Below are 72,089 nucleotides of genomic sequence, written 5' to 3'. Positions count from 1 at the left end.
ATAAATCCAAAATATTTATATTAATAAATACATAAATATATTATTTAAATATTTAACAATTAATTATATTAATATATTGTGCTTATACTTTAATTTATATTAATTAATAAATTAATCTATTTAACATTATTATTATTGTTCTCTGTCTTTTACTTTAGGTATAGGAAATTTATTTTTCACTGTAACTATATTTAATTGTCTGTAGTCGATACACATCCTCTAGGTGCCATCATTCTTCTTAATTAAAAAACAATAATTTTTAATATTTTTTATTAATATCAATAAATATAATAATATAATTATATTTATCAAACAATATATTAAATATATTAATAATTATTATAATAATTATTTATAAATTAATCATAATAATAGTTATAATTAGTACCATAATTATTTGAACTAATTTCTCTATCATATATAAAAATTATTATGTTATAACTAATAATAATTTTATCAAATTATTATTATTATAATATTATTTTTAAAGATTATAATTATTATTAATTAATATTATAATATTTATTATACTTTATGATAATATAAATTAATTAATTAACTTAAATTAATTAAATATAATTAATAATTATTCAGATAATAATAATTATATGATAATTTATAATTTCTATTATTTTATAAATAGTTAATTTATATTAAGTTAATTTAATATATTAATTATCTATCAGACCGATTATAATCATAGTAAACATTATAAATTAATAATTATAAAAAGCCTATAATAGATATAATATCATAATTAATGATATTATGATAAGAATCTTAATAAATAATTTATTTAATAAATAATTGGTTATAATATTAATAATATCTTAATGGCATTATTTATAATATAATTATAATTATTAATATACTAATTTTTCAAATTGTTTTATAATAACTTAAATTATGAAATAAATGTTATAACCGTTAATATTTTACTTTTGTTTTATATAATAATAACTTATTATAACATATATTAGTATATTTATTATATTAAATTATAATTATTTGGAATAAAACTATTAATAGCTTCAATTCATACTAGCGTATTCGATATAAGTTATAAATTATTATATATAATTTATATTTAATAATTATATGTAATTATAGCAATATAATTATAATTACAATTTCTATTTAAATGATTAATAATTAAATAGTATATAACTTTATTTAAATTTTCTATTTAAATTTTAATATTATTATTAAATAGTATATAACCAGTTTAAAATATTAATATATTTATTTTTTAAATCTCTTACTTATTAATGTTTAAAATATTATTAAATTAGTATTATTAATTGATCATAAAAATCATATATCAAATAATATATTAATTTAATATTATTTTATTAAATAATTGTTCTTAATTCAAATAAGTTTGAATTAATGATTTGAATTATTAATTTTTGATTAGTTTGAATTATAAAATAAATTAAAATTTTAATAATAATCTATATTATTAATTTAATATAGAATTATAATCTAGAACTTGTTATAAATGAATTATTGATTATATAATTATTAAATAATCTAGGTAAAATATATTATAATACATATAATTCTAATACATGTAATAACCTAAAGTGGTTATTAAATATATTATGAAATTTCAAATTATAATTAAATATTATTTAGATAATAATAATAATAAATTACATATGAATTAATATTAACATTATAACTAAATATTTCTATTTAAATATTAATTCAAACAATTAATTAAATAATTAAATTATTTACAAGTTATTATAATAATATAAAAAATTTAACAACATAATTATAATTATATGTAATTATAACAATATAATTATAATTACAATTTCTATTTAAATGATTAATATAATTATTTATTATTTAATTATAATTTAAATATTTTAGTATGATTAAGTATTAAATATAACTAATATGAAGTTATAATAAAGAGTTTAATTATAAAATTAGTTATATAATTAACACTAAACAATTAATAATATTTAATTAATAATTTAATTACAAATAATAATATCAATTATATTAAATTATCAAATATAAAATTTAATAATAAGCTATTATTATTAATAATAATTTAATATAATTCACTATTAATTTATTATAAAATTAACAAAAAATTATATGTAAATGATTTATTTTTATTATTTAATATATATATATATTGTTAATTAAATATTACTAAATCTTATAAAATTATGAATAATAGTTATCTATCTCAAATCATAATGATCTTTATTTTGTTTATCTGAATCTAATCAAATTATTTTATTTCAAATTAATTAAATTTAAAATTTATATTAATATTAATTATAACTATTCTAAATATAAATTTATATTAATATTAATTATAATTATTCTAAATATAAATTTATATTAATATTAATTATAATTATTCTAAATATAAATTTTATTAATACTATAGTTTAATTATATTTAAATTGTCATAATAAATTACTATTAATAAATAATAATAATATTTATTAAATTAATAAATAATTTATTAATATAAATTAAAATAATTTTAATTATAATATTATAGTTTAATTATATTATTTAATTAATAATATTATTTAAATTAGTTATTATTTAAATAAAATAATTTAAAATTTTGTTTTATGTCAAGACAAAAGTTCATAATGATTTGAAATAGATAATTGTTTAAATGGCCGTAATTATTTGAATTGATTAGATAAACTGATTTATGTTTTAAATCTCTAACTTATCAATTTTTATAATATTAATAAAGTAATATTATTTTATTTCACATAAGCTTTTATGAACTAAAACAATTGTTTTATGATAAAAAATAAGGTCATAATGATTTTAAATAGATAATTGTTCAAATAGTCAAAAATATTTAAACTTGTTCGGTAAATAGATTTTTTGTAATTTCTTACTTAATAATTTTTTGAATGTTAATAAATTAATATTACTTTATTTTGAATAAGCATGTATGAGTTGAATCAATTATTTTATGACTAAACAAAGGGTCAAAATGATTTGAAATAGATAATTGTTCTAATAGTCTTAACTATTTGAATTGAATTAGCAAACATATTTATTTTTTAAATCCTTACTTATTAATGTTTAGAATATTATTAATTTAGCAAGTTTTACTCTAAATAAGCTTGTTGAATAGAAATTAAATGTTTTAAGACAAAACAAAAATCATAACAATTGGAAATAGATAATTGTTCAAATAGTCATAACTATTTAAACTGGTTCGGTAAAGAGATTTAGTTTTTAAATCTCTTATTAATTTTCAAAATAGTAATAAAATAGTCTTATTTTATTTTGAATAATTTTGTATGAATAGAAACAATTGGTTTTGGAACACTAATTTTTAAATAAATTTATTTTTAAAATTTTTACTTATTAATTTTTGGAACGTTAATAAATTATATTATTTTATTTGAAATAAGCTTGAATGAATAGAACCAATTGTTTTATGACAAAACAAAAGGTTGTAATGTTTTGAAATAGATAATTATTAAGATAGTCATAACTTAATTTATATAATTAAATAATTATATTATTAATTATAAATAAATTTTATAATTTGTTATTTGTAATTGTAATTTATATATATTAATTAATTAATAAGTTTGATTAATATTAACAATTGCAATAATTTAATATTAAATATTTTATTATAAATATCTAATCATTAAATACATTATATAATTAATTAATAAAGAAATATTTATTTAAAGTTATATATAATTTATAAATATATTTAATTATATATTTAATAAAAAATAATAGTTATTAAATAGTTATATATAATAATTTATATAATTTAGATATAAATTAATTAATAATATATAATTATTATAATATTAATTAGTTAAATTTATACTATATAAAATTATTATTATAATATTTTAAATTATAATTATAAATCTTTTGTTACAAAATAAATCTATTTTTAGAATAAGAAATAAGTTTACAATTATTGATTTGAATAAACATTTTTAATTAATATTAAATTTATGAATATTGATTTTTATTAATTAATAGATATCTAAAAAGATTTATTTTTAAACAGTTTATTAACTTATATAAGTATATTAATAAATTAATTTGAACAATTATCTAATATAGCTATATTAACTTATAACAATTATATTAATAATAATATTAATTATTTATATTAATATTTATTAACTTATTATAGAGTTATATAATATTTACAAAATATTAATAAAGTAGTATTATTTTATTTTGAATAAACTTGTATGAATAGAAACAATTGTTTTATTATTAAATAATAATAAATGTTATATAAAAATACAATTAATAAATTTAATTTATTATAATAATATAATAATGAATATTATAATATATCCCTATTTTATAATCAATTAGTACTATTATTTGAATAGTTTACTAAATTAATATAATATAATTAATTTAATATTAAACAATTGTTATAAATAATTACTTACTCGATTTCTAATTAGTATGCATTTGTTAGGATTTGAAAAGGTCTTAACTAGGCTTCAAATATAACGATAATATATAATTTAAATATTAATATATTATAAATATTTATAATAGTTATTCATAATTATAGTATATTAATTATTAATAACTATTTATATTATTTAGCAAATAGTATAATTATAAATTTTTAACTAAGTATAAAAATATATAAAAAAATATGATTATATGTTAACTGTTATTTAATTAATCAAATAGTAAAATAATATTATATTATTATTTTATAAGGTATTAAACTAATAATATAAAATCTAGCTATTATTATAATTTTATTTAATTAATAATTAAATTATTATAAATATCAATTATTAATAATATTTTATTTTTATTTTTTTGACTATGTATAGATTGTGTTTATTAATTTAAATTTAAAAAAGTATTTGAATTTTAAAATTAATATAAAATGTTGTCGTAATGATTTTGTGTTTTCTCGACAAATTTGGAAACAAAATTAAAAAATAAAAAAATAATAGAGTCGCCACCAATCTTTTTTGGCTAAGTGCGATTGGTCACCTATTAAAATATATCATTTTAATAAAATATTAAAATTAATTAAGGCATTTATATAATAATATTAACTTATTTATAATTTATAATATATTTTGCAATTAGTATCTAACTAAAAACAAATTAATTAATAACAATAATAATAAACAAAATTATTAAATTTTGACTTATCAAAATATTAATTTGATAAAAAGTAATTATCCAATAACTTTGATAATTTATCAAATAATAAAATTTTTTAAATCTCTTTCAAATTATTAATTTAAAATAAATTAATATTTATATAGTATTATATAGTACTTTTTATATTTAATTATATAAATATTAATAAAGTAATATTATTTTATTTTGGATAAGCTTTTATGAAATGAAACAATTATTTTACGATGAAACAAAAGGTTATAATGATTTTAAAATGATAATTGTTTAAATAATCATAACTATTTGAACTTGTTTAGTAAACAAATTTATTTTTTAATTCCTTGCTTATTAATTTTCTAAATGTTAATAAAATAGTATTATTTTATTTCGAACAAGCATGTATGAACTGAACAATTATTTTAAGATTAAACAAAAGGTCAAAATGATTTGAAATAGATAATTATTATAATAATCTTAACTATTTGAACTAGTTCAACAAATACATTTATTTTTTAAATCTCTTACTTATTAATTTTTAGAATATTATTAGTTTAGCAATATTTTACTTCGAATAAGTTTGTATGGACAGAAACAATTGTTTTATGACAAAACAAAGATCATACCGATTTGAGATAGATAATTATTCAAATAGTCATAATTATTTGAATTGGTTCGATAAACAGATATAGTTTTTAAATCTCTTATTAATTTTCAAAATATTAATAAATTAGTGTTATTTTATTTTGAATAATTTTGTATGAATAGAAATAGTAGTTTTATTACAAAACAAAGGATCATAATGATTTGAAATAAATAATTCTTTAAATAGTCATAATTATTTGAACTCACTCAGTAAACAAATTTATTTTTTAAATATTTTACTTATTAAATATATAATTATTATATTAAATTATTTTATTAATAATTTATTTAATTAAACAAATTATAAAGATAAACTAATAAATTAATTAAAATTAATTATTAATATTAAATAAATAGTAATTATTATATAATTATTATATATAAATTGTTAGCATATTAATCATGTATTTAAATGATTTGCATAATTTAAATATTATAATTATTAATAAAATAATATTTATGGTATATATATTATATCAATTTAATTCGGATAAAATTAAATATTATTTTAATATTTTAATATTTATATTATAATAATGATGTTAAAATACTGTAACTATAAATTTATTATAGAAATTAAATATTTAATTTTTAAATTAAACAAATTTAAACTTAAATTAGAATAATATTCAAATAGTTATGACTATTTGAATTATAAGATTTCAAATATAAAAAATTAATAACTAAGAGATTTAAAAGGTAATATTTTTCAAATTATTTAGTTGTTATTTTATGACAACTCAATTAAAAAACTTTTAATAAGTTTCAATTATAAAAGGTATGATTCAAATTTATTAACAAATTATTAATTTAGTACGATTTGAAATAAATAAAATGTTCAAAATGTTATAACTAATTGAACTAATATGGTAAACAGATTTATTTATTAAATCTCTTAATAATTTTTGAAATATTAATAAATTAATATTATTTTATTTCGAAGAAACTTATATGAACAAAAACATTTGTTTTATGATAAAACAAAAGCTCATAACGATTTGAAATAGATAATTATTAATATAGCCTTAACTATTTGAATTGGTTCGATAAACAATTTTATTTTTTTTAAATCTATTAGTTATTAAATTTCATAATATTACTAGATTAGTATTATTTTATTTTGAATAGGCTTGTATGAAGATAAATAATTGTTTTATGACAAAATAAAAGGTTATAATGATTGGAAATATATAATTGTTCAAATAGTCATAACTATTTGAACTGATTCGATAAACAGATTTATTTTTTAAATCTCCTACTTATTAATTTTTCAAATATTAATAAATTAGTATTTTTTTATTCTGAATAGGCTTGTATCATGAAAAACAATTGTTTTATGACAAAACAAAAGTTCATAATGATTTGAAATAGATAATTGTTTAAATGGCCATAATTATTTGAATTGATTCGATAAACCGATTTATGTTTTAAATCTCTAACTTATCAATTTTTATAATATTAATAAAGTAATATTATTTTATTTCAGATAAGCTTTTATGAACTTAAAACAATTATTTTATGATAAAATATAAGGTCATAACGATTTTAAATAAATAATTGTTCAAATAGTCAAAAATATTTGAACTTGTTTGGTAAATAGGTTTTTTTTTTTCTAATTTCTTACTGAATAATTTTCTGAATGTTAATAAACTAGTATTATTTTATTTCTAATAAGCATATATGAGTTGAAACAATTATTTTATGACTAAACAAAAGGTCAAAACGATTTGAAATAGATAATTGTTCTAATAGTCTTAACTATTTGAACTGATTCATCAAACACATTTATTTTTTAAATCCTTACTTAGTAATGTTTAGAATATTATTAATCTAGCAATATTTTACTTTGAATAAGCTTGTTGAACAAAAACTAAATGTTTTAGGACAAAACAAAAATCATAACAATTGGAGATAGATAATTATTCAAATAGTCATAACTATTTGAATGGTTCGGTAAAGAGATTTAGTTTTTAAATCTCTTATTAATTTTCAAAATAGTAATAAAGTAGTATTATTTTATTCTGAATAATTTTGTATGAATAAAAACAATTGGTTTTGGAACATTAATTTTTAAATAAATTTATTTTTTAAATTTTTACTTATTAATTTTTGAAACATTAATAAATTTATATTATTTTATTTGAAATAAGCTTGAATGAATAGAACCAATTGTTTTATGACAAAACAAAAGGTTGTAATGTTTTGAAATAGATAATTATTAAGATAGTCATAATTATTTGAACTTGTTCAATAAACAGATTTATTTTTTTAATTCTCTTACTTTTTAGTTTTTGGAATATTAATAAATTAATATTATTTTATTTCAAATAAGCTAACATGAATTGAAACAAATTTTTTATTACAAAACAAAATGTTACAATGATTTGAAGTAGATAATTATTCAAATAGTCATGACTATTTGAACTTGTTTGGTAAACTTATATTTTTAAAATCTTTTACTTATTAATTGTTGAAATATTAATAAATCAATATTATTTTAATCCGAATAAGCTCATATGGATGAAAACAATTGTTTTTATGACAAAAAAAATCATAAGAATTTGAAATAAATAATTATTCAGATAGTCATAATGATAAGAATTTGTTCGATAAATAGATTTATTTTTTAAATCTTTTGCTTATTAATTGTCTTAATGTTAATATATTTGTATTATTTTATTTGAAGTAAGCTTATATGAACAGATAAAATCATTATATGACAAACCAAAAGGTTATAGCGATTCCAAATCAATAACTATTCAAATGGCGATAATTATTTAAACTTGTTTGGTAAATAGATTCATTTTTTAAATCTCTTAATTATTATTTTTTAGAATATTAATAACATGATATTATTTTATTTCCAATAAGCTTATATGAACTGAAATAAATTTGTTAATATTATATTATATTAATTATTTAAAATAATAATTGTATGATTTATTATAAATGTTATATTATGATATAACAAAGAATATATGTTTATAATTATAATTTATTAATTAATAAATTTAGTTATTTTATAATAACTAATTATTAAAAAATTATATTTATTAAAATAATTTATATATTTATTTATATATAATAATTCAGTTATAATATTTTTACTATTTATTAACTATATAGATTAATTTTTATTAATCTATTTGATTTAATTATATAAATAAATTAGATTTAATATTTAAAATTAATATATATTATAGTATTAAATATAACTAGTAAAATTAATATTTAATTTTAATAATCCTAATTATTATATAATAATAATTTAGTATTATTATATTCTAATTGATTATATTACAGTGTAAAATAATTTAGTGGAGTATATTTAATTTATTTAATTAAATAAAGATATTTATATTAGAGTAAATTTATTTAATTATTAAATTTGTTTATCTTTATAAATTATATTATAACTAGTATAAATTAATAGGTAATTTATAAATAATAATTCTTATGATTTAATTATATAATTTAGTATATTAATTATTATATATAATTCCATTTAAGCTTGTATTATATTATAATTATGTATGAATCATAATAATTATTTATTTTAAATATTATTTTATTTAAATTAATAAATAATTAATAATATAAATAAGTAAATATTATTGATTAAATAATAACTATTTAATAAAAATAATTATCTGAAATTATAATAATTAAATTAAATAATTTTAATTTTAATATTAAATTATTAAAATCATTTATCTATTTATTAATTATTAATTTATTTACTAATTAATAAGTATATATCATAATAAAAATATTTAATAAAAATTAATAATTAATAATTAATATATATGGGAGCTTTATATTGTTTAATATATATAATAAAAATTATTATTATGCTGCTGGATAATATAATTGATAAGAACAATTATCAATATTGTCCATTTGTTTTGTCATAAAATAATTATTTTAGTTCATAAAGTTTATCCAAAATAAAATAATACTACTTTATTATTATCAATATTATAATATTGTAAATATATTAATTTAAAGTTATTAATTATTAGATTAATTATAAAATTATAAAATTAATTTAGTATTAATTAATTAAATACAAATATTTATTTAAAACATTTTTTAATAATCTCTATTTAAAATATTTATATATTTTAAATAACTAATATTTAAATGTTCGTTTAAATTTAAATGATTTATTATTTGACTAAAGAATATTATATAATAAGTTAATATTATTGAATTATTAAATAATAATAATATTATTAAACTAGTTTAATAGTATTATTGAATTATTTATAATAAATAATACTAATTTTATTAGTTAATATAATAAAATTATTTTAATTGATTTTTATCAAAGTAAATAGATTAGTTATTTAAATTAGTATATTAATTATAATTTAATAATTTAGTATTAATTATTATAATAAATTATAATCAAGTTAATATTAAATTTATATCATAATATTTATAAATAACAATTATTTATTTATTCTAATAAATTATTAGATATTATTGTAAATAATAATTATAAATAGATCTAATGCAAATTTCATATAATAACTAATAGTCATTATTATAAATAGTTGTATATTTAGATTATAATTTTATAATATATTATATTATATTAAGGTATATAATAAACTATTATCAATTATAGTTGATATAATATAAATATAATATTACAAATGAATAATTTTAGTATCAATAATTTATAATATATTATTTTAATAATTAATAACTTAAGTTTTTAGTATATAATATTAAATTGAAATAATTATTATTTAAATAATATAAGTTAATAAGAGATTATATAAATAATTACTTAATAACATTATAAATAGTTTATAATATATATTTTTAGTAAATACTAATAAATTATTAATTAAAATATCAATATTAATATTTATTTTAAAATAAATAATTACTAAATTAAATAAACAAATATTTATTAATTAAATAAAAATTAATAAATTATATATTATTTATAATTATATAAATATAAATTTATAATATATATAAATTATCAAATAAATTATTAATTCCTATTATTATTATTTATACTTGATATTATACTATAAATTACTAAGTTTGACTATAATTTTTTATATATAAAAATAAACAATTATAATTAAATTATATATTTTAAAATCCCCTTTCTATTTATATAACTAGTTATTCTTAAATAACAATATAAATTATTATGTAAATTATTTATATATAAAATAATTATATTATTATAATATATTTATAATAATTAATTAAAAATATATAAAATAAATTTATTTAATATAAAATTATTTTATATATTATAACATTAAATTTTCTTATATTATTATGCTATTAATTAATTAAAATTTTATTTAATTATTTTATTACGAAAAATGAATAAGTATGTGATTTAAAAAGTGAATATGTTTACCAAATCAGTTTAAATAGTTATGACCATTTCAACAATTATTTATTTCAAATTGTTATTACCTTTTATTTGGTCATATAACAATTGTTTTTTTTATCATACAAGCTTATTCGAAATAAAATAATACTAATTTATTAATCTTTCAAAAATTAATAAGTAAGAGATTTAAAAAATAAATTTGTTTACCAAACTAGTTTATTTAATTGTTGATATATAAGTTTATTAATATAATTAATTAATTATATAAAATGATATGATTGATATAAATAATTATTAATTATGATAAATAATTAAATATTAAATTATTAATATATTATTTGAATACATATAATTTATATTATTAATTAATTTGTATACAGTTATAAATATTATTAAAATATAATACTATTGTAAATTAACTATAAATATAATAACTATTATGTAATTATACATAGCACTTAAATGTTATAATAGTATAATTTATTAAACTATTATAATATTTAACTTTCAAATAATATGCATGATTATTAAAAGGATAATATTATATTATTTGATTAATATAATATATATTAATATACATAGCAATTAATAATTTAACTTATTATAAATTATATTAATATAATTATTATATATTTTATTATTGTTTATTTTAATTAGGATTTTTATGAATTCTATTATAAAATATAATATATTTTAATATTACTTAATTATATATAATCTAAATAATATTTATATAGTATCAATATATTATTATTAATTAAAAAAATAATATAATTATATATATAAATAAATAATTATAATATATTTAGATAAATATCAATATATTATATTTAATTATAATAGTTTATCTTATAAAAATTAAGATAATTATTTTATCTAATTTAAAGTTATATAAATTATATAATAAATTAATTATATTACTAATTAATTTAACAAATATTATAATAAAACTAATCAATTATTAATTAACTATATAATTAATAGATATTATTATAATATAATCATAAATAACAAATTTCTATTTTATAATATTTATAAAATTATAATAATAAATTAGATTAAAATATATAATATACTAATTCAAATAGTTATGACTATTTAATGTTATAATTAAATATATATTATATTATGTTAGCTTTATAGTTTAGATGGTGATCTAAGAGGGGGTGAATTGGATTTCTCTAAATTCTTCCCAAACAAATGATTTCAATATAATTGAATGGAAATTAAAACAATAAGCACTTTTGATGAAAATATAATGCAACCAATAACAATTAATGAATCTAAAATCAAATATAAACAACAATAAATTGTAAGGATATAGAGATAAAAAAAATCAAACACAATGATTTATAAAGGTTCGGTCCTTCTTCACAAGGCACCTACGTCCTCTCTTCTTGGTTATCCACACCAAGGCTTCAATCCACTATTCTTGAATTGAAAATACAACCTATCTTTTTTTTTTCTAAGGCTTAAAATAGAAACCTCTATCCTTTGTAGTATTTTACCCAATCTCACTACAAAGATCTCAAGAAGATACCTCACCTCTTGTTCTCTTCCACCCTTGTATATCAAAGGTAATTTTGCAAACAATAGAACAATCTCTATAAGGCTTTAAGAAAATGATGAATGAACAACAAATAAAAATTGGATACAATAAATACAAAGATATGGACTTTTAAGCTCTAAAAACTCTTGATTCTTTTAGAGAATGAAAATGTGGCTTATTGGCTCTTGCTCTCTTGATTCATCAATCTTCTTGGTGTGTTGGAGTGCCCAATTTATAGAGAAATTGAAGAGGTAGCCGTTGGAAGTGTTTGGGAGAAGAAAATAGCCTTTGGAAGCACCAAAAAGTAGTCGTCGGAGTGTTTTTGCCTAGAATCAATCGATCCCTTCAATGAGGGCATATAAAACTTAAGAACATGTACTAAATAAATCCTTTTTCAAAATCTTGATCAAGTTTTATTTAGCTTTAATGTTTTGTCATTTCAAAATAAGGATCAATTCAAGGCTAACATATTAATTAAGTAATGTATTATTACTATTTTTATTAATAATATTTAATACTATAATTATATAAAATATTTGAATAAATTCATATAAAAATAAATCTTATAATTTATTATTTGTAATTGTAATTTATATATATATTGATTAATAAGTTTGATTAATATTAACAATTGCAATAATTTAATATTAAATATTTTATTATAAATATATAATCATTAAATAGATAATATAAATTTTACTTATTAAGAATAAGCTCGTATGGACGGAAACAATTATTTTATGACAAAACAAAAAAGTCATAAGAATTTGAAATAAATAATTATTCAGATAGTCATAACGATTTGAATTTGTTCGATAAATAAATTTATTTTTTAAATCTTTTACTTATTAATTGTCTTAATATTAATAAATTTGCATTATTTTATTCGAAGTAAGGTTATTTGAACAAATAAAATCATTATATGACAAACCAAAAGGTTATAGCAATTTCAAATCAATAATTGTTCAAATGGTCATAATTATTTAAACTTGTTCGAAATAATACTAATTTATAATTAAATAATATTTAATTAGATATAACTTAAAAAATTATTTGAATATTATAATTATTATAATATTGTAGTATATTATTTTAACTATTTATTCAAATATATATAAATATATATTTATTGATTTGAATAATTACTTGAAAAAATTAAACAATATAATATTTTTATTATAATATTATAATTTTATTACGTACTTGGATTATATATATTAAACTAATTATTATAATTATAATAGAAAATTAATATATGTTAAATAATGTTAAAATATAACATTTAACTATTATTATAACATTATTACAATTAATAGAAAATTTTATAATTATTTAATAATTATTACTTTAAATAGAAAACTATAATAATATTAAGTTATATTTTACATTTTAATATTTGGATAGAAACTATAATAATACATTTACTTATTAATTAATATAATTTATTCTATTATATAAGCTAATACAATATATAATATATTGTTTGATTATTATAATAATTATAATAATTTATTGTTTATTATTATCTTTTCTATTTACTTATAATAAAATAATAGTTTTAATAATATTAAAAACAATTGTATAAACAATATAATATATATTTAAATACAATAATATCAAACAGTATAACCAATATACTTAAAAGTTAATCTTAAACAATATATTTAAAGTAATATTAATTATTAATTGTTTAATTAATATATTTAAAGTATAAATCAAATAACAAAACTATATTAAATTATTTATTTATTTAAATTATAATTAAAATGTATATACTTATTATATAATAATATTAATTATTACAAATATTTTTATTTGTAATGAATAAATATATTTATTAATAGTTATTAATTTTAAATTTATTAATTAATTAATTTAATTAATTATATACAATTCAAATATTTATATACAAAATATAAAATAACAAAAATTATGAAATAAATTTTTATTTACAAATAATAAAATAATATCAATATTATTTAGTGTTAAAAAATTAGAAATAGATATAATAAATGCTTATAAGTAATTTTATTTATTATCAATTTTAAATTATTTTAATTTATGATATTAATTATAATTATAAACATATAATATTATTATATTAGTAATTATATAAATATTATTAATAATATTTCATTAATATACTATAAAATTAATGAATATTAAACTTAATTATCAGTAATAATAATATATCAATATTACAATAATTATAATAATATTTAATCTTCATTTATAAATATAGTATAATAATATCTAATTTATTAGTTAAATTAATTATCATAATATATAAATTAAATAAAAAATAATTTTCAAAATATTATTAACTATTTTAAATAATATTTACTATTATAAACAACAATTATATATTATTTATTTTAATTAATATATAGTACTATCTAATTAGTAAAATTAATTTAAAATTTAAGTAATAAACAATTGTTTATTTATTCTATTAATTATCTATTTTAAATAAATTAATTATTTGATAATATAATTATCAAATATTACTAATTTAATATTATATTATTCGAATCTATTATAATTATAATAATTATAATTATAATATTAGAAAAGGATTAGGTTATTATATTTATTATTAGAACAAGTTAATTACTAATAATTAATATTATTTAGAATAATTTAATAATATATTTGATAAATATACAATAATTGATAATATTGTTAAGATACGAAAATAATAATATTTATGTATCAAATAAATTAAATCTATTATATTAAACTTGTTTGATATTATATTATTTATATTAATTATTTAATTGTTAGTTATACTTATAAAAATAATTTATAAATAGTTATTAATAAGATAATTAATAAGTAAAAGATTTAAAAAATAAATCTATTTATCAAACAAATTCAAATCGTTATGACTATCTAAATAATTATTTATTTCAAATTCTTATGACTTTTTTGTTTTTCCATAAAACAATTGTTTCTATCCATACGAGCTTATTCGAATTAAAATAATATTGATTTATTAATATTTCAACAATTAATAAGTAAAAGATTTTAAAAATATAAGTTTACCAAACAAGTTCAAATAGTCATGACTATTTGAATAATTATCTACTTCAAATCATTATAACATTTTGTTTTGTAATAAAACAATTGTTTCAATTCATGTTAGCTTATTTGAAATAAAATAATACTAATTTATTAATATTCCAAAAATTAAAAAGTAAGAGAATTAAAAAAATAAATATGTTTATCGAATAAGTTCAAATAGTTATGACTATCTTAATAATTATCTATTTCAAAACATTACAACCTTTTGTTTTGTCATAAAACAATTGGTTCTATTCATTCAAGCTTATTTCAAATAAAATAATATAAATTTATTAATGTTCCAAAAATTAATAAGTAAAAATTTTAAAAATAAATTTATTTAAAAATTAATGTTCCAAAACCAATTGTTTCTATTCATACAAAATTATTCATAATAAAATAATACTATTTTATTACTATTTTAAAAATTAATAAGAGATTTAAAAACTAAATCCTTTTACCAAACCAGTTCAAATAGTTATGACTATTTGAACAATTATCTATCTCCAATTGTTATGATTTTTGTTTTGTCCTAAAACATTTAATTTCTGTTCAACAAGCTTATTCATAGTAAAATATTGCTAAATTAATAATATTCTAAACATTAATAAATAAGGATTTAAAAAATAAATGTGTTTGTTACATCAGTTCAAAGAGATAAGACTATTAGAACAATGATCTATTTCAAATCGTTTTGACATTTTGTTTAGTCATAAAATAATTGCTTCAACTCATACATGCTTATTCGAAATAAAATAATACTAATTTATTAACATTTAGAAAATTATTAAGTAAGAAATTAGAAAAAAAATCTATTTACTGAACAAGTTCAAATATTTTTTACTATTTGAACAATTATCTATTTGAAATCGTTATGACCTTATATTTTATCATAAAACAATTGTTTTAGTTCCTGAAAGCTTATCTCAAATAAAATAATATTACTTTATTAATATTATAAAAATTGATAAGTTAGAGATTTAAAACATAAATCAGTTTATCGAATCAGTTCAAATAATTATGGCCATTTGAATGATTATCGATTTCAAATCGTTATGACCTTTTGTTTTGTCACAAAACAATTATTTTTTATCGTACAAGTTTATTCGAAATAAAATAATACTGATTTATTAATTCAAATATTAATAATAAATATATTTTTATAACTTAATAATTATTGATAATAATTAAACTAAATTATTATTAAATAATAATATTATTTGAACATTAAATATTAGTTATTTAATAATTAAACTTTAATTAAATATAAATTAAATAATAGTTAATTAGATATTAGTTTAATAAGTTAATTAATTATATAATTGTTATATAATAGTTTAATAACAAAACTATTTAATAAATAATAATTATAATATTAATTTATAATTATTAACTATTAATAATGATAAACATTTCCATTCAATTATTATATTAACGATAATTTGGACTAATAATTTATAAACAATTATTATTGTATTAATTCAATAATATTATAGTATTATTTTAATATAACTAAAAGTCAAATTATTTAATATAATTTGCATACTATTGTTTAAAATTATTAAAATTAATTAATAATTTTATCGATTAGTTAATAATAAATTACTAATAAATTAATATTTATACTATGATATCTATATATGTTATTAGTAATAATAATATAATAATATAATTATTAATTTATTAAAATAATAATTAATAAATTGATTATTAAAATATTCATTAAAATAATTGTTAATATTTTTAATTTAAATATTAATTATAAATATTTACCTTATTAAACTAATACAATTAATCCAAATTATATTAAGTAAATAATAAATTATTATTATTTATTATAATTAATGAATATAATATTTTTATTAATATAAATATACATTATTAATAATTAATAATGATTAATTTTTTTGATTATTGATAAAATAATTCTATTTGAATAATTAATAAAATATTTATTTAGTTTATATTAATTTAATCATTTAATTAAATTATATAGGATTATAAGTAATAAATAATTAATTTATTCCGAATATTATTATAAATAATAATAATCAAATATTATTATTAACATTTATAATAATAATAATATTATTATTATTACTATTATTATTATAAGACTATTTGAACAATTATCTATTCATAATTATATCAAATTTATCTTGTTTAATATTAACTATTATTAATATTATATGTTAATATTATCATAAGTCATTTAACAATTATAAAATGATATTTTATCACATTACAAATTAATTTATAAATTAATAAACTATATTAATTATAAATTATGAATTTATTATAAAACAAGCTATGTTTTAAAGTTTAATTTTGCATTTATATTTTTGTTAATTCAATTTAACATTAATAAATTAATAAAATATTATTTTATAAAGTAGTACTATTGATTAGTACTTATTAAATAGTTTATTGAATAGATTAATAAATTAATAATTAGATTAAATAATTATATATATTTATTTACATAATTTATTATATTATTATAATATTTATAAATTATGAATTATAATAATTATATTATTATTATTTATACTTGATATTATATTATAAATTAGTTATAGTATACTAATAAATAATAAGTTATATTAACAAGTTATTAATATAATATTTATTTAATTTATTATTAATTTAAATAATAACAAAATAGTTTTTTTTATCAACTGATTATAAAAAATTAATAATTAATTTTTTAATTAAGTTATTAACAAATAGTATCATAAATTATAATATGATTTAAAATGTAATAAATAAATATTAATTAAAATAAATCTATTTATCAAATCAGTTAAATAGTTAATAATTATAAAAAATATAATTATAAATAAGATAGTTTTTTAATAATTATAATAATTACCATGGATTAATATTTATATAATTAATAAATTAATAAAATAAATTATCCAAATTGTATTAAATAATAGGTATTTAATAAATCATCTATGATGATCTTTTAATCGATTATAATTTATAATAAGATATTAATATTTGAATAACAATAAACTTAATAATAAATTTATCTGATAACAATTAAATTGAATAAATTACTTATTAAACTTTAATAAATTAGTGAATTATTTATTTAAATTTATCCAAGCAATTAATTATCAAATTATTATCAAATTATCATTAATATTGAATTATTTTGACTAATTATTATAACTAATTTTTAATAATAATATAAATGATTATAATATTCATGTTATTTATTTAAATAATAATAATATTTAAATGTTATAATAACAAAATAATTAAATAATAAGACAATTTTCATATTAATATAGAATTTAAATATACTTATTTGATTTATAATAATAATTAATAACAAAAAATATTAGTTATGATAGTTAAATTATCGTTATATTTAACTAATATATATATTAATTATTAGCAATATATATAATAATTATTAATAATATTTGAGATATTATTATACCATTTGCTTCAACAACAATTATTTGTTATGATAGTATATTTAATTATAATATGGATTACCCTTAACAAACCTCTATCAAATCAATATTTACAATTATTAATAGGTATGAATAAATAATTAGATTTATTTGTATTAATTATCCAAAATAAAAATAATTAATTATCGTAATTTAAATTATTATAATGTATTAGTTTTGATAATATTATTAATACGATAATAATAAATATTTATTATAATTATTAATATATTAAAATAGATTTTAAATAATAATTATTTTATATTTTACATATTAATAATGTTATAATATTAATTTAGAACTATATAAATAAATTTATATTAAAATTAAACAGAATCTTTTTTATTAATTAATAAATAATTATTATATAAATAATTTTATTATTATTATTTAAATATATTTATAACTTATATAATATAATTATATTGTAATATTATGAGGTGGGTTTGGAACTAATAAATTATTATAATTCATCTAATAGATAATTTTGAAAGCTTGTATATATATTAAATTAAAATAACATATTTAAAATAAATTAAATATTTATAATTATTTTCCAATTAATTATATTAATTTTTATTAATATAATAGAATTATATTTATAATAAATATATAAATAATTTAGTTTATTTATTAAAATAATAAGAGTTATTATTAATTATATAATAATTGAAATAGTTAATATAATTTGAATTATTATGGATTATAATTATATTTTAATAATAATATAATTATTTATTATTATTATTATGATATTTTTATTTATAATATCAAAAAACAAGATTTGAAAAATAATTATAATAAAATTATTTGCAAGTTTGATAATTTAAGCAAGAGATTTCAAATAGTCATGATTATTAACAATATTATTTTAATTTAATTGATAATATCGTGGAGCATGGATTATTATATGGCAGCCGCGAGTATAGAGCCTGGGAATTCTACGTTTTTTCAGCTGAAGATAGGGGTTTTGGCACCGGGTATTGAAGTTTATATAATCAAAACTTCAACTTAATTAATTTACATATTATTGATATTTACATAAAAGTAATAAATGTGTAATTAATTACTTATTTAATTATAATTATAATTATTAATTACATATTAAATAACTATTTAATTATAAAATTAGTAATTAAATATTACTAATATAAAATTATAATATTAAAAATAAATTAATATTAAAATTAAAATCCTTATAATAATTTAGTTAAATAAATAATAATTATTTAAAACAAAACTTGTAAGATATGAAACAAGTATTTGATTACCAAATTATACATAATTTAATAAATAATATAACTAATATATTTATATTATTTCAAAATTATTTATATTTTATTATAAATATAAAATTATTATATTATTTGTAATAATATTTAATACTAATAATAATATCATTATTAATGATACTAATTTTTAATATATTTCAAATCTATTTGAATATTACTATTAGTATTATTATAATTTTCAAAATTATTTTTAATATAATATTTAAAAATAATTACAAAGAATATTAAAAAATATTATTAATTAATAATAATTAATTTAAATTATTTAATTATAAATTTGATAATTAAAATTTTAATTTTAATTTAATTATTACTAATTATTATTGATAATAATTTATAATATATTAATACTACCTAATTAATTATAATAATTAGTTACTAATAATTATTAAATTATTTATAAATTATTAATTTATTATATTTAATATATTAATCAAATATAATTATATAATTAATACATTATTTAATATGATAAAGTAATTGATACTATTAGTTAACATATTATTTGTTAATATAATAAAATAATAATTATAATATAGATATAACTTACTAATAGTAAGATATTTAAAAAATAAATGTGTTTGTCATACCAGTTTAAATAGTTAAAACTATTAACCTTTTATTTAGTCATAAAATATTTGTTAGTAATCATGTAACAAATAAATATTTAAGTTATTTATATAATTACTTATATTATTGAATAATCTGATAAGAATTAATTATATTAATTAATAGTTAAAATATATAATCAATTATATTATAATTATATACTGTTATTAAATCTCTTGCTCATTAATTTTCTGAATGTTATTTGTTGTTATATATATTAATTATATTAGTTAATTAAATTAAGATAAATAAATATAATATTTTAATATAACTATTTTATGTTATAACTAAATATATTACTAATAAATATTAATTACTATAGTATAATATTATTAATTTATTATTACTATTAAATAAGTTAATTAATTATTTTTATTAATATTAATACAAGTTCAAATTAATTAAATACAATATTTATCTTCATACAAAATTTATTTTTTAACCCAAAAAACTCTCAAAATTTTTTTTGCTTTATGCTTTTCTCTCTCTATTTTTTCATTTCCTTGTGTGTTCTGTTTGGTATTTATAGGATGAATCAGGAGGGTTCCTAATTAACTCTAAGTCTCACCCTTGATTGGATTTTTTCATTATCCTTGAACCTAAGGAAATTAAAACCCATTGCAATTCTGCCAGCATCCCATGCATGACATAATTTGTATTTTTTATTTTTTTTTATCTTTTACAAATTTAAGCTATTATCCTATTATCTAAAAATGAAAAGAAAAATCAAAATAAAAAATAAAAAGCCCATAAAAATAATAAATAACTGGGCCTGACTACTGGACACTATTAAACTAGGCCCAATGGGCTTAGGTCCGGATCAATTAGGGTGTCTACAATTGCCCCTCTTTGTGCATTTCTTGTGTAACAAGAATTATGCAAAGACATAGATACCCTACCTTTGATCATCCCAATACATTCATTTTTTCATTTTTTTTCTTTTATTTCTTTTTTGTTTTTCTTGAAAAAGTAAACAAAGGTTCAACAACTTTAGGAAAAATAAATGGCTCTTCTAAACAAAGGCACAACAACTTTGAAAAATAAAGGTTCCTTGACAATCATGTCCAAAGGAGTCATAAATTAGGTCTGATGAAATTTGTAATGAAAACTCAAAGATTCACAATTCGAGTTTGAAATTCCAAAGGTTTAGATTCGTAAGAACCTTTCAACTTCATAAAAATTCACTGAAATTTGATTCTCAAAATTTCAGTTTTATAAGAATTCAAATTTGCATGATCTTAAATTTGCACTTGCAAATTGCAAGACTCATCCACATTTAAAGATTTGAATTTTGGAGATTCACATCCAAAAGTTCAAAGCTTTTCATTCGAGTTAAATTTGGGGTTCACATCCAAAAGTTCAAAGTTTCTTATTCGAGTTTGAAGATTCACATCTGATAAATTTCTCATGGTTTCACATTTCAAAAATTCTCATTTGAAGACTCAAAGATTCTCATTTGAAGACTCAAAGATTCTCATTTGAAGACTCAAAGATTCTCATTTGAAAATTCAAAGATTTTCATTTGAAAATTCAAAGATTCTCATTTGAAAACTCAAAGATTCTCATTTAAGACTCAGAATTCTCATTTAAAACTCAAAGATTCTTATTTGTGGATTTCTTAAAAATTCTCATTTAATACTCAAAGATTCTCATTTAAGACTCAAAGATTCTCATTCAAGACTTAAAGATTCTCATTTGAGGGTTCACAATTTTATTTTAAAAGATTTCATCCAAAGATTCACGATTTTTTTCCAGATGACTTTCAAAGTCAAAATTTTGTATATAATAAATGTCATGACCAATGATGCGAATGCTTTCTTAATGGTGCGAATGCTTTCTTAATGGTGCGAATGCAACAATCTAGATTCTCACAATACTAAAAATGACATGTTTTCAACCATAAGTCAAATGTTTATTGCATAATGCAAATGCAATGCATGTAATGCAGATGGCACTGTTGTAAAATCTAATGTGGTAACATGGTTCTCAAGTCCCCATCATTTCACATTTTCCCATTTTAGCTTCTCAAGTTTCATCAATTGATCCTCATCATTTTCATCACTTGATCATCATTCATAGGCTTCTCAACATTAGCATGTTTAGAACAAGTTTTGTCCTTCATCATTTGGTCACCACTCACAAGCTTTTTAGCACTAGCCATTTTAGAACAAATTTCATCTTTCCTTATTTGGTCACCACTCACAGGCTTCTTAGCACTAGTCGTTTCAAAACAAATTCTGTCTTCTATCACTTGGTCACCACTCATAAGCTTTTTAGCACTAGCTGTTCCAGAACAAATTCTATTTTCTATCACTTGATCACCACTCATAGGCTTTTTAGCACTAGTCATTCTAGAACAAATTTCATTCTTTATCATTTGGTCACCACTCACAGGCTTTTTGGCATTAGCAATTTCAAACAAATTCTATCTTCTATCACTTTGTCACCACCCATAGGCTTCTCAACACAATCCATTCCAAAACAAATTCTATCTTTTATCACTTGGTCACCACTCATAGGCTTCTCAGCACTAGCCATTCCAGAACAAATTTTGTCCATTACCCTATATCATTTAATCATAACTCACAGGTTTCTCAGCATTATCAATCTTAGAATAAATTTTATCAATTGATTCACATTATGTTCATCACTTGATCATAACTCATAAGTTATGTAGACCAATCCATCACCATATTCATCATTTGGTCACATCATGCATCCTTTCAAATAATCTTTTAGGTTTTTACACTCTCTTTATTTTTTTCCTTATCATCTTGGATTTTTTTCAAAGGAATACAAGACTCTTTTATGCACTTTGTCATTCATTCATTATCATTTCAAGTCATGACAATTATAATGCAATCAAACATTTTCTTAATTTATTTTTAGGGATCTAAGAATAAAAGAGCACAAGGTGAATTGAGAGAAAGGTAATCAATGAAGAATGAGTTTGGTACAAAAACAAATAGGAAAAGAAACAAGTTAGATGAATGGTATATCTAAACAATGAATATTTAGAAAATTCTAAACATTAATTCAGGATTTTTTTTAAAAAACTCATTTTATTGACTGTCAAAATCATTTTAAGCTCATCAAACTTTGTTTCAGCTTTGAGAGATCTTCATATGTCTTTGATCTTCTATGAATTTGAGCTATCCAACTTTCAATTCAAAGGTTTTCTACTCAAATCACCCTTTCGGGTTTTTAATTTGAATATTCCTTTTCTCTTCTTTTACATTTCCCCATTCTTTCTTTTTTTCTTTTTTTTTTCCTCTTATCATTTTTCATCCATTAGTGATATCTCCCACCTATCAATCTCTAGAGTAATGTAGCATGATTCCATTGTTCCATCATGAGCATGCCTTAGCCTAACATATGATCATTCAATTCGAACACTCACATGGACTTTTAAAGGTTGTAATATAGGTCATGGTGAGGGGTCATGAAAGAAATGGATAAAAATAGGCTCAAAACATGTGTTTAAAGGGTTCAAAACCAAAGGATCATTTTTCATCATTTGAAACAACTTGGCATTTTGCCCTTTTCCACTTCATTTCACTACTTTTTTTTTTCATCTCATTTCCCACACAAAGATTCTCATTACTTTACCCCAAATCATGTATGGCATTCATTTCTCTTTCCTCTCTTTCTTTTGTTTTACTTTTCTTTCTTTCTTTCCTTTTGCTTTCTATCTTTGAGATTTTTTATGATCTTTTACCTCTTTCTTTCTTCAAAAATTATCCCTAGTGTGGAGGGTGATCCTTGGTCGAGGTTTTTTAGAAAAAAAATCATAATAGGCTTAAAGGGGTAGCAATGAATGGTTTTTCAAATGGTAAAAGAAATATGATAAATTTTCATCTCAAATGTAAATGCTTTCCTTGAAAATCATCTATTGAATAAAAACAAGCTTACAAATCTGCACATCTTCAAGACATACTAATTTTACATCTGCTAGTAACTGGCTCCTTTTGCTCTAATAATCTTCTCAGATCAATGTGAATGAGTTCTCAAAATTAAATCTCAGAATTAGTGTTAGCATCATCTAAATATTCATCATTAAGAATATGAGAATGGGAATGAAAAGACATGTGGGAAAAATATAAGCATGGAATAGTGGTTATGATGAAAGAGAAAATGTAATGAAATGCATCAACTTGTCTTTTATTAAAATGATAACAAATGAAATCCTATTACATAAAAGAAATCCTAACATTACTATAAAAGAAATCTAGAATGACAAGTAGCTTCTAACCAGCCTTAACATCATTTTCAAAATTATGCCTCTGTGCAATTAGGTGAAGGATTTTTATTGACATCTTGCCTTCTTAATTCGTTGAAGCTCACTAAGCCTTTTCGGATCAAACTTTGCATTTATGTTTGAAAGTAGGGTAGGTTTCAATAGAATAACCCACGTTTCCACTATGATAATCACACGTCACATTAGCATCGTACCACTTTGGATTAGGTGGCTTCAATAGTTCTAAAATAACTGGAGATACAAGTTGTTCTTTACCAATTTTAGGAATAACTCAGTGTAAGTCATAGGGATAGGGTCAATTTATGCTCTTTCTTAGTTATCCCAAGATCTCTTTAAACCACTTACTTGATTGTTAGGCTTTGAAGCTGATACAGGTACTTGAAAGGTTGATTGGTAAGTTGGTGAATAAGCTGATTGTGGATATGGTTGGTAAGGGTAAGCTAATTCTTAATAATAATATAAATATATAAATACAAATTTATTATATTATAAATAATAGGTTTAGTTTTACAATAAATTAAATAATTATTAATATTGATAGATAAATAAATATAATAATTATTATATAATAAATAGATTAATATATAATAATTATTTATATTATTAAATAATATAAATTAATTTATCTTTAATATTAAAAATAAATATTAATAATAATTAAGATAATTATAATATTATAATAAAATACTTATTTTATTTTGGATAAACTTTATTAATAATTTTAATAGAAATTATTAATAAAGTTATTAATATTATTAAAATATTAATTATTTTTAGTTTAATAATTTAAACTTATATTATATTAATTGAATTAAAATATTAATAGTAATTATTAAAATTTATGATAAATTAAAATTTATAATAAATAATTAATATAAATAAATTAACTATTAGCTTAATAAATTAGAATAATTTTTAAATTAATTATTATTAGAGAGATTATTAAAAACTATTTGAATGTTTTATAACTAAAGTTATTATAATTATTGATAATTATTAAATAACTAATATTTAAATGTTCAATTAGCTTATAATAATTAATATTTAATTAAAATAAATTACAAGTACTTAATTTATAATTTAATTAATATTAATAATTACTTAATATTATTAACATAATGATTAATATTATTAGGATAATTATATAACATTTTTATATATTAAATATTTAAATTAAATATATATTATAATATAATAAATATTATAAAATTATATTATTAATTTAATTATATAATAATATTAATTTTATTAAACAATTGAATAATAGTTATGTATAATTTATCAAACTAATATTTAGATAATTAATAATATTAATTAATTAATATTCTATTATATTAAATAACTAATAAGAATTTATTTAATTAACTATTATAATTAAAATGTTTGGACTAATTATTACTTATTAATAAGTATTTAAATAAGTATTATTGTTATTATTCATAATTAATTGAATTATATTTCTTAATTCTATTATATATAGATTAATAGAGGAAACTAATCGATAATTATAAAACATAATTACTATTATTTGATAATATTTAAATATTAAGTAGTTATTTAATTTAAATAGATTTAATAATATTTGTTTTGTTAATCTATAACAAATTATAATTTATAAATTATAAAATAGTTTAAATAAATAATTTAATATTAAGTATTAACCAAAAAGTATAATATTAAGATAATTATTGGTATTATCTATAATTAATAATATAGTAATGAATTAAAAAAAACAATATATAAAATAGTTTAGTTATATATCAAATTATTAATAATTTATATTAATTATAATAGATAATACATAATTAAATAAATAGATAATAATTTATCATTATTTTATAATAATATTAATTAATAAATATTATAATAATATTTGATATTATATTTTAAAATTAAATTTAAAATAATTGTAGTTTTATAATAATATAAAAAACATATAACTTAATTATAAATATTAAGGTTAATTTATAAATATAATTATAAATAATTTCAATTTTTAATTATTATATTCATTTATCAAATATAATTAATAATATTTATAATTATTATTAGTTATTTTAATAATATCAATTTTGTCATAAAACAAATGTTTTTGTTCATATAAGTTTGTTTGGAATAAAATAATATTAATTTATTAATATTTCAAAAATTAATACGTAAAAGATTTAAAAAATAAATTTGTTTGCCATATCAGTTCATTAGTTATAACTATTTGACCAAATATTTATTTCAAATTGTTATGATCATTTGTTTTATCATAAAACAATTATTGTTGTTCATATAATCTTATTCGAAATAAAGTAATGCTAATTAATTAATATTTTGAAAATTAATAAGTAATGGATTTAGAAAATGTATCTGTTGGCTTGACCAGTGCAAACAATTATGACTATTTGAACAATTATCTATTTCAAATTGTTATGACCTTTTGTTTTCTCACAAAACAATTGTTTTTGTTCATACAAACTTATTCAGAATAACATAATTGTAATTTATTAATATTCCAAAAATTACTAAGTGAGAGATTTTAAAAATGAATTTGTTTACTGAACAAGTTCAAATAATTATGGCTATTTGAACAATTATCTACTTCAAATTGCTATAACCTTATGTATTGTCATAAATAATTTTCTTCTGTTCATACAAGCTTGTTGCAAATCTGTTTACCAAATAATTTTAAATAGTTATAACTATTAACAATTATTTATTTCAAATAGTTATGACCTTTTGTTTTGTCATAAAACAATTATTTTTGTTCATATTAGCTTATTCAAATTAAAATAATATTAATTTATTAATATTTCAACAATTAATAAGTAAAAGATTTAAACAATAAATATGTTTACCAAACAAGTTCAAATAGTAATAACTATCTGAATAATTATCTATTTCAAATCGTTATAACCTTTTGTTTCGCCATAAAACAATTATATCAATTCACATAGGCTTATTCGAAATAAAATAACACTAACTTATTACTATTCCAAAAATTAATGAGTAAGAGATTTAAAAAATGAATCTATTTACCAAACAAGTTCAAATAGTTATGACTATTTATATTATAAATAAATAATTTAATATTAAGTATTAATAGATTTATTATATTATATTGTTAATAATACAATTTAAATAATATTATGAAAATTAACAACTACCTAGTATTATAATAATACTATTATTCATATTAATTATAAGATATAATTATTCAAAATAAATATAAATGATATGAAATAGATAATTATTCTAATAATTTTAACCATTTGAACTGATTCAGTAAATAAATTTATTTTATAAATCACTTACTTATTAATTTTTAAAATATTATTAAATTAGTATTATTTTAATCCAAATAAGCTTGTATGAACAAAACAATTGTTTTACGTTAAAAGAAAAGGTCATAACGATTTGAAATAGATAATCATTTATAGAGTCTTAACTATTTGAATTGGTTCAACAATTAGATTTATTTTTTAATTTTCTTGGTTATTAAGTTTCAAAATATTATTAAATTAATATTATTTTATTCTAAATAAAATAGTACAAACAAAACCAATTATTTGATGATAAAATAAAACATTATAACGATTTCAAATAAATAATTATTGAAATAGTCAAAACTATTTGAAATGGTTTGGTAAACAGATTTTCTTTTTAAATCTCTTATAGATTTATTTTCTAAATATTAATAAAACAATATTATTTTATTTCGAACAAACTTATATTAACAAAAACAATTGTTTTATTACAAAGCAAATCTTTAAATATTTTTACTTTAAAATAGATTTGAAATTAAATATTTAATTTTTAAATTAAGCAAATTTAAACTTAAATTAGAATAATATTCAAATAGTTATGAATATTTGAATTATAAGATTTCAAATATAAAAAATTAATAACTAAGAGATTTAAAAGGTAATATTTTTCTAACTATTTAGCTGTTGTTTTATGACAACTCAATTAAAAAACTTTTAATAAGTTTAAATTACAAAAGGTATGATTCAAATTTATTAACAAATTATTAATTTAGTATGATTTGAAATAAATAAATGTTCAAATTGTTATAACTAATTGAACTAGTATTGTAAATCTATTTATTTATTAAATCTTTTATTAATTTTTGAAATATTAATAAATTAATATTATTTTATTTCGAACAAACTTATATGAACAAAAACATTTATAACCAATTGTATTAATAGTTTAATATTAAAATATAATTAAATAATAACTAATACTAATAAATTGATAACTTATTTTTCATTTAAAATTATTAATATTTCATTTTTTTTCAAAATATTAATAAATTAGTATTATTGATATTGAATTGATATTAATCATTAATTTATTTACTATAATTATTAAATTCTATTATTATAACATTATTAATTAAGTAAATATGCTTGCAAAACTAATTTACAAATTAAATATATTAATTTAACATTATTACTTTTAAAATATTTGTTTGAATTATACATAGATTACATTAAAGTAATTTTATATTAATAATATAGAACAAGTTCAAATAATTATGACTATTTGACTAATTATTTATTTAAAATCGTTATGACCTTTTGTTTTGACATAAAAGAATTGTTTCAATTTATAAAAACTTATCTAGAATAAAATAATACAAAATTCTTAATATTTCCAAAATTAATAAGTAAAAGTTAAAAAAATAAATTTGTTTATCGAACAAATTTAAAAAGGTAATATTATTTTATTTCAAATAATAATAATTTTAAAAATAGAATAATTATCTAAATTATTAATATATAAATTGATATATTATAAAATTGCTTGTTAATATCGATTATTACTAATATACAAATAATTGCTTATATAATAAAATAGACTTCTAATTATTATATAAATCAGGATTTAAATAGTTAAATGTATATTAATATTAACAATTTTATATAATTATTAAATTAAAAATAGTCTAGAGCATATATTATAATAATTATTTAATATTGTTTGTCATTTAAATGTTCATTACACAAGTTTTATAATTAAAGTATAATATTAATTTTATTTGTTTATTAATTATTTAATTATTCTTGATTTTAATAATAACATTTAATTATTTACTAATTAATTTTTATTATTATGATTATTTATTATTAGCAGTTTAATAATCAACTGTAATTAGTATTATTATATTATTATTAAACTACTAATTAATATTGTCATTATTTAATTTATTATATTAATATTTATAATATTACTAATAATTAATATTATTGTAATATAATAATTATAATATTTTTATAATATTAGTAATTTTGTTATCCAAAATTAGTTATGACTATTTAGTAGATTACTATTATTAATATAGTTATTAATTAAAATAAATTAACAAATATTAAAAAATGAATATTTTTATCGATCAAGTTTAAATAATTATGACTATTTGAACATTTATCTATTTGATGTTCATAGAAACTTTTTTTGAATAAAATAATATAAATTTATTATAAAATTGATCAAATCTACCCTCCTATCATATTTTATAATTTCAATTATTAAATCTCTTACTTATTAATGTTTGAAATATTAATACTTAATATTTTAATTAATAATTTATTTTTAATAAAATAACGTTAATATTTGACTATTAATAACAAGCAATTATTAACTTAATTATAATAAAATAATTATATATGTAAAATTTACTTTGCATAACTAATTTAATGATTTAATGATTAATAGTCAAAAGCATAAAAAACTATATTTTCAAAATAATAAATCAAAATAATATTATTATAATCTATTAAATTATTTAATATTCTAACCTAATGCTCCACGGAGTGTTGGCATAAATCCCAAGCACATGATAGTTGGTATCAGGCAGGTTCTAGTTAAGGTCATGTTTAATATTAATAATTAATATAAATTATACATATATTTATTAGAAATTTATAATAAGCTTATTATTAAGATATACTATAATTGATAAAAACTATTATATTTTTTATTAAAGATTATAATTTAATAAAAAATTAAATATTTATTAATATTAGTATAAATTTATTAAATTTGAATAAATGGTATTAATTATTATAATAATATAAAAAATTTTGAATAAACTACGTCTTTGCATAATTCTTGTTTCACAAAAAATGCGTAAAGAGGAGTAACTATAGACACCCCGATTTGTCCGGGGTGTTTATTTTTAGTAATGAAAAAAATGAAAAAAATGAAAAATTAGGCAAATTCTAGGTGATTGGATTTGTTTTGGATTGTTTCTGTAAGGTTATTAAGGTTGGGATAAACTCAGAATTGAAGATTGAAAGAAATCGAAACTCTTTTTTTGTTTAAGGTTTCTAGGCTCAAGACCTTATAAAATACATTTACATAGACACAGATTAAGGGCAGAGAAAGACAAAACAGAAAACACAGGGATAGAATTCAAAAAAATAGAGAAAAGCAAAAAGCAAAAAAAAAAAATTTAGGAGTTTTTTGGGTTTAAAAAAAAAGATTTTTCTGGAAAATTTTATGGAAATTTCATATTTTGGTTGAATTTTTCGACAAGCATCCTAGCATCCAATTGAAGATTTTAGACAGCTTGAATTTTTTGGTGAACATCTAGCGAACCTACCTAGATTTCAGTTACTTTTTCCAGAATCCAGTGAAGATTTAACTTGAGTTCTTCAATTTATTAGAGAGAGAAGGAGAAGGGAAATCTGGTTGAAAAAGATCGAAATTAGCCTTTTATACTACTGCAAAACGATGTTGATTTGGCGTAGGAGACCCCCAGGATCCTCAAGTTTCTATTTGAACCAGTGCAACCCACTTTTGACTTGCACATCAATCGATCTCTCGAGCCGTTGTTTCTGTCTCGAGCTGAGCCGAATTCCAGTTGCTCCAACTGAGCCATTTTTTTGGTATTTTTTATTTATTTGTTTTATTATTTTGCATGATTAAATTTAAAAAAATAAAAAATAAAAAAAATAAATTTTGGGAATAAATATTAATTATCCAATGATGGAATTTATAGAAATTTCAAATCATAAATTTTTATAAAATTCTTAGGTGAGAAATTTTATCTAAATTTGTCCCAAAATGTGGAATAATTTAGATAAAGCTTCAATAACATAATTAATAGTTATTTTCAAACAAAAAAAGAGAAAAAATAAAAAAAATAAAAAAAAGAATTTCTAAATAGGCCCAAATGGTGAAAAATTTAGAAATTTCAAAAAGGGAAAATATTTCTAAATTGACCTAAATGGTGGAAAATTTATAAATTCAAAAGAGAAAATATTTCTAATTTGGCCCAAATAGTGGAATAATTAGATATATTTTCAATAAAAAATAATAATTAAACCTTTTTTCCGATGATGAAGTCTCTTCAAGAAAATAAATGAGATCTTTGAATACTTCTGAAGGAGGAAATATTTTTACAAATTCTGTCAGATTGATGAAGAATCATAAGAATTATTTCCAATATTTAACATAAATTTTTAAAACCATTAGACTTAAAATCCTAGGATAAGTTTAAAATAAAATGGTACCATTCTCTGGAGGGGCATGTGGGGGTGCTATAACCTTCTCCACATGTAATCGAACTCCTAAACCTTGTTTTAGTTTGTATAATTACTATAATTACTATAATTTTATTATTATATTTAATAATATGTATAATTGATTAATAGTTATATTTATATTATAATATATATTTAATTGTATAATTATTTATTAAATTTATAATTTTGGGAAAAAATTAGGGATAATATTTTAAATTATTATTACCCATTACTATAAATATAATAACATTAATTATTATAAATTATTAATATATATTAAATAATATATGATTAGTAGTAATATATTTTACTTATGTAATAATGGAAACATATAATTATAATCTATTTAAATAATCTTATTTACTGAATTGTTTAATAATGATTTAATTATTCTTAATTTTTAATATAATTAAAGATAATTAGATTTAATTTTTTTAAACAATTAATAATTAAAAATATTTTTTAATTAAAATAGTATTATTAATTATAATAATTAAATATTATTATTATTAATTTTAAATAATATTAAAATTATTTAAATTAATTAATACTCAAACTAATTTATGAATAATAAATTATAAATTATTACTAATAAGATTATTAATATAGTTATAAATTATATATATAATATTGTTATAAATATTATGAGCTTTTATAATACTAAATAGATAATTGTAGTTAAATAATTTATTTAATTATTATATATATAACAAATTCATTAATTGTTATAACTATTATAAATTAAAGTAAATATTTTACTTATAAAGAATAATTATATTATATACTAAATATATACTATTTATTAATAATTAGTATTTAATAAAAAATTAATAATATAAATATATTATAATTAATGAATATATAATTTAATATATTATAAGATTTAATAAATATAGTTAATTATTATAAAATATATTAAATTATAATAATATTAACATGATTAGCTTAACTTTAATTTAATTATAATACAATTAAATTAATATTAATTATATTAATTATTAATATTTAGTATTCAATACATTTAATTTAATTAATTTTAATTAAATTAAATCTATTCATTATCTTTAATTAATAAATATTAATTAAATTAATGTAACTATAACAATGTTTAATTTAACCCCTTATTATTCATATTAATAATTATAAATAGATAGTTTCAAATTATATAGTTATTATTTATTATATATAATAATATTATTATTATTTAAGACAATTGTTTTTGTTAATAAAATTGAAATTAATATTATTAATTATTAATTATTAATTTAAATAAATTAAAAATAGTTAATTTTTGTCTATATGAACAATTATTTATTAATATAAGTATAATTTTATACTAATTGCAAAATATATTATAAATTATTTGATTAGTAAAGGATTACAATTAGATTATTTATAAATTATAAATAAGTTAATATTATTATATAAATATCTTAATTAATTTTAAGATTTTATTAAAAGGATATACTTTACTAGGTGGCCAATCGCACATAGCCAAAAAAGATTAGTGATGACTCCATTATTTTTTTATTTTTTTATTTTGTTTCCAAATTTGTTGGGCAGACACAAAACCGTTACGACAACATTTATATTAATTTTAAAATTCAAATACTTTTTTAAATTTAAATTAATAAACACAATCTATACATTGTCAAAAAAAATATTATTAATAATTGATATTTATAATAATTTAATTATTAATTAAATATAAATTATAATAATAACTAGATTTTATATTATTAGTTTAATCAAAGATTTAGTTATAGATTATTATCTATTTATTATAGACTACAATAACAATTATAATAGACTATTTATATGTATTTTATGAAATATTAGTAATCAAATATTTGAATAAATAGTTAAAATAATATACTACAATAGTATAATAATTATAATATTCAAAATAATTTTTTAAGTTATATCTAATTAAATATTATTTAATTATAAATTAGTATTATTTACCAAACAAGTTTAAATAATTATAGCCATTTGAACAATTATTGATTTGGAATCGCCATAACCTTTTGGTTTGTCATATAATGATTTTATTTGTTCACATAAGCTTACTTTGAATAAAATAATACAAATTTATTAATAAGTAAAAGATTTAAAAATAAATCTATTTATCGAACAAATTCAATTTGTTATGACTATCTAAATAATTATTTATTTCAAAATTTATGACTTTTTTGTTTTGTCATAAAACAATTGTTTCCATCTATACGAGCTTATTCTTAACAAGTAAAATTTATAATCTATTTAATGATTATATATTTATAATAAAATATTTAATATTAATTATTGCAATTGTTAATATTAATCAAACTTATTAATTAATTAATATATATAAATTACAATTACAAATAATAAATAATAAATTTTATTTTATATAAATTTATTCAAATATTTTATATAATTATAGTATTAAATATTATTAATAAAAATAGTAATAATATATTACTTAATTAATATAATATATATTTAATTATAACATTAAATAGTCATAACTATTTGAATTAGTATATTATATATTTTAATATATTTAAATAAATCTAATTATTTAATTTATTATTATAATTTTATAAATATTATAAAATAGAAATTTGTTATATATGATTATATTATGATAATATATATTTATTATATAGTTAAATAATTGATTAATTTTATTATAATATTTGTTAAATTAATTAGTAATATAATTAATTTATTATATAATTTATATAACTTTAAATTAGATAAAATAGTTATCTTAATTTTTATAAGATAAACTATTATACTTAAATATAATATATTGTTATTTATATAAATATATTATAATTATATTATTTAATTAATTAATAATAATATATGATACTATATAAATATTAAAATAAATATTATTTAGATTATATATAATTAAGTAATATTAAAATATATAATATTTTATAATGGAATTCATAAAAATCCTAATTAAAATAAACAATAATAAAATATATAATAATTATACTAATATAATTTATAATAAGTTAAATTATTAATTGTTATGTATATTAATATATATTATATTAATTAAATTATATAATATTATCCTTTTAATAATCATGCATATTATTTGAAAGTTAAATATTATAATAGTATAATAAATTATACTATTATAACATTTAAGGGGTATGTATAATTACATAATAGTTATTATATTTATAGTTAATTTAGAATAATATTATATTGCAATAATATTTATAATTGTATACAAATTAATTAATAATATATTAATAATTTAATATTTAATAATTTATTATAATTAATAATTATTTATATCAATTGTATCATTTAATATAATTAATTAATTATATTATTAAACTTATATATCAACAATTAAATAAATTAGTTTGGTAAATAGATTTATTTTTTAAATCTCTTACTTATTAATTTTTGAAAGATTAATAAATTAGTATTATTTTATTTCGAATAAGCTTGTATGATAAAAAAAAAAATTGTTATATGACCAAACAAAAGGTAATAACAATTTGAAATAGATAATTGTTGAAATGGCCATAACTATTTGAACGGTAAACAGATTCACTTTTTAATCACATACTTATTTAATTATTATAGTATATTAAGTAAAATACTATAATTAATTAATATATAGTAATGATTAAATCTAATTATTAAATTATGCTTATTTTTTAATATAATAATTGTTAATAAATAATTGATTTAAGTAATTAAAAATTTAATTTATAATTTAATATATTATAACAAGCATATAAGATTATATGCGTATTAAATTAATTATCCAATTAATTATTTATAATTTATAATAAATATACATAATTAATATTTCTATTAATAATTTAAATAATAATTAATATTATATGATTATATACTTATAATAGCAAAATATAATAGTAATATACTCTAGAATAGTTAATTTTATAAATTATTATATTAACTAATTATGCCTAAAGAATTATATTATAATTCTTAATTTCATATTAAATTTATGAAATAATATTAAATAATTTATTCCATTTAAGCTTGTATTAACTGAAACAATTGTCTTATGATAAATCAAAAGGTTATAACAATTTTAAATAGACAATTGCTCAAATTATAATAAATATTTGAATTTGTTCGATAAACATATTTATTTTTTTAAATCTCTTTCTTATTAATTTTTTGAATGTTAATAAATTAGTATTAATATGTATATATTAATTATTAAAATTGAAAAATTTTAATAAAAAAATTTATTAATTTGAAATAAAATAGCCAAATATTATATCAAATAATTTAATTTAATATTAAACAATTGTTAGTATTAATATAACATTATAGAAATATTATAATATATTTATATTAATATATTATAATTAATAAAATTATTAATATTAAATTTATAATTAATATAATTAACAAATATTTTTATTTGTAATGAATAAATATATTTATTAATATTTTATTAATTAATTAATTTAATTAATTATATACAATTCATATATTTATATACAAAATATAAAATAACAAAAATTATGAAATAAGTTTTTATTTACAAATAATAAAATAATATCAATATTATTTAGTGTTAAAAAATTAGAAATAGATCTAATAAATGCTTATAAGCAATTTTATTTATTATCAATTTTAAATTATTTTAATTTATGATATTAATTATAATTATAGACATATAATATTATTATATTAGTAATTATATAATTATTATTAATAATATTTCATTAATATACTATCAAATTAATGAATATTAAAACTAATTATCGTAATAATAATATGTCAATATTACAATAATTATAATAATATATAATAATAATATTTAATAATATTAATCTAATTTAATTAATAATATTTAATCTTCATTTATAAATATAGTATAATAATATGTAAATTGAATAAAAATAATTTTCAAAATATTATTAACTATTTAAAATAATATTTACTATTATAAACAACAATTATATATTATTTATTTCAATTAATATATAGTACTATTAATTAGTAAAATTAATTTAAAATTTAAGTAATAAACAATTATTTATTTATTCAATTAATTATCTATTTTAAATAAATTAATTATTTGATAATATAATTATCAAATATTACTAATTTAATACTATATTATTCTAATCTATTATAATTATAATAATTATAATTACAATATTACAAAAGGATTAAGTTATTATATTTGTTATTAGAACAAGTTAATTACTAATAATTAATATTATTTAGAATAATTTAATAATATATTTGATAAATATACAATAATTGATAATATTGTTAAGATATGAAAGTAATAATATTTATGTATCAAATAAATTAAATCTATTATATTAAACTTGTTTGATATTATATTAATTATTTAATTTTTAGTTATACTTATAAAAATAATTTATAAATAGTTATTAATAAGACAATTAACAAGTAAAAGATTTAAAAAATAAATCTATTTATTGAACAAATTCAAATCATTATGACTATCTGAATAATTATTTATTTCAAATTCTTATGACTTTTTTGTTTTGTCATGAAACAATTGTTTCTATCCATATGAGTTTATTTGGATTAAAATAATATTGATTTATTAATATTTCAACAATTAATAAATAAAAGCCTTTTAAAAAATAAGTTTACTAAACAAGTTCAAATAGTCATGACTATTTGAATAATTATCTACTTCAAATCATTGTAACATTTTGTTTTGTAATAAAATAATTGTTTCAATTCATGTTAGCTTATTTGAAATAAAATAATACTAATTTATTAATATTCCAAAAATTAAAAAGTAAGAGAATTAAAAAAATAAATATGTTTATCGAACAATTTCAAATAGTTATAACTATCTTAATAATTATCTATTTCAAAACATTACAACCTTTTGTTTTGTCATAAAACAATTGGTTCTATTCATTCAAGCTTATTTAAAAAATAATAATATAAATTTATTAATGTTCCAAAAATTAATAAGTAAAAATTTTAAAAATAAATTTATTTAAAAATTAATGTTCCAAAACCAATTGTTTCTATTCATATAAAATTATTCAGAATAAAATAATATTATTTTATTACTATTTTAAAAATTAATAAGAGATTTAAAAACTAAATCTCTTTATCAAACCAGTTCAAATAGTTATAACTATTTGAACAATTATCTATCTCCAATTGTTATGATTTTTGTTTTGTCCTAAAACATTTAATTTCTATTCAACAAGCTTATTCAAAGTAAAATACTGCTAATTTAATAATATCCTAAACATTAATAAGTAAGGATTTAAAAAATAAATGTGTTAGAATATTATTAATTTAGCAATATTTTACTTTGAATAAGCTTGTTGAACAAAAATTAAATGTTTTAGGACAAAACAAAAATGATAACAATTGGTGATAGATAATTGTTCAAATAATATAAAAATGATAATTGAGATAGATAAAATGAAATAAAATTATTATCTACTAATTATTAATTACAATATTAATTTTAATTGAAATTAAAATTAAAATTATTATATTTGTATAGCAAGTATATTATTATACAATTACATTGTATAATTAACAAATATTAAAAAATTATATGAATTACTCTTGCTTATAACAATTATAAATTAATAATTAATATTTTAAATAGCTAATTTTATTTACTATAATTAATGATAATAAGTTTTATAATTTTATAATTTGTGCGAGTGAGGATTTTATCATAATATATATTATTTTTGAATCTATTTTTAGAAATAAGTTATATCTAATAAATATAAATAACTTATATTTATTAGTAATTAATAAAATAGTTAAATTATATAACTAGTTCAAATAATTATGACTATTTGATTTTACCAAATTATAAAATCAATTAATTATTTATATTTGATAAATATAATAGATATAATTAAACATAATCTTTTAATTTATAATTATAATTAACATATATATTGTTATAGTTATATTAATTATTTTTTTATATAAATTATTTATTAATAATTATTAAAAAGTCATAATGATTTGAAATAAATAATTGCTCAAGTAGTCATAACTATTTAACTAGTTTGATGAACATATTTATTTTTTAAATCTCTTATTAATTTTTGAAATATCAAAATATTAGTATTATTTTATTCCAAACAAACTTATATGAAGAAAAACATTTGTTTTATGACAAAGGGACATAACGATTTGAAATAGATAATTATTCAAATAATCATAATTATTTGAACTGGTTAGGTAAACAAAATTATTTTTTAAATCTCTTACATATTAATTTTTGAAATATTAATAAATTCATTTTATTTTATTCCAAAAATGCTAACGTGAATTGAAAAAATTATTTTATGATAAAACAAAAACAACTTGAAATAGATAATTATTCATACACTTTAAACTATTTAAGCGTTCGACAAACAAATTTATTTTTTAATTATAAATTAAAATTTATTATATTTTAATTAAAGATAATAATTATAAATATTATTAAATATTTACTTATTATAAGTTTAAATTTGTTTAATTTAAAAATTAAATATTTAATTTCAAATCTATTTTAAAGTAAAACTATTTAAAGATTTGTTTGTCATAAAACAATTGTTTTTATTAATATAAGTTTGTTTGAAATAAAATAATATTTTTTTATTAATATTTAGAAAATAAATCTGTAAGAGATTTAAAAAGAAAATCTACTTACTAAACCATTTCAAATAGTTTTGACTATTTCAATAATTATTTATTTCAAATCATTATAACCTTTTATTTTATCATCAAACAATTGGTTATGTTCGTACTATTTTATTTAGAATAAAATAATACTAATTTAATAATATTTTGAAACTTAATAACCAAGAAAATTAAAAAATATAATACTATAAATATATAAACAATTGTCATAACGATTATAATAATTATTAAATTTATATAATATAATTATTTTGGTATAATTATTTATAATAAATAAGTAAAATAAAATATTAAAATTATAAATTAATATTTATATAATATTATATTAATTAATTAACTAATAAATAATAGTTATTTATATTTAATAACTATTACTATTAATATATATTAATATTAATTATATAAATTAATTAATAATATTTATTATATGCTATCTTTTTAATTAATAAAAAACTATTAATTATAGTTATAATTATTTAACTATAATTAATAATTAAATCTCTTGCTTATTAATTTTTGAAATATTATAAAGTAGTATTATTTTATTTCAAATAAGTTTTTATGAATTGAAACAATTGTTTTATAACAAAACAAAAGCTTATAACTAAAATATAATGATTATATTAATTATAATATTATTAAATATAATAGTTATTAATTATTTTTAATAATAGTTTAAATAATGAATAATTATTTAACTATTTAATATCTAAAATAGTTATTCACATTATAATATTAATTATATAAATATAATTATTAAATTTATAAAATTATTAATTAAATTGTCAATGAATTCATTATAATCCTTATTAATATTAACTTATATTCTATATAAGTTATATATTTGTCCTTACTATAAATAATATAAATTTTATTTGATAAAATAATTAATAGTTTTATTATTAATTAATATTACAAAACCATATTTATTTAATAATTTTTATTAATATAATATTAATATTATAATAATATAATTATAAAGTTGTAATTAATAAAGTATTGATCCTTAAATCTATGTTAATAAATATAATTTATATGATATATAGTTATTACATAATAATAAGTATTTAATTAATAACAATTATTAATACAATTTAACATATAAGTACTATACTAATTAAGTTATACTAATAATATAACATTTATTAGATAATCTGATATAATACTTATTAAAATTAATATATTATATAATAAGAGATTTAAATAATTAAGAAGATTAATAACTAATATAAGTTGAACAAACAACTATTTGAATATTATTCAAATATATTAATTATATTAATAATTATTAATATTAAAATTATAATTTATAAATATTATTAGATTAAATTTGTCTTACTTAATTAGCTTTTAATTAATTATAATAAACTTAATTAATAAGCATGATATTTGAAAAACTAATAGCTATTATTAGTGCTGCCTTATTAAACAAATTATTTAGAATTAATTATAAAATAGATGACAAAACAAAAAATTATCTATTTATAGTATTTTAAATATTAATATTAATATTTTCAATTATTGAATATATTTGATTAATAAATATAATGTAATTATAATTGAATATTTTATTTGATTATTATTTAAAAATAATAATTATTAATTTAATAATACTAATTATGATAGTTATTATATATAAAAATTGATATTATTAGTCTCTTATTATTAAACTAATATAAATTAGTTTTTAAATATTATTATATTTAACAAATTATTCTATTATTTAAATCTATAATTTTAAATTAATACTATTTGCATATTAAGTCATTAAATGAGTAAAAATATTATTCATTTAATTTAAATATTTCAAATTTAAATTAATAAATTTAATTATAATTAAATGTTTATATCTTAAATTAATTTTTATAAAAATTTAGTTAATATTTAATTAAATTAAATTATTAAATTTAATTAAATTCCCTAAATAGTTTAATCATTTAATTTAAAATATTAATTATAATTAAATAATTATCCAAATAATATTTAATAAAATTAATGAGTAAGATTTAATTTATAATTAAATCTATTTTATTTTATATATACTTAAACAAAAAATAAGCTATTTATTTAATTAAATAATTATAATATTAATTAAACTATATTAAATGTAAGATCATTAATTATTAATATATTGTTATAATATATAAACTTATTATATTAAAACAATTCAATTATTTTATGATTAAACAAAAAGTTAGAACGATTTGAAATAGATAATTATTCTAATAATCTTTACTATTTGAACTTATTGATAAACACATTGATTTTTTTATTAATTATAATATAGTTTATAATAATAGTATAAATTTAATAAATTAGTTATTATTAATAATAAATATAACATTATAATAATTAATGTTGTATGTCAATTAAATTATCATAAAATTTATATATAACTATTAATAAATTATATTAATAAATACAATACTAATTGTTAATAGTTATAACTTATAATAAATAATAGTATTTTATAAGATTAAATTATAATAATTATATTATTTATTTAATAATAAATAAATTAATATATTTATTATAATTATAATCAAATCATAATGATCTTTATTTTGTCATACAACAATTGTTTCCTTTCATACAAGCTTATTCAGATTAAAATGGTACTAATTTAATAATATTTCAAAAATTAATAAGAGATTTAAAAAATAAATATGTTAGCTGAACTAGTTCAAATAGTTAAAACTATCAGAATAATTATCTATTTTAAATCATTCTATGCTTTTGTTTAGTCATAAAACAATTATTTTAGTTCACACAAGCTTATTTGGAATAAAATAATACTAATTTATTAACATTCAAAAAATTAAAATAAGATATTTAAAAAAATAAATCTATTTACTGAACAATTTCAAATAGATATGACTATTTAAATAATTATCTGTTTAAAATTATTTTGACATTTTGTTTTGTCATGAAACAATTGTTTCAGTTAATAAAAACTTATTTCAAATAAAATAATACTATTTTATTAATATTTAAAAAATTATTAAGCAAGAGATTTAAAAACTAAAGCTGTTTTTCAAAGCAGTTCTAATAATTATGACTATTTGAATAAATATTAATCTTAAATCGTTATGATCTTTGTTTTATCATAAAACAAATATTTTTTTTATCATATAAGCTTATTTAGATAAAAATAATACTAATTTAATAATATTTTGAAAATTAATAAGTAAGAGATTTAAAAAATAAATGTGTTTGCCGATCAGTTCAAATAGTATAGATTATTAGAATAATTTTCTATTTTAAATCGTTCTGACCTTTTGTTTAATCATCAAATAATTGTTTCAGTTCATATAAGCTTATCAAAAGAAAATAATACTAATTTATTAACTTTTGAAAGATTAATAAGCAGGATATTTGAAAAACTAAATTTGTTTACCAAACAAGTTCAAATAGTTATGACTATTTGAGCAATTATCTATTTAAAATCATTGTGAATTTTTGTTTTGTCATAAAACAATTGTTTTAGTTCACAAAAGTTTATCCAAAAATAAAATAATACTACTTTTCTTAATATTTTGAAAATTAAGAGATTTAAAAAATAAATTAATTTATTAAAATATTCTATTTGATATAATTTATATAGTTAATCTATTTAAATTAACTATTTGAACTGGTTAGTAAACAGTACAAACCTTATAGTTAGAGTATATTTAATTTTATTATATATAATTATTTAAAGTATTAATTTAATTCTTTAAATTATTTTAAAATAAATTAAAATTAATTGAATTTAATTAATTATTTTGGATAATTATTTAATATTATATATAAATAATATTAAACTTTTAATTAATTTTAATAATCAATTTATTTAATTGGTATTTTAATTGTTATGATTAAAAGATTTAATTAACCCTTTGTTAAATTAAATTAGTACCTCTTTTATATTTAAAATTATAAATATATAAGCATTCTTTATTAATAGTATTTATATTATTAAATACCTATTATTTAAACTAATCTAACATTAATAAAAATGTTATTAATAATATAAATAGTTTTGTTAGAAACTAAGTAATAATTAAATGTAATATTTAATTACTAATTTAATTATAAATTAATAATTAGTTACCAAAGTTATTATTGTAATGCTTTAAACTATTAAAATCGGGATTTGGATCATTATAATATATTATTATAATAGTTAATAAATTAAATAATTATTCTTTAAATATTATAATATGAATATTAATAATAGCTAACAAAAATTAATAAAAACAAGAATTTATTAAAAATTCTATAATAATATATTGATATTAAATTTATAGTATAAATTATACTATAACTTAATATTATTATATTATTATGGAATATATAAAATCAGTTATGACTATTAATAAAATTGATACTTATAATATTATACAATATAATGCATAACGATTATTAATTATAAGGTAAATTATAATTATCATTATTAAATTCATTTTAAATATTTTATAATATGTATATTATTATCATTAATAATTAATTATACTATTAATTGTCTCATTGTTATAAAAAAATTATAATATAAATATAATTAACAGTCTATTTATATTCATTAATAGTTATCATTAATATATAATAATTTAACTAATAAGCTAAAAACTATCTAATACATAATTAATATTATTAATAAATTAGGCTAAAAAATTATAATTTATCTAATTAATAAATTATTTTATTGTAAAATAGTCTAATTAAAATATATTTTTACTATATACAATATAAAAAATATCTATTAACTATTACAACTATATTTTTCATATTATAAATTGTATGAAAAATATCTTAAATAACAATTTGAAATTATTAATAAATCTTATTATAAGCTTTAATAATAATTTATAATCAAATTATATATAATTAATATTAAAAAATTAATTAAAAATTATAATATATAATAATTATTAATAAGTAATTTAAATTATTACTAAATAAAGACAATTGTTTTTTAAATAACTAATAATATTATAATTAATAATCAGATTATTACTTAAACATATTGAATTTATAACAATTATAATATGAATATATGTTAGCTTTCGGATTAAAATATTAATATAATATATATTATATATATTTAAAAAATATATAATATGCATTGTATTAATAAGATATTATTTCAAATCGTTATCACTTTTTGTTTGATCATATAACAATTATTTTTTATCATACATGATTATTCGAAATAAAATAATAATAATTTATTAATCTTTCAAAAATTAATAAGAGATTTAAAAAATGAATCTGTTTACCAAACTAGTTCAAATAGTTATGACTATTTGAACAATTCTATACTTTAAATCATTATAGCCTTTTTTTGTCATAAAACAATTATTTTTGTTCAAAATAAAACAATACTAATCTAATAATATTCCAAAAATTAATAACTAAGGCATTTAAAAAATAAATTTGTTTGCTGAACCAATTTAAATAGTTAAGACTATATGAACAATTATCTATTTCAAATCATTATGACCTTTTGTCTTGTCATAAAATAATTTTCTCAATTCATACTAGCTTATTCGAAATAAAATAAAATGAATTTATTAATATTTCAAAAAATAACAAGACATTTAAAAAATAATTATGTTTACCTAACTAGTTCAAAAAAATATACTGTTTGAACAATTATATCTTTCAAATCATTATTACTTTTTGTTTTGTTATAAAATAATTTATAGCTAATATAAATTAATATTATAATAGTAATTAATTCTAATAGCCTATTTATATTCTATTGTAAATAGAAATTATATTAGATATGGGTCTCTATATTAATTTATAATATAGTTATAAAAACTATTAATATATAATTTAAATAAATATTACTAATATCTTATAATAATTACTATTTTGAATTATAATGTGATAATAATAATTATAGTATAATTATTAGTTAATATAGAGATTATAATATTAATAATTTAAATATCTAATGAAATATTAAATTGAAGCCTTTATTAATATTTCTTAATTAAGATATTTATTAAATTTTAATATAATTATATATAATTATACATAATATAAATAATACTATATTTATAAAAATTTTCACTAATAATATTTATGAATCTATAATTATAATTATGATTATTTATAATTAGTAATATTATTATATAAATTAATTAATGATTAATTAACTAATAAATTATTATTATTATTATTATTATTATAAAAATAATTAATAAGTAAGAAATTTAAAAAATAAATCTTTATTTTAATATAATTTAAAATATAACTAAATTAGTTATTAGATAATAACTAATATATATTGTTATATTTATAATTATTTTATAAATAATATATAATATACATATATAATATATATAGATATATTTATAATTATATTTATATATTAAATATAAATTAATAATATATGTTTAAATAATATATTAAGTATTAAATATAATAATACTATAATTATATTATAAATTATATAACTAAATCAATTTACTAAACTAGTTCAAATAGTTATGATTATTTTAATTAATTAAAGATAATCATTATTAGTAATTATTAGGATAATTATAATATTATTAGTATTATAAATTATTAAATTATTATTAAGATAATAATAATAATGTTGTAATTAATAATAATTAAGATAATAATATAGTTTATCATTATTATATCTATTAAACTGTTATAACATTATTAATATGTAAAATATAAAATAATTATTATTTTAAATATGGTTTAATATATATAATAATTATAATAAATATTTATTATTATCGTATTAATAATATTATCAAAACTAATACATTATAATAATTTAAATTACGATAATTAATTATTTTTATTTTGGATAATTAATACAAATAAATCTAATTATTTATTCATACCTATTAATAATTGTAAATATTGAATTAGAGCTTTGTTAAGGGTAATCCATATTATAATTAAATATAGTATCATAATAAATAATTGTTGTTAAAACAGATGGTATAATAATATCTCAATTATTACTAATAAGTATTATATATATTACTAATAAATAATATATATTAGTTAAATATAACGATAATTTAACTATCATAACTAATATTTTTTGTTATTAATTATTATTATAAATCAAATAAGTATATTTAAATTCTATATTAATATGAAAATTGTCTTATTTTTTAATATTTTGTTATTATAACATTTAAATATTATTATTATTGAAATAAATAATATGAATATTATAATAATTTATAATATTATTAAAAATTAGTTATAATAATTAGTCAAAATAATTCAATATTAATGATAATTTGATAATAATTTGATATTATTATTAATTGCTTGGATAAATTTAAATAAATAATTTACTAATTTATTAAATTTATTGTTATTCAAATATTATATAATTATATTTGATTAATATATTTGATTTTATTCAAATATTAATAACTTATTATAAATTATAATTGATTAAAAGATCATCATAGATGATTTATTAAATACCTATTATTTAATACAATTTGGATAATTTATTCTATTAATTTATTAATTATATAAATATTAATCCATGGTAATTATTATAATTATTAAAAAACTATCTTATTCCTCAGTTGTGCTAGTTAAAATTAATATTAGTTAATAATTGTTCGTAACAATTATTTAATAATCTTAATGTAATTAACTAACTGAATAATTTTTAATAAATATAAGTAAATTTAGATTCATAAGATTTATTATAAACTATCTAGTTATAATTATCAGTGGATATCTTATTATATATTCTACTTTTGTTTATTATATTTATAACTATAATTAATATAATATATTACTTATATGTATATTTATAAGTATATATAAATTAATTATTAATAATAATAAATAATATAATAATTATTATATAATAATTATTATTAAATATTAATTGTTATATTAACTAATATTACTATTATTATAGAAAATTTTAATAATATTAATTAATATAACATTAAATAAATATTTATTTATTAATTAATTATATAATATATTTAATGATTATATATTTATAATAAAATATTTATTATTAAATTATTGATTTGTTAAATTAATCAAACTTATTAATTAATATATATATTACAATTACAAATAATAAATTATAACATTTATTTCTATTTGATAATTATTTATTATAAATTAACTATATTTAGTTATTATGGTATTTAAATTTAAATAATAAACAATAAATATTTAAAATTTTATAATTGATTAAACCAATTTATATAATTATAATTATATAATAACTTACTAGTAATTAAATTTAATAACTGATTAGTAATTAAATATTTGAATAATTATTAATATAATATATTAAAAAAATAAATTATACATTAACTATATTAATATACTTATATTTATATAACAATTATTTCAAATTGTATTAATTAACATTTTAATAATTGAAAGAATTATACAATAATATGAAGTATTATAAATTAAATTTAATATTAAATTTAATTATAGATTTATAATTAATTAATTATAATAATTTAATATACTATTTTGTTATTTATTCAATTGTGTTAGTTATATTAATCATTATATTGTATTAAATTGTATTAAAAAATTTGTAAATTATCAAATAATTTATACAAATTATTTATTTATTAATATTATTAATTAATTATGAATTATGTTAAAAATTATTTAATATGAATATAATTAATAATTTCTTAAGGGATTTGATTAAACTAATATAACATTATTAAATAAATCTCATATTATATGTTTAATATAAATAGTATTAAATATATATTGTTTTAAATTAATATTAAATAAATAATATAAATATATTATTAAATTATAATATTGTTAATTATTAATTATATAGATTAATTAATAAGTTAATATAATTCATAATGGATTATATTTATAATAACTAGTAATATTAACTAATAAGTTATTCATAAAACTAATTATAATTATAACTAATTATTAATTAAATATTTTAATTATATTATTAATAAATCATAATATATTATATTATATTTAATAATTTATAATATAAATTATAAAATATTAATTAATAATAATTAATTATTATCATAATATATTATATTATTCTAGTCATACTATAAATTGTTACTTATAGTTTATATTAAAATATAAATATATTGTACTATAAATCAAATATTATAAATTATTAATAATATTTACTAAAAATTTATAAGATATTTATAATAATTATTAGTTATTAATAAATACAACTATTATAGTTAATATTGACAAATAATAATATTAATTATTAATATATTAATATTTAAATTAATAATATAATATATTTATATTACTAGATTTATTGTCGGATTATACAATTAAATTACTATATAATATAAATATATTAGTAACAAATAAAATATAATTAATATTAATAAATATTATTAATAAATTAATAAATATTATTTTATAAAGTAGTAATATTGATTAGTACTTATTAAATAGTTTATTAAATAGATAAATAAATTAATAATTAGATTAAATAATTATAATTATAATTATTTATTTATATAATTTATTATATTATTATTATTATTTATACTTGATATTATACTATAAATTAGTTATAGTATACTAATAAACAATAAGTTAGATTAATAAGTTTTTAATATAATATTTATTTAAATATTATTAATTTAAATAATAACAAAATAGTTTTTTTTATAAACTGATTATAAAAAATTAATAATTAAATTTTTTATTAAGTTATTAACAAATAGTATCATAAATTATAAAATGATTTAAAATATAATATTTAATATATTAATTAAAATAAATCTATTTATCAAATCAGTTAAATAGTTAATAATTATAAATAAGATAGTTCTTTAATAATTATAATAATTACCATGGATTAATATTTATATAATTAATAAATTATCTAAATTGTATTAAATAACAAGTATTTAATAAATCATCCATGATGATCTTATAATCGATTATAATTTATAGTAAGTTATTAATATTTGAATAAAATCAAATATAATTATATAATATTTGAATAACAATAAACTTAATAATAAATTTATCTGATAACAATTAAATTTAATAAATTACTTATTAAACTTTAATAAATTACTAAATTATTTATTTAAATTTATCCAAGCAATTAATAATAATATTGAATTATTTTGACTAATTATTATAACTAATTTTTAATAATATTATAAATATTATAATAACAAAATAATTAAATAATAAGACAATTTTCAAATTAATATAGAATTTAAATATACTTATTTTATTTACAATAATATTTAATAACAAAAAATATTAGTTATGATAGTTAAATTATCGTTATATTTAACTTATATATATTAATTATTAGTAATATATATAATAATTATTAATAATAATCGAGATATTAGTATACCATATGTTTCAACAACAATTATTTATTATGATATTATATTTAATTATAATATGGATTACCCTTAACAAAGCTCTATCAATTCAATATTTACAATTATTAATAGGTATGAATAAATAATTCGATTTATTTGTATTAATTATCATAATTTAAATTATTATAATGTATTAGTTTTGATAATATTATTAATACGATAATAATAAATATTTATTATAATTATTATATATATATATTAAAACAGATTTAAAATAATAATTAATTTATATTTTACATATTAATAATGTTATAATATTAATTTAGAACTATATAAATAAATTTATATTAAAATTAAACAGAATCATTTTTATTAATTAATAAATAATTATTATATACATAATATTATTATTATTATTTAAATATATTTATAACTTATGTAATATAATTATATTGTAATGTTATGAGGTGGGTTTGGAACTAATAAATTATTATAATTTATCTAATAGATAATTTTGAAAGCTTGTATATATATTAAATTAAAATAACATATTTAAAATAAAATAATTATTTATAATTATTTTACAATTAATTATATTAATTTTTATTAATATAATAGAATTATATTTATATTAAATATATAAATAATTTAGTTTTATTTATTAAAATAATAAGAGTTATTATTAATTATATAATAATTGAAATAGTTAATATAATTTGAATTATTATGGATTATAATTATATTTTAATAATAATATAATTATTTATTATTATTTTAATGATATTTTTATTTATAATATCAAAAAACAAGATTTGAAAAATAATTATAATAAAATTATTTACAAGTTTAATAATTTAAGCAAGAGATTTCAAATAGTCATGATTAATAAAAGTATTATTTTAATTTAATTATATATAATAATTAATGTAATTTAATTGATAATATCATGGAGCATGGATTGTTATATGGCAACCGCGACTATAAAGCTTGGGAATTCTACATTTTTTCAGCTGAAGATGGGCGTTTTGGCACCAGGTATTGACGTTTATATAATCAAAACTTCAACTTAATTAATTTACTTATTATTAATATTTACATAAAAGTAATAAATGTGTAATTAATTACTTATTTAATTATAATTATAATTATAATTATAATTATAATTATAATTATTAATTATAATTAAATAAGTAATTAATTACACATTTATTACTTTTATGTAAATATTAATAATAAGTAAATTAATTAAGTTGAAGTTTATTAAATAACTATTTAATTATAAAATTAGTAATTAAATTAATATTAAAATTAAAATCCTTATAATAATTTGGTTAAATAAATAATAATTATTTAAAACAAACTTTTAAGATATGAAACAAGTATTTGATGACCAAATTATATATTTAATAAATAATATAACTAATATATTTTATATTATTTTAAAATTATTTATATTATATTATAAATATAAAATTATTATAATATTAGTAATAATATTTAATATTAATAATAATATCATTATTAATGATACTAATTTTTAATATATTTCAAATCTATTTGAATATTACTATTAGTATTATTATAATTTTTAAAATTATTTTTAATATAATATTTAAAAGTAATTAGAAAGAATATTAAAAAATATTATTAATTAATAATAATTAATTTAAATTATTTAATTATAAATTTTATAATTAAATTTTTAATTTTTATTTAATTATTACCAATTATTATTGATAATAATTTATAATATATTAATACTACCTAATTAATTATAATAATTAGTTACTAATAATTATTAAATTATTATATTTAATATATTAATCAAATATAATTATATAATATTTAATTATATAATTAATAAATTATTTATTATGATAAAGCAAATGATACTATTAGTTAACATATTATTAGTTAATATAATAAAATAATAATTATAATATAGATATAACTTATTAATAGTAAGATATTTAAAAAATAAATGTGTTTGCCAAACCAATTTAAATAGTTAAAACTATTAACCTTTTATTTAGTCATAAAATATTTGTTAGTAATCATGTAACAAATAAATATTTAAGTTATTTATATAATTACTTATATTATTGAATAATCTGATAAGAATTAATTATATTAATCAATAGTTAAAATATACAATCAATTATATTATAATTATATACTATTATTAAATCTCTTGCTCATTAATTTTTTTATTGTTATTTTTTGTTATATATATTAATTATATTAGTTAATTAAATTAAGATAAATAAATATAATATTTTAATATAACTATTTTATGTTATAACTAAATATATTAGTAATAAATAGTAATTACTATAGTATAATATTATTAATTTATTATTACTATTAAATAAGTTAATTAATTATTTTTATTAATATTAATACAAGTTCAAATTAATTAAATACAATATTGATCTTCATACAAAATTTATTTTTTTAACCCAAAAAACTCCCAAATTATTTTTTGCTTTATTCTTTTCTCTCTCTATTTTTTCGTTTCCTTATCTGTTCTTTTCTGTGTTCTGTCTGGTATTTATAAGACGAATCAGGAGAGTTCTTAATTAACTTTAAGTCCCACCCTTGACTGGATTTTTGCGTTATCCCTGAACCTAAGAAAATTAAAACCCATTGCAATTCTGCTAGCATCCCATACACGGTAGATTTGTATTTTAAATTTTTTTTATCTTTTACTATTTCAACTATTATCCTATTATCTAAAAATGAAAAAAAATAAAATAAAATAAAATAAAATAAAGCCCATAAAAATAATAAACAGCTGGGCTTGACTACTGGACCCCATTGAGGCAAGCTCGATGGGCTTAGGCTCAAACCCTATTGAACCAGGCCCAATGGGCTTGGGCTCAAACCAATTAGGGTGTCTACAGCTACTTTTTTTTGCGTATTTCCTATGTAATAGGAATTGTGCAAAGATATAGACACCCTACTTATGATCATCCCAATACATTCTTTTTTTTTTGTTTATTTTTTGTTTTTCTTGAAAAAGTAAACAAGGCTCTTCTAAACAAGGGCTTAACAACTTTGAGAAAAATAAATGGCTCATCTAAACAGAGGCACAACAACTTTAAAAAATAAAAGCTCCTTGACAATCATGTCCAGAGGAGTCATAGATCAGGTATGATGAAATTTGTAATGAAAACTCAAAGATTCACGATTCGAGTTTGAAATTCCAAAGGTTTAAATTCGCAAGAACCTTTCAACTTTGGAAGAATTTACTGAAATTTGATTATCAAAATTTCAGTTTCACAAGAATTCAAATATGTAAGATCTCAAGATTCGTACTTGCAAATTGCAAGACTCTCATCCATATTTAAAGATTCTCATTTGAATTTTGGAGATTCACATCCAAAAGTTCAAAGCTTCTCATTCGAGTTAAATTTGGGGTTCACATCTAAAAAGTTTAAGCTTTTTCATTTGAATTTTAGAGATTCACATCCAATAAATTTCATGGTTTCATATCTCAAAAATTCTCTTTTGAGGGTTTACAATTTTATCTTAAAAGACTTCATCCAAAGATCGATTTTTTTCCAGATGACTTTTCAAAGTCAAAATTTTGTATGTAATAAATGTCATGACCAATGACGCAGATGCTTTCTTAATGATGCGAATGCAACAATCTAGATTCTCACAATACTAAAAATGTCATGTTCTCAACCATGAGTCAAAGTTTACTGCATAATGCAAATACATGGCCAAACCAAAGTTTTAAACAGTCTCTAGACAATAATGCAAATGCAATGCATGTAATGCGAATGTCACTGTCGTAAAATTCTAATGTGGTAACATGGTTCTCAAGTCCCCATCATTTCACATTTTCCCATTTTAGCTTCTCAGCACTTTACAACAAGTTTCATCAACTGATCCTCATCATTTTCATCACTTGATCATCATTCACAGGCTTTTTAGCATTAGCAGTTTCAAACAAATTCTATCTTCTATCACTTGGTCACCACTTATAGGCTTCTCAACACTAGCCATTCTAGAATAAATTTTTCCATTGCCCCATATCATTTAATCATAACTCACAGGTTTTTTAGCATTATCAATCTCAAAATAAATTCTATTAATTGATCCACATTATGTTCATCACTTGATCACAACTCATAAGTTATGTCGACCAATCCATCACTATATTCATTTCTTAATCACATCATCCTTTCATAATTTTGCCTTCTGTTCATTTTGTTAGCCAATCCATCACCATATTCATCATTTGGTCACACCATACGTCTTTTCAAATTATCTTTTCAGGTCTTTGCACTCTCTTTATTTTTTCCCTTATCATCTTAGATTTCTTTTCAAAGGAATGCTAGACTCTTTTATGCACATTGTCATTCATTCATTATCATTTCAAATCATGACAATTATAATGCAATCAAACATTTTCTCAATTTATTTTTGAGGATCTAAGAATAAAAGAGCACAAGGTGAATTGAGAGAAAGGCAATCGATGAAGAGTGAGTTTGGTACAAAAACAAATAGGGAAAGAAACAAGTTGGATGAATGGTATATCTAAACAATGAATATTCAGACAATTCTAAACATTAATCCAAGATTTTTTTTCAAAAACTCATTCCATTAACTGTCAAAATCATTTTGAGCTCATCAAACTTTGTTTCAGCTTTGAGAGATCTTTAAATGTCTTTTATCTTCTATGAATTTGAGCTATCCAGCTTTCAATTCAAAGGTTTTTCTACTCAAATTGCCCTTTCGAATTTTCAATTTGAGTATTCCTTTTCTCTCTTTTTACATTTTCCCATTCTTTCATTTTTTTTTCTTTCTCTTCTCATTTTTCATCCATTAGTGATATCTCTCACCCATCAATCTCTAGAGTAATGTAGCATGATTTTGTTGTTCCATCATAGCATGCTTTAGCCCAACATATGATCATTCAATTTGAGCACTCATATGGACTTTTAAAGGTTGTAATGTAGGCCATAGTGAGGGGTCATGAAAGAAATGGATAAAAATAGGTTCAAAACATATGTTTGAAGGCTTCAAAACAAAGGATCATTTCTCATCATTTGAAAAAACTTGGCATTTTGCCCTTTGCCACTTTATTTCACTACTTTTTCTTTTTTTGATCCCACTCTTTACACAAATACTCTCATTACTTTACCCCAAATCATGTATGGAATTCATTTCTCTTTCATCTATTTCTTTCATTTTTTCCTTTTGCTTTCTATCTTTGAGATTTTTTATGATCCTTTGCCTATTTGTTTCTTCAAAAATTACCCCTTAGTAAAGAGGGTGTTCTTGGTCGAGGTTCTTTGGAAAAAGAAATCATAATAGGCTCAAAGAGGTAGCAATGAATGATTTTCAAATGGTAAAAGAAAGATGGCCATTTTTCATCTCAAATGTGAATGCTTTCTTTGAAAATCATTTATTGAACAAAAATAAGCTCACGAATCTGCACATCTTCAAGACATACTAATTTTAAATCTGCTAATAACTGGCTTCTTTTGCTCTAATGGTCTCCTCGGATCAATGTGAATGAGTTCTCAAAATTAAATCTTGAAATTATTGTTAGCATCATCTAAATATTCATCATTGAGAATATGAGAATGGGAATGAAAAGGCATGTGGGAAAAATATAAGCATGGAATAGTGGTTGGGATGAAAGAGGAAATGTAATTAAATGCATCAACTTATCTTTTATTAAAATGATAGCAAATGATATCCTATTACATAAAAGAAATCCTAACATTACTATGAAAGAAATCTAGAATGACAAGTAGCTTCCAACTAGCCTTAACATCATTTTCAAAATTATGCCTCTATGCAATTAGGTGAAGAATTTTTGTTAACATCTTGCCCCATAATTCATCGAAGCTCACTAAGCCTTTCCGGATCAAACTTTGTACTTTGTGTTTGAAAGCACGGCGGGTTTCAATAGAATGACCCACGTTTCCACTATAATAATCACACGTTACATTAGCATCGTACCATTTTGGATAAGGTGGCTTCAACGGTTATAGAATAACTAAAGACACCAAGTTGTTCTTGATCAATTTTGGGAATAACTCAGTGTAAGACATGGGGATAGGGTCAATTTATGCTCTTTTTTGGTTATCTCGAGATCTCCTTAAACCACTTGCTTGATTGTTACGCTTGGAAACTGATGCAGGTACTTGAAATGCTGATTAGTAAGTTGGTGAGTAAACTGGTTGTAGATATGGTTGGTAAGGGTAAGGTGCAATATTGTTCACAACAGGATAATATGGAGAGTAACCTTATGGTGGATAGGGTTGATATCCCCTAAATTATCCACCAAAGCTTACAGTTTGAGCTTTAGTCTCTTTCTTCTCAAACACCTTCTTAGTTTTCTCTCCTTTTAACTTGCCATTTTTAATGGCATTTTCAATGATTTTGCATAAGATCACCATATCCCTATCATCTTTTCATAATAGAGAGATTTCAAAGTACTGACAAACAACATTGTGGTATCTTTTTTAGTCAAAGAAGGCTGCACCTGAGAAGCAATATCTCTCCACCTCTGGGGATATTCCTTAAATGACTCAATTGCCTTCTTTTTCATATTCTGCAAAGAAAGACGATCAGGGGCCAAATCTATGATAAACCAGTATTGATTAATGAAGTCATGAGTCATATCACTCTAGAAACGAATGCAAATCCTGTCCAACTAGACATACTACCTAACAATAGAGCCCGTAAGGCTATCCTAGAACACATGCATCAATAACTTCTCATTATTAGCATGGCAGCCATTTTTCGACAGTACATGATAATGTGGGTTTTTGGACATTTTGTACCATCATACTTTTCAAACTCTGGCATTTTGAATTTTAGAGGAATAACCACATGTGGGACTAAACAAAGCCTAGCAACATCTACAGAACCATAAAAATCGACTTCTTCTACTACTTGTAGCCTTTCTTCTAACAAGTTTATATTTTATTCAGCTTTTGAGGCTTTTAAAGTCTTTTTCTCTTCTGGATCATCGAAATTAATAATTATATATTATTAATAGTTTAGTCATAACAAATATTATTTTAATTGTATTTTAAATAATTTTTATAAAATATAATTAATTAAAGATATTGTATTAATTATCTAATATAATTATAATTTAATTAATAATTATCGAACGAAAAAAATTAATTTATTTTGAAAACTAATAATAACTTGGCAAAATTGGAATAAATAAATAATTTAATATTTATCAACATTTATTGATAATATCATTAATTTATTGATAAAATATTAAAAAATTAATATTTATTAATTATACTATTAATTATTATATTTAATTATAATTAATTAATTATAATATAATTAAGCTATTAGATAAATATTAATATAAATATTAATTATATATTAATATTAAACAAATTATTAAATATTAATAATTAATATGCATGTATTATAATATATCATAATTATATATTTAGTTACATATAATAATTTGGTATAAGTAATTAAATTATAATATATTAGTTATAATAATTATCTAATATATAATTAAGCTAATTATTATAATTAATAAGTAATTAAATTATTTTATTCCAAATAAGCTAGTATGAACAAAAATATTAATATTATTAATTTTATTATTTGTAATAATATGAATATATAATTATTCATATTAATAATAGTATTAATAATATTTTAATAAAATATTAAATTAATTTAACTAATAAATTAGATGTTATTATACTATAATGATATATTGACTCAATATATTATAAATAATTATATAACTAATAAACTTATTATTATTAATTTAAATAATATATTAATCAAATTGCTGAACCAAATTAAATAGTTAAGATTATATGAACGATTATCTATTTTAAATCGTTATGACCTTTTATCTTGTTGTAAAACATAAATATTTATATAGTTAAATTATATAATAATTTAATAATTTATACTTAATATATAATTATATTTAATAATTAAATATTTATTATAATAAATAAAATAATTGAATAATTTATTATACAATAATATATGAACAATAAATTTATATACTATTATTAATTATTATTTTGATTAATAATTATGTATTAATAATTATATAATTAAAATAAATATAAAACGAATCATATTAATAATTCAAAAAATACAATATATAGATTAAATCATTTCTAAGTATTATATTAAACTTATAATATTATCAATGCCAAATTGAAAATTTGTTTATAATTATTAAAATTTAATAATTTTAATTGATAATCATCTCTTCAAGAATTAGTATTATCTATTTAATACCAATAATAATATATGTTTTATTATTAATATATAAGATATTGTTAATAATTATTATAACTTAATTAGGTTATAATTATTAATTTGTAATTATTAAATTTATTATCTTTAATTATAATAAATTAATTTTACTAGTATTATATTATAATTAAATTTATATTTAATTATAAAAATGGTTATTTGTCATATAGAGACACAAATATATTAGTTATTTTTTGTAAAATATTAATTCACAATATTTATGTTATTAAATATAAGTTAATATTAAAATAATTTTAATTATTTATTTATAATTTTAATAATTATTAATAATAAGTATTATTAACTTATTAATCACTTTATAACTATATAATTATAAAAATATATTATATAATTAATAAATTAGTATAGAATTAATTTATATATTATAAAATTAATAATATAATGTATTATTTTAACTAAATAATATGCAACCATTAAATATAATTTTATTTATAATTAGTTTTTAATGTTATATAATGGTTATTTAATTAATAATTACAATTATTTGATTAGTATTTAATGTTTAAATATATATTATATTTATAAACTATATTATATATAATTAATATTTATAATATTGTAAATAATTATTATTTAATAATATATTAATTTCTAAAATATCATAATATAATTTATTAAAATAATTATTAAATAATATAGTTATTTTTACCTTGTTTATTTATTATAATTATAGCTTATAATGTGAATGTAATTTATATAATAAATATACAAAAATTATTTATATATAAATAATATATAATAATTATTAATTTTATAATTATAATAATTTATAATATATTCATTATATATTAATATTGATATAATTCTATTATTTGTAATAATATAAACAAAAATAAGACAATTTTCATATTAATAATATTTGAATTTAATATTATATTAATTAATTCTATAGTAATAATTTGATATATAATAATATAATTATATATTAGTTATAAAACTTTATAACCAATATTATATAATAATGATAATTTATTCTAAGTTTTTATACAAATAAATTATTAATTAATAATGACAATATTTTAATAATATATTTATATCAGTTAATATTATAATTAATTAAATAATTAATATATAATTATATTTATTTAAAATTTATAATAATTATAAATTCTATTATTTGTAGTTAATAAATATTAATTTATAGCAAAATTATATAATTACTTAATAATATAATTATAATTTACAATTATATATTAAAATAAATTATTAATTAACAATTGTTTTAATATATCAAATTAATATAATTATTAATATAATTAATAATGATAATATTTTAATAATATATTTATATCAATTAATATTATAATTAATTAATAATTAATGATATAAATATTATTGTAAATTAATTATTTAAATATTTATAAATATATTCAAAATATTTATATTAATAAATACATAAATATATTATTTAAATATTTAATAATTAATTATATTAATATATTTGTTTATATTTTAATTTATAATAACTAATAAATTAATCTATTTAATATTATTATTATTATTGTTCTCTGTCTTTTACTATAGGTATAAGGAATTTATTTTTCATTGTAACTATATTTAATTGTCTGTAGTTGATACACATCCTCCAGGTGCCATCATTCTTCTTAATTAAAAAATAATAATTTTTAATTAGTATTATTTTAGTTATAATTTAGTATCAAATAATTATTATATTTTTATTAAATATATATCAAATATGTAATTATGAATTACAATATTAATTATATAATAATTATAATATTTTATAATTTATTAATTATAATTTAAAATTATTTAGTCGATAAATAGCTTTATTTTTTTTAAATCTCTTTCTTATTAATTTTTTGAATATTAATAAATTAGTATCACTTTATTTTGAATAAGCTTGTATGAACTAAAACAATTATTTTATGACTAAACAAAATGTCAAAATGATTTCAAATAGATAATTTTCTAATAGTCTTAGCTATTTGAACTAATTTGGTAAACAAATTTATTTTTTAAATCTCTTTTTTATTAATTTTTAAAATATTATTAAATTAGTATTATTTTAATTAGAATAAGTTTGTATGAATAAAACAATTCTTTTACAACAAAAGAAAATGTCATAATGATTTGAAATAGATAATCATAAATATAATAAATATTTATAAAATTATATATAATATTTCAAAAAACATTTATTATTATAATTATTTAAAACAAACCAGTAGTCATATGCTTGTCTCAAATTATAAAATTTATTAATATTAATATAATTAATAATTTTAATTATTTATATAAATTTACAGTAACAAATATTTTATGACTACTGATTATTTATTATAAATAACTAATTTTTCAAATTAATAAATTATTAATTTTAATATAATTCAATATTAACTTAATTAATAACAAATAGTTGTAATTAATTATTAGTTTAGTATTCTATTAGTTTCATGTCTAATAAAATAAAATAAATTAATTAAATAATATAATTATTTATTATATTATAATTATTAATATTAAATAAGCTAATATAAGAATATCATAACTATTATTATAAATAGTCATAATTATTAATTTTTTAATAACTATATAATATTATAATTAAATATATTATATTTAATATATAATTATTAAATAAAATTTAATTTATAATTATAAATTAATAATTATTATAATTAATTAATTATAATAAATTACCATTAATATTTTTTATTAATATTAATAAATATAATTATATAATTATATTTATCAAATAATATATTAAATATATTTATAATAATTATAATAATTATTTATAAGTTAATTATAATAATAGTTATAATTAGTACCATAATTATTTGAACTAATTTCTCTATCATATATATAAATTATTATGTTATAACTAATAATAATTGGATAAAATTATTATTATTATTATTATTATTATTATTATTATTATTATTATTATTATTATATTATTTTTAAAGAATATAATAATTATTAATTAATATTATAATATTTATTATACTTTATAGTAATATAAATTAATTAATTAACTTAAATATAATTAATTATTATTCAAATAATATTAATTATATGATAAATTATAATTAATATTTTATTAATATATTTAATATTATATTATAATTATAATATATTAATATAATTATTAATCTAAATAATTAATTAATAAAAGGTTATAATGACTTGAAATATATAATGGTTTAAATAGTCATAATTATTTGAACTAGTTCAATAAATAGATAATCTCCTACTTATTAATTTTTGAAATATTAATAAACTAGTATTATTAATAATTTAAAAATTAATAATATATTAATGACTATAATAATTAATTATGACTATTTTAATATTGAATTGTTTAATTATTTATATAAATTATGTATAAAATGAACTAAGATAATTGTAATAATTATTATTATAATATTTATAATATATTATTTATAACACGTTCAAATAGTTATGACTATTTTATTAAATAGTAAATCTAATTTACTATTTTAATATTAAATTAATATAATATAACTATACATTAAATTATAATATAATAATTAATATAATTGAATATTAAGCTATTAATTAAAAATATTGTTTTAATATTATAACAAACTTATTTCAAATCTATTTACCGAATAAGTTCAAATAGTTATGACTATTTGAATAATTATTTATTTTAAATAACCAAAATAATAATAAATAATTATAATAATTATAAATAACTTAAATATATAATAGTTATTAATATTATATAAATAATAAATAATAAATAATAAATATATTATATAATTATATAGGATAATATATTAGTATAATTTATAAATATGATATAATTAGATTATTTTATCAAATAGTTAAATAATTATTTGTAATCATGAATTAAGATTAGTATTTTAACTATATTAATATTAATTATAGTATTATATTTAAGTTATATAATTAATATAATTATTTAATATTTACTAATATAGAAATAATATAACATAATTATTAATTTTGAATAAGCATGTATGAGTTGAAGCAATTATATCAAATTTAAATTATAATAATTACTAATTTATTATTATAATAATTATAATACTATTTTATTAATATTTAAAATTTTTTTAAACTAATAGTTATATTAAACTGTAATACTTTATAATAATCAAATAATTGAAATAAAAATTGATTTTAATATTATAATTATTGAAAATTTTGATTATAAACTTTAATCAAAAGGAATTTATTAATTATTTATTGTTCTACTAATTTAATAATAATAACTATCCATTATTTGATAATAGATTAAATATTTATACTTGTTTATTTTTATATAAAAATATACTCATTCATTATAATATAAAACAATAAATATTCAATATTTTTTTTACAAATAATATATCATATATATTTATATATTTGAATAATATAATATTATTTTACTATTTGATTAATTAATAATTGTTGAAATATTCTACTATTATTAAAATTGAATACTAATTAATATAACAGGTCACTTGTTAATTTATCATTAATTTTATAATAATTCTAAGTATTATAAAATATTATAATACTTAGAATATTATAATTAATATTATAAAATTATAAAATTATTTATAAATTTAAAGTAATAGATAATTTAATAAATTACTACAATAATTTATTTTACTAATTTAACAATTAGGATTTGGAAAGGTCTTAACTAGGCTTCAAATATAACAATAATTATAATTATTAAATATTAATAAATTCATTAATTAATCCATTAATTGTTAAATTATAAAGTGATTTAAAAATAAATCTATTTATCAAACTTGTTCAAATAGCTATGACTATATGAGCAATTATTTATTTCAAATCTTAACATATTAATATTATATAATTTATCCAATATTAGTAATAATTAATTGTATATTAATAAATATAATACATTAATTTAATATATTATAATTAAATAATATAATTTCAATTAGTTATATTATTATTAATAATAATTATTAAATAATTATAAATATTATATATTATACTTATATTATAATATAAATTAATAAATTATATAATTAGTTATAATTATGTAATATTAATAATTAATTTATTGTTCATAAATAAATTAAATAGTTATGATAATTTAATTATATTATGTTATAATTATTTATTAAAAATAACCGTTATATTTTTATAAAATTATATTATAATAAATAATTTATTATTATTTGATATTTTATAATTATAATTTAATATAAAATAATATTAATTTATTATATTTATAAATTATGTATAATTATTAATTTGTAATGTTATAATTATAATATATTAATAATAATGTGATGTTATTTAAATAATTATATAAATATAAATTAATAATAATACAAATTATAAATTGACTTAATTATCAATATGTTTGTGATATAAATAGAAATAAATGTTATATATTAAATAAATTATAATAGTTTTAATATTTAATTTCAAATTGTTATTAATAAATTAAACATATTCTTAACTTATAGATAATTTATTTTTATTAATTATTAATATAATTAATATTAAGTTAATATAAAATTTTAAATTCTTATAAATTATTATATATTAAGTATGTCAATACTTATAATTAATATTATTATATTAATTTAGATTATATTTAATCTACTTTTTAATAATTAATTATATTTATTTATAATTATGAAATTATCAAATAGTTAGCTTAAATAATAATTATTAATATATATAAATATATTATATATTATAAATATAATTTATATTATATATAATTAAGTAATATTAAAATATATTATCTAATAATATTTATATAATATTATATTATTTAATTAATAAATAATTAAATATTAATATTAATTATATTTATATTAAATATATTATAATTAGTTATAATATAATTATATTTATTATAATGTAATAATATAAATTATAATATGAATAATTTGATATATAACTAAACTATTTTAATATATAAAAATATATTCTTTACTTTTTAAATTAGAATTATTTAAAAAATGACTATTTATATATTAATAAATAAAATAACTATATAATTTTTATAATAAATTAATTCTCAAAGTGATGTTATATTTTTTAAATATAAATATACTACAATTATAATAATAAATATTATTAGAACTATTAGAATAATTATTAAACCAAATGACTATAACAATAATTAATATTTGAATAATTATCAAATAACTAAAAATAATTATTAAATTATTAATAATAACAAATAAGTTATAAACAATTGTTACATAATTAAATTATATAATTATTGATATTAGTTAATCAAGTTATATGTTATAAACTATTATTAATATAATAATTATATTGAAATTATAAATTGTTTTATATATGTAAATTCTTCATATATAATATAATAACATAATTAATTAATTTGTATTAACTTATAAATTTGATAACTATTATTTTATAAATGTCTTATTATGTTATTATATAATTTATTAATTATTAATTAATAAATAATTTATTAAATATTATAAATAAAATAGTAATAATATATATTATAATATATATTAAATATTGTTAATAATGTGTTTACTGAATAAATTTAAATGGTTAAGACTATTAGAACAATTATTTATTTCAAATCGTTCTTATTATTATATATATATAATAATTAAATTATTATAATTTGATAATATATTACTTATTATTACCTTATCTATTATTAAATTATAATAATAATATCATTATTAATAATTAGTATTATAGTAATACTTTAATTATAATTATAGTTAAATATAATATAATAATAAGTTATGATAAATTAATTATTTGTATAGATTAAATTATTATATTAATTTATAATAATTTATAAATATATTCAGAAAATTATTTAATTAACCTTAATCAATAATTGTAATTAATTTGTATAACTAGTTATTAAAATTGTAATTATTGGATTAGAACTAATCATTAATTAATTTATAACATATAGTAAATATAATTTCTTTAATAATTAATATTATAATAATAATTTATTAATTTATTATAAGATATTATAATAATTATATATATAATTGTTATATATATTTAAATATTATGAATTGAGTTTGATATTTAGTTATGTAATATTATTGATAGAATTTTTATATCATATTTATATTTATTAATTGGATAATTAAACTAATAACTAATATATTAATAATATATATTATCACTAATAATTTGTTTAATAAACAATTGGTTATAATAATATAATTATTGTGGTAAACATATTCACTTTTTAAATCACTTATTATTTTTTGGAATATTAATAAATTAATTCACAATAATTAATTGTGATATCACAATCATTAAACATTCATATTAATAGATTTATTTGTTAAATAATTATTATAATAGAAATTTGACTATAACTAAATAGTACTAATTACAATATTATTTATAAATAATAAATTGTTATAAATCTATATTTAATAATTGTATTTATAAATTATTATAATCATGATTAATAAATCTAACTACAAAAAATAGAATTTATTTAACAGTTTTAATATTAAATATATTAAATTATATATTAATATAATTGTTTTGTTCGTACAAGCTTATTTGGATTAAAATAATCCAATTTTATTAATCATTATTAAAATAACTAATAAAAATTTATTAGATAATAAATTATTAATATTATAATCTCTATATTAACTAATAATTATAATCCATAATATTTAATAAGGTTATAATTATATTAATTTATATATTTTATTAATATAATTCAAATAGTTATTTGTTAACTTAATTTGTATAATATATTAAATAAATATATAATTTATTATAAATTAATTTAAATTAATAATATTAATATTAATTTATATTAATATTTAAATATTAATATTAATATATTATCAATTAAATATCATAATTAAAGAATTAAGATAATTAATTAATAGCATAATAGTAATAAGAAAATTTTATTATTAAATATTTAATAAAATATGTAATTTAATTAAATTAATTAAATTTAATAGTTTGTCATAAAATAATCGTTTCTGTTCATATAGAATTATTCAAAATAAAATAATTTTGATTTATTAATGTTTTAAAAATTAATATGAGATTTAAAAACTAAATCTATTTACTAAATCAGTTCAAATAGTTATGGCTATTTGAACAATTATCTATCTCAAATCATAATGATCTTTATTTTATCATACAGTAATTGTTTCCTTTCATACAAGCTTATTCAGATTAGAATGATACTAATTTAATAATATTTCAAAAATTAATAACAGATTTTAAAAAATAAATATGTTAGTCGAACTAGTTCAAATAGTTAAGACTATCACAATAATTATCTATTTTAAATCATTCTATCCTTTTGTTTAGTGATAAAACAATTATTTAAGTTCATATAAGCTTATTTGGAATAAAATTAGTATTATTAAACTAATTTAACCATTTATGAAATATTAGATTAATTATATTAAGTTAATTATTCATACTACAATAATTAGTTTTATGAACAATAATAATATATAATCTATTAAATAATAATTAGATAATTTATTAAATTTAATACTATAAATTAATAATATATTATTTATTAATTTAACATAAATTAAAATTTTAAATTTAATTTAATTATAAATATAATATATGAATAATTATTTGTTACTAATGGTTACAATATATTTTAATTGTTATAAGATAAATTTATAATAATATTATTAAATATTAAAATATTAGTCATATTTTAATATTAATTAAAATGTTATTATAATATATAATTAATTAATATTTTAATTATTGACTAATATTATAGGATAAATATTACAAATATTTATTAACATTATTATTAATGTTAATATTTATTTAACAAACAATAATATTAGTCATAATGATAAACAATTGTTTATTATATTAATATTAATATCTATTGAATAATATATATTATTTATATATATAAATATTTAACTTATAATATTATTATTATAAATTTATTTTAAAACAATTATGATAAATATTAATAATTTAAAATTATTTAAATAATAAAATAATTATATTAATAAGCAATTGTTTTAATTTATATTAATTAATTATAATATATCATTGAATTAATGAAGTAAATATGATTTGTCATATAAATAATATTTATATAATATATAAAGAATATATATAGATAATTTATCAATAATATGAAACAATATTATATTAATAAATATAATATTATTGTATTTAATTAGTAGAAATTTTTTTATGATAAAATTTATTATTAAATTAATAATATAATTAACTAAGGTGTATAATTAATTTAAAAATTAATTATCTAATAATAATATTATTAATATAATTATATTATAATTATAAGTAATTAATAATTATAATTACTACAAATATTTAATAATTAACGTATTGTATTATATTAAGTATACTATAATAATTATAAGTAATTCTATTATTGATGAACCCATTTAATCTAAATTGCTTATTTGAAATAATAATCATTTTAATTATATTAAATTTATTTAATAAATTATTAATAATTCTTTTATTTAGTCATATTAATAATAAATATGTTTATATAATGAATATATCTTTAATATATTCAAAACTTAATTATAATTAATACTAAATAAGTAAGAGATTTATAAATTTATATAATAAATTATTAACTATTGATTTATTTATAATCTAATTAATATTATTTTATTAGATTAATTAAACATATTAGTATTTATATAAGAATTAATACTAATAAATTTATAAATTATATATATTTAATATAATTAATAGTTAATTAATTATAAAATTAATTATATTATATTAATGTTATAAACTAATTATTTCATATATTATTATTAAACTAATATATAATTAACTATTATTAATATTATTAATATTAATATATGAATTAAATTAATATAATTATTAATAATCAAATAATTTATTTAGTAATATATCATATTATAAACTTAATTTTTAAATAACTAACATTTAAATATTACAAATAGTTTATTGTTTTTATGTTTTAACTGATTAATAATATTTTTTAATTATTTCATAATTTATAAATTATATTTATAATCATTTTAACTATAAATTAAGTTATAGTATTATAATTTATTATTAATAAATATAATAATTTAAAATAATTTAAATAAATTAGGACATCTAAGTGACACTTGTATAATTATTTATTTGAAAAATTATACCTAATATTGATATTATTATTTGTAATTAAATATGATGTTATAATAAAGAGTTTAATTATAAAATTAGTTATATAATTAACACTAAATAATTAATAATAATTAATAAAATAATTACAAATAATAATATCAATTATATTAAATTATTAAATATAAAATTTAATGATAAGCTATTATTATTAATAATAATTTATTATAAAATAACAAAAAATTATATGTAAATAGATTTTATTTTTATTATTTAATATATATTGTTAATTAAATATTACTAAATCTTATAAAATTATGAATAATAATTATTTATCTCAAATCATAATGATCTTTATTTTGTTTATCTGAATCTAATCAAATTATTTTATTTCAAATTAATTAAATTTAAAATTTATATTTAGATAATTATAATTAATATTATTATCTATTACAATATTAAGCTTGTATGAATTGATTATGATTAGATTTTGTTATAATTGACTAAAATCAATTATTGCTAATAATTATAATAATTATAAATTAAATAATTGAGATAAATAATTATATTCTTATAAGTTATAACTATTAATAACTATTATTACTAATACTATATAAAATCCTAATAATATTATATAATCTACTTTTGTTTGTAAATGGTAATTTTAATATATAATTTAATAATAATAAATATAAATATTTAACTTATTCTAATTGTTAATACAATTATTAATTATAATCATTTTAAACTTCTTAGTACAATATTATTTGTAATATAATATTTAATTGTTATAAATTGGTTTAAATAATAATAATTAATAAGTTTTGTATTATTCAATTTTGTTATAACAATTTTATTGTTATATTTTATATTTATTATTAACTTAGTTAAACCAATACTTATTAATATAATTATAATAAGCAAATAGTCATTTCCAGATAATATAATATAAGTCTCCTAGTATTTGTAAAATACTAATGATTATGGCCATAAATAGAAACAATTTTTTAATTAACATTTGAATATTTAATAATTTAATTATATAAATATAATAGTAACGGAATATATCTAATAGCTTAATTTATTAAATATATTAAATAATAATATAAAATAACTTATTATTTTATATTATTATTATATAAATATTTAACTAGTATGATAATTTGAATAAATATATTTACCATTAATAATAATTATTTAACTATATTATTATTTATTATAATAATTTAATAATTATTGAAATATTTGAATTATAACTATTTCAAATAGAATTATATTATATATTTTATTTATAACAATTTGAAATTATATTAATTAGTTATATAGTAACTAACATTATAATATTATATTTATAATAATTAATATTAATTAATTATTAATATATAATATTTGAATTACTCTTGCTTATAACAATTATAAATTAAGAAGTAATATTTTAAATAACTAATTTTATATACTATAATTAATTATAACAAGTTTTATAATTTCATAATTTGTGGGAGTGAGGATTTTGTTATAATATATATTATTTTTTAATCTATTTTTAGAATAAGTTATATCTAATAAATATAAATAATTTATATTTATTAGTAATTAATAAAATAGTTAAATTATATAACTAGTTCAAATAATTATGGCTATTTGATTTTACCAAATTATAAAATCAATTAATTAATTATTTATTTATATTTGATAAATATAATAGATATAATTAAACATAATCTTTTAATTTATAATTATAATTAAAATATATATTGTTATAGTTATATTAATTATTTTTGTTTATATAAATTATTTATTAATAATTATTAATAATTTAATAATTATTAAAAAGTCATAACGATTTGAAATAAATAATTGCTCAAGTAGTCATAACTATTTAACTAGTTTGATGAATAGATTTATTTTTTAAATCTCTTAATAATTTTTGAAATATCAATATATTAGTATTATTTTATTTCAAACAAACTTATATGAACAAAAACATTTGTTTTATGACAAAGGGACATAATGATTTGAAATAGATAATTGTTCAAATAGCCATAATTATTTGAACTGGTTAGGTGAACAAAATTATTTTTTAAATCTCTTACATATTAATTTTTGAAATATTAGTAAATTTATTTATTTTATTCTAAAAATGTTAATGTGAATTGAAAAAATTGTTTTATGATAAAACAAAAATGACTTGAAATAGATAATAATTCATACACTCTTAACTATTTGAGCTAGTTCGGCAAACAAATTTTTTTTTAATTAAAGATAATAATTATAAATATTTACTTGTTATAATATATAAATTATATTATTAAAGTTGTATTATTATTATATAGATATTATTAAAATAGATAAAATAATTAATATATCTTATATATTTAAAAGTTATTATTATATATAAATTATAATATAATTTATATTTAAAATTTTAATTTAAAATAATAAATTAGTATTACATTAAATATAAATTGTTCATTATAATAGTTTGTAATGCCTGTTGTTTTTTGATATGTGCTTAAGAATATTTTTATATCTAAATAATAACTATTTGTATTATATAATTAATTCATATAATCAACAATTATATAACCATTCAATTAATTATATTAATTTTAAAATTCAAATACTTTTTTAACTTTAAATTAATAGTATAATTATTTAAAATTTATTTAAATATTTAAATTTTTGAAATAGTTAAATTTATTAATAATTATAAAAGAATGAGATTTAAAAACCAAATTTATTTCATACTATATGTTATTATTTAGTTAATAATTTATC

This window comes from Durio zibethinus, chromosome 28 (genome assembly GCF_047325235.1).
Source record: "Durio zibethinus cultivar Kanyao isolate XHJ-2024 chromosome 28, ASM4732523v1, whole genome shotgun sequence".
In the NCBI taxonomy this organism is placed as follows: domain Eukaryota; kingdom Viridiplantae; phylum Streptophyta; class Magnoliopsida; order Malvales; family Malvaceae; genus Durio; species Durio zibethinus.
Note: the sequence above shows the minus strand (reverse complement) of the source record.